This window comes from Lolium rigidum, chromosome 7 (genome assembly GCF_022539505.1).
Source record: "Lolium rigidum isolate FL_2022 chromosome 7, APGP_CSIRO_Lrig_0.1, whole genome shotgun sequence".
In the NCBI taxonomy this organism is placed as follows: Eukaryota; Viridiplantae; Streptophyta; class Magnoliopsida; order Poales; family Poaceae; genus Lolium; species Lolium rigidum.
The window spans coordinates 285,461,684-285,533,430 of record NC_061514.1 but is presented as its reverse complement, the minus strand read 5'-3'; the positions used below and the strand labels follow the sequence as shown (position 1 = coordinate 285,533,430).

At 44.4% G+C, this 71,747-nt stretch overlaps 4 protein-coding genes across 4 annotated transcripts; 2 read left to right on the top strand and 2 right to left on the bottom strand.

The window, feature by feature from the left end:
• The first annotated feature begins 47,046 nt into the window (after window positions 1–47,046).
• Window positions 47,047–50,150, top strand: LOC124676309 (30S ribosomal protein S9, mitochondrial-like). Its single transcript, XM_047212387.1, has 5 exons — window positions 47,047–47,671; window positions 48,334–48,774; window positions 49,402–49,482; window positions 49,596–49,690; window positions 49,766–50,150. Exons 1-4 carry the CDS (start codon window positions 47,047–47,049, stop codon window positions 49,685–49,687), a joined length of 1,239 nt encoding a protein of 412 aa, XP_047068343.1. The 3' UTR covers window positions 49,688–49,690; window positions 49,766–50,150.
• A 751-nt stretch (window positions 50,151–50,901) lies between these two features.
• On the top strand, window positions 50,902–54,689 carry LOC124675323. The gene is made up of 8 exons (XM_047211386.1): window positions 50,902–51,286; window positions 52,179–52,212; window positions 52,369–52,590; window positions 53,049–53,138; window positions 53,472–53,537; window positions 53,622–53,716; window positions 54,377–54,424; window positions 54,509–54,689. Exons 1-8 carry the CDS (start codon window positions 51,006–51,008, stop codon window positions 54,627–54,629), a joined length of 957 nt encoding a protein of 318 aa, XP_047067342.1. The 5' UTR covers window positions 50,902–51,005; the 3' UTR covers window positions 54,630–54,689.
• Window positions 54,690–55,026: 337 nt separating this feature from the next.
• LOC124679249 lies at window positions 55,027–56,198 on the bottom strand. Its single transcript, XM_047215046.1, has 2 exons — window positions 55,523–56,198; window positions 55,027–55,423 (listed from the first exon to the last, which is right to left on the bottom strand). The coding sequence occupies exons 1-2, from the start codon at window positions 56,196–56,198 to the stop codon at window positions 55,275–55,277; spliced, it is 825 nt and encodes a 274-aa protein (XP_047071002.1). The 3' UTR covers window positions 55,027–55,274.
• A 4,839-nt stretch (window positions 56,199–61,037) lies between these two features.
• LOC124669780 (thioredoxin reductase NTRC) lies at window positions 61,038–65,868 on the bottom strand. The gene is made up of 10 exons (XM_047206322.1): window positions 65,670–65,868; window positions 65,343–65,556; window positions 65,146–65,251; window positions 64,368–64,633; window positions 63,487–63,766; window positions 62,989–63,096; window positions 62,453–62,539; window positions 62,263–62,367; window positions 61,858–61,988; window positions 61,038–61,338 (listed from the first exon to the last, which is right to left on the bottom strand). The coding sequence occupies exons 1-10, from the start codon at window positions 65,851–65,853 to the stop codon at window positions 61,278–61,280; spliced, it is 1,542 nt and encodes a 513-aa protein (XP_047062278.1). The 5' UTR covers window positions 65,854–65,868; the 3' UTR covers window positions 61,038–61,277.
• Window positions 65,869–71,747: the final 5,879 nt, after the last annotated feature.

Genomic DNA, 71,747 nt, shown 5'->3' with positions numbered 1-71,747 from the left:
ATGTAATAAGATGAGAAAAGGGGTTGGTAACATGTCAAAACATGCATGATGTGAGATCGATCAAGGACATGATTGCTTGCGAACTCAACTCCTGCTAAAAACTATATATGGCAGGAACGTTCGTTAAAGCTGACTTTCAGTCACGACTTACGAGTCTCTAGTAATAATTTATGAACTTATTCTGTGTGATGCTACAAGTTGTGGACTGTGATACCACGCGTGAGGCATCGGAGATAATCCGCTATGCGCGCCTCAGCCAGGATCACGTGAAGAAGACGTGTGCACGGCAGCTAAAGAAGAAATTTGATCGCCTTAAGATGGCGAACACACAGACAATCCCGGAGTTCGCCAAGAAGCTCATCCCGACGACGGGTGCACGACGGACTCGTAGCCGCGTTGTTCGGACAAGAAGTAGACGTCACGCGCGGCGGCTTCGCGAAGTGGAGGTCGTGCCGGTAGTAGTCGACCACCATGTCAACCGGAGTGGATATGGACCCATAGACATCCTGCAACAGTACATGCTACATGCACGGCAAAGTAAAACACGAGAAAAAAGGGCAAGTGTGGACGGAACCAGATAGAGTTGTATGAGCATTTGGATTAAGAATTTGTGGTCTTTGTAAACATGATGTAATAAGGTCAGAAAATCGGCTGGTAACATGTCGAAACATAGCATGATGTAAGATCGATAGAAGACCTGATTGCTTGCAAACTCAACTAATGTTATAAATTATAGTATATGGCAGGAAAGTTCGTTGAAGCTGACTTGCAGTCACGACTTAACAGTCTCTAGTATAATTTATGAAGGACTTATTCATTGTGATGCTACATGCTGTGGAGTGTGATACCGCGCTTGAGGCGTGAGACATAATCCGCTATGCGCGCCTCGGCCAGGATCACGTGAAGAATACGTGTGCACGGCAGATGAAGAGAAAATTTGATCGCCTTGAGATAGCGAACATGGAGACAATCCTGGAGTTCGTCAAGAAGCTCATCCCGATGAAGTGGTGCATGGTGGACTCGTAGTTGCGTTGTCCGGCCATGAAGTAGATGTCCTCGCAGTGGCTGCGTGTTCTGCGGGCTCATCACGCGCGGTGGCTCCACGAACTGGAAATCGTGCTGGTAGTAGTCGACCACCATGTCAACCGGAGTGGATATGGACCCATAGGTATCCTGAAACAAGTACATACTACATGCACGGCAAAGTAAAACACGAGCAAAAAAAATGCTGTGGACGGAACCAGATAGAGTCGTATGGGCATTTGGATTAAGAATTTGTGAGCTTTGAAAAACATGTTGTAATAAGATGAGAAAAATGGATGGTAATATGCGAAACATGCATGATGTAAGATCGATCGAGAACTTGATTGCTTGCGAACTTAACTGCTGCTACAAACTATATATGGCAGGAATGTTCATTAAAGCTGATTGGATTACTTGTGATGCTACATGCATGTTTTGGAATGTGATACCGCGCCTGAGGCGTGGGAGATAATCCGCTATGCGCGCCTCGGCGAGGATCGCGTGAAGAAGACGTGTGCACAACAGATGAAGAAGAAATGTGATCGCCTTGAGATGAGAACACGGAGACAATCCCGGAGTTCGCCAAGAAGCTCATTCCGATGACGTGGTGCACGATGGACTTGTAGCCGCATTATTCGGCCACGATGTAGACGTCCTCGCAGTGGCTGCGTGTTTTGTGGGCTCGTCACGCGCGGCAACTCCGTGAACTGGAAGACATGCCAGTAGTAGTCGACCACCATGTCAACCGGAGTGGATATGGACCCGTAGGCATCCTACAACACACGTATATACTACATGCACGGCAAAGTAAAACACGAGTAAAATGCCAGTGTGGACGGAACCAGATAGAGTCGTACTGGCATTTGGATAAGAATTTGTGGTCTTTAGAAACATGATGTAATAGGATGAGAATAGTACGTGGCTGGTAACTTGTCGAAACATGCATGATGTAAGACCGAACGAGGACCTGATTGCTTGCGAACTCAACTGCTGTCACAACTTGAGTCTCTAGTATAATTTATGAAGAAAGGCTGCGAAGTGTGATACCGCGCGTGGGGCGTGGGAGATAATCCGCTATGGGCGCCTTGGCCAGGATCGCGTGAAGAAGACGCGTGCATGGCAAGCTGAGAGGAAATTTGATCGCCTTAAAATAGCGAACACCGAGACAATCCCGGAGTATCCCGACGACGTGGTGCATGATGGACTCGTAGCCGCGCTGTTCGGCCATGAAGTAGACATCCTCACAGTGGTTGCGTGTTCTGCGAGCTCGTCATGCAGGGTGGCTCCGCGAACTGGAAGTGGTGCCGGGAGTAGTCTACCACCATATCAACTGGAGTGAATGTGTACCCTTAAGCATCCTGCAACACGTACGTTCTACATGCACGGCAAAGTGACACGAGATAAAAAAAAAATGAAGTGTGAACAGAACTAGGTAAAGTCATATGGGCATTTGGATTAAGAATTATGGTCTTTGGAAACATGATGTAGTAAGATGAGAAAAGCAGCTGGTGACATGTCGAAACATGCATGATGTAAGATGGATAAAGGACACGATTGCTTGCAAACTCAACTGCTGCTACAAACTATATATGGCAGGAATGTTCGTTAAAGCCGAGCGGTGTTTTGGAACATGGATCCATATGCTCTCAATATTTTGAAATGCATCTTACATATATTTTAAATTTTAAAAAAATTGAAACTAAAAGTTCGCACGTACATCTTCACGTGCTACGTGCTCACAAAGTCGTTTCATAAAAAATCGACTTATCTTCTGACGTGTGTAAAAAAGACAAAATTCAGTGCTAAAAATAATGTTTTTCACAAGATAAACTTTCTCTTTTTTATACAGACCACACAAAATATTGGTTTTTTGTGAAACTTGACGAACGCACGTATATTATGAAGATGTACATGTAGAATTTTTTGTCCAAATTTTTCGACATTTTGAAATATAATTTTTTAGTAGAGGGAGCATACGCACCCGGAAGCCGAATTGAATTTCCGGTTAAAGCTAACTTTTAGTCACGAGTCTCTAGTATAATTTATGAATAACTTTTTCCTTGTATACGTACTCCTACTATATTCTAAGAACTGAGCAGAATCTTATTGCTCAATCATCCGTTATATTGTTGGTTTATTAGTACATGCCGACCATTCAAGTATAGTTTCGTGTGTCGAGCAAGTTTCTGTAAAGTTCGTACACAACAAATTTGCAGCGTTAATTGTTGGATTTGGACAACGGATAGCTGATGGAAGATATGTTAATTAGATTATCTAATCTAATGTATGTATCACTGTAGCTAGAATCTCTGAATCATGCGCGAAAGTCACCTCACCAGCTGACGCGCCGGCTCAACTACAGTTTGTTAGCTTCGGATGTATCCTTGCTCTAGTTGGATTGTTGGGGCTCTGACTCAGCTACCGCTTCTCTTCACCACGATATAAACGAGGAGTCGATGACCCAAGGCGATCCTCCCAATCGGGCATTGGAAAACGGGTCTTTTATCCCGGCTAATCAACCGAGATAACGCAGGTGAGACAAAAGACCTAATCTTATCCGGTCCGCTTACCAGTTGGAACATATAGTACACCATGTGGCTGCGATGTAGGAGCCCGCTTACAACCGGGACATATAGTTCACGGGGTTCCCTACATCGCAGCCACGTGGTGTACTATATGTCCCGGCTGGGACAAAAGGTCTTACCAGCCGGGACATATAGTACACCACGTGATTGCGATGTAGGGGTTTGGGCTGGAGGACCTTTTGTCCTGGCTCGTAAGCCCAACCGGGACAAAATGTTTCTTTTTCTTTTTTTATTTATTTTTTTCATTTTCATTTTTTTCATTTTTTTTATTTTTCTTCTTTTTTCATTTTTTCTTTTTTCTTGACTCATTACTCTCTCACTTGGACCATTGTTAACACTAATTATACTTAATCTATACTCAAATTCTAGACTTGGTCACTTACCGATCGGTCATCCATCCTCACACTACTCCACCCTCAGCACGCTTAACTCTTCGGTTCTTTCTTGTTGTGCTCCCGCGAATGTGGTTGTACCTTGTTGTAAATAGTCAATGTTAAGGAAATCGGTAATCGTTAACTACTCGGTTGGCTTGGGAGTAACGATTAATCAGAATTCGGACGATTAACTGATTTAATCGGTCGGCTATTAATCGATGCAAACTACACAAATTACCACTTAGAAAACAGTATATATAAGAAAAATAATAGTATGTGAGCCTCTATATGTCTGGTCCTACTTCTTTAGAGCCTAAAGTCTCAGAAAACATGTATGCTTCTCCTTCGTGACTTAATCTTCAAGGTCACAAGCGAATCATGATTCACTAGCCGAAGCCGCGTTCTTTCCTTCCACTTCTTCTCCTCTCACTTCTGAAGTTTATCTTTTCCAACCACCAACCTAGGGTTCGACCCATCTTACATCTCAACCACCTAACCTATTGAAGGCGCCCTCGAGCTCCTGCACGAGCTCCTCAAAGTGGTCGAGCTCAATTTTAATATGAAATAAATTTTTTCATTTATTATTATTATTATTAAATAATATATGCATTATTCATATAATATGGCCAAATAATTAATATCTTTAAATCTTTAAACCGCAACTAGACAAATAATATATGCATAACTATTAGAAAAATGTGAGGAATTTGAATATAATAATTTTGTTTTTATTCATTTATTATTATTATCAAATAATGTATGCATTATTCATATAATATGGCCAAATAATTAATATCTTTAAATGTTTAAACCGCAACTGGATAAATAATATATGCATAACTATTAGAAAAAATGTGAGGAATTTGAATATGAAATAATTCTGTTTTATTCATTTATTATTATTATCAAATAATATATGCATTATTTATATAATATGGCCAAATAATTAATATCTTTAAATGTTTAAACCGCAACTGGATAAATAATATATGCATACTATTAGATAAATGTGAGGAATTTGAATATGAAATAATTTTGTTTTTATTCATTTATTATTATTATCAAATAATATGTGCATTATTCATATAATATGGCCAAATAATTAATATCTTTAAATGATTAAACCGCAACTAGATAAATAATATATGCATAGGTTGGGGGAGTACTTCTCTCCCTTTTCACTCATTGTTTTATACTACTATCACTCTTATCTTGTTATATTTTAGTTTATTGTTCTAAAAAGTATGAAAACACAAAAAGATTTTAGTTGTTTCTTTTGCTCATTTACTTCTGGTCATTTACTTTATGCGTGCAAAAATAAATAAAAAATAAAAATATTTTAGTTTTCTTGAATCCAATGCAAAAAGACGGAGGTGGAGGAATTGCTGAAATATGCTCACTGTTTTATTTTTCATTTTTTCTGTTACTCCGACTGAGCTGAAATTTTAACCACTACTGCAACTTTTCATAACCTAAGCACTCATAAAATATGTGATCATTATGAGGAGTTTAGGTAGGGTAAAAACAGTAATGTATGTAGTAAAGTATTCTGGCAGATTTGAGTTTTAATTGTGCAGTTCAAGTTGGGAGAGGAGAACAACGATGATGAAACTAATATGCAAGAAGGGATGAAAGGTATGACACCCTGTAAAATGTATCCCGCAAGAATATGGCCAAATAATATGGGAAATTTGGATACTACATAATTAATATGTGAGGAATCTGTAAACCACAAGCCGAAAAATATGAAAAATTTGAATAACAATAAAAGATTTGATATATTGAAACTATTCATAGTTCATACAAATATAGAAGACCACCATCTACTCATCATCTCTAAATATTGAGACGATCAACATGGCTACTGTAGCCAACTAGCATCTAATGCATCCAAGCAATCTTGAAGCCCAGGCGAGCGTGCTCGTAGCTCAATAGAAAATTGGCCCATCAAAAAATGAGCTCATCTTTTTTTTTTTTGCGCAGCGACGTCCATCTTCTTGTACTTCTTCTTCTTCTTCTCAAGGTTTTTCTCAATGGTAGAGTGATACGTCTTCGACGTATCGATAATTTCTTATGTTCCATGCCACATTATTGATGATATCTACATGTTTTATACATACTTTATGTCGTTTTTATGCGTTTTCCGGAACTAACCTATTGACGAGATGCCGAAGGGCCGCTTCGTTGTTTTCTCGCTGTTTTTGGTTCCGAAATCCTAGTAAGGAAATATTCTCGGAATCGGACGAAATCAAGGCCCAGAGCATCCTATTTTTCCACGAAGCTTCCGAACACCGCAGAGTCGCGCAGGGGGCCCTGTGGGCCCCAGACGATAGCCCGGCGCGGCCAGAGGGGGGCCGCGCCCCCCTATTGTGTCGTCGCCTCGTTGCCTCTCCGACTCCGCCTCTTCGCCTATATAAAGGTCCCTGACCTAAAACATCGAGACGAAAAGCCACGGTACGAGAAACCTTCCAGAGCCGCCGCCATCGCGAAGCCAAGATCTGGGGGACAGGAGTCTCTCGTTCCGGCACGCCGCCGGGACGGGGAAGTGCCCCGGAAGGCTTCTCCATCAACACCACCGCCATCTTCATCAACGCTGATGTCTCCCATGAGGAGGGAGTAGTTCTCCATCGAGGCTCGGGGCTGTACCGGTAGCTATGTGGTTAATCTCTCTCATATGTACTTCAATACAATAATCTCATGAGCTGCCTTACATGATTGAGATTCATATGATGATGCTTGTAATCTAGATGTCATTATGCTAGTCAAGTGGGTTTTACTTATGTGATCTCCGGAGACTCCTTGTCCCACGTGTGTAAAGGTGACGAGTGTGTGCACCGTGTGGGTCTCTTAGGCTATATTTCACAGAATACTTATTCACCGTTATGAATGGCATAGTGAAGTGCTTATTTATATCTCTTTATGATTGCAATGTGTTTTGTATCACAATTTATCCATGTGCTACTCTAGTGATGTTATTAAAGTAGTTTATTCCTCCTGCACGGTGTAATGGTGACAGTGTGTGCATCCGTGTTAGTATTTGGCGTAGGCTATGATTATGATCTCTTGTAGATTATGAAGTTAACTATTGCTATGATGGTATTGATGTGATCTATTCCTCCTACATAGTGTGAAGGTGACGAGTGTGCATGCTATGTTAGTACTTGGTTTAGTTGTGTTGATCTGTCATGCACTCTAAGGTTATTTAAATATGAACATTGAATATTGTGGAGCTTGTTAACTCCGGCATTGAGGGTTCGTGTAATCCTACGCAATTATTGGTGTTCATCATCCAACAAGAGAGTGTAGAGTATGCATTTATCTATTCTGTTATGTGATCAAAGTTGAGAGTGTCAACTAGTGAAAGTCTAATCCCTAGGCCTTGTTCCTAAATACTGCTATCGCTGCTTGTCTACTGTTTTACTGCGTTACTACTGCCCATATTCATTCATACCACTTGTATTTCACTATCTCTTCGCCGAACTAGTGCACCTATTAGGTGTGTTGGGGACATAAGAGACTTCTTGCTTTGTGGTTGCAGGGTTGCATGAGAGGGATATCTTTGACCTCTTCCTCCCTGAGTTCGATAAACCTTGGGTGATCCACTTAAGGGAAACTTGCTGCTGTTCTACAAACCTCTGCTCTTGGAGGCCCAACACTGTCTACAAGAATAGAAGCACCCGTAGACATCATAGAGTTTGCCAGATCATATAGACTCGGAATGGGCTTGTTCGGGAGTATCTTTTGGAGGTCGTACGCAGAAGTAATATGAATGTCGTAGGGACTCAGGATTTGAACATCATTGCCGATAGCCGCACCGCAGAATCTGATGTTCCCGTCCTGCAAGAACTCCTTGAGCACTTGTGGCACTTCATCGACATATGATACGTCTCAAACATATCTATAATTTCTTATGTTCCATGCTAGTTATATGATAATACTCACATGTTTTATATACACTTTATATCATTTTGATGCATTTTCCGGCACTAACCTATTAACAAGATGACGAAGCGCCAGTTCCTGTTTTCTGCTATTTTTGGTTTCAGAAATCCTACACAGGAAATATTCTCGGAATTGTACGAAACAAAAGCCCACGGTCTTATTTTCCACGGAGCCTTCCAGAAGTCCGAAGAGGAGACGAAGAGGGGCGACGAGCTAGGCGGCCACACCCTAGGGGGGCGCGGCCCCACCTCTAGGCGTGCCGCCCTATGGGGTGGGCCCCTCGAGCGCCTCCCGACTCTTCCCCTTCGCCTATTTATTCTCTCCGTCGCGAAAACCCTAGTACCGTGAGCCACGATACGAGAAAAGTTCCAGAGACGCCGTCGCCGCCAATCCCATCTCATGGGATTCGGGAGATCGCCTCTGGCACCCTGCCGGAGAGGGGAATCATCACCGGAGGGCTCTACATCATCATGCCAGCCTCCGGATTGATGCGTCAGTAGTTCATCCTTAGACTATGGGTCCATAGCAGTAGCTAGATGGTTGTCTTCTCCTCTTATGCTATCATGTTTAGATCTTGTGAGCTGCCTATCATGATCAAGATCGTCTATTTGTAATGCTACATGTTGTGTTTGTTGGGATCCGATGAATATGGAATACTATGTCAAGTTGATTAATTGATCTATCATATATGTGTTGTTTATGATCTTGCATGCTCTCCGTTGCTAGTAGAGGCTCGGCCAAGTTGATACTTGTGGCTCCAAGAGGGAGTATTTATGCTCGATAGTGGGTTCATGCCTCCATTGAATGCAGGGACGAGTGACAGAAAGTTCTAAGGTTGTGGATGTCGTTGTTGCCACTAGGGATAAAACATCAATGCTTTGTCTAAAGATATTTGTGTTGATTACATTACGCACCGTACTTAATGCAATTGTCTGTTGTTTGCAACTTAATACTGGAAGGGGTGTGGATGCTAACCCGAAGGTGGACTTTTTAGGCATAGATGCATGCTGGATAGCGGTCTATGTTATTTGTCGTAATGCCCTAAGTAAATCTCATAGTAGTCATCATGATATGTATGTGCATTGTTATGCCCTCTCTATTTGTCAATTGCCCAGCTGTAATTTGTTCACCCAACATGCTATTTATCTTATTAGAGAGACACCACTAGTGAACTATGGACCCCGGTCCATTCATTTACATCTGAAATACAATCTACTGCAAACTTTGTTCTCTATTATTCTTCGCAAACAAACATTATTCTCCACACCATACGTTTAATCCTTTGTTTTCAGCAAGCCGGTGAGATTGACAACCTCACTGTTCAGTTGGGGCAAAGTATTTTGATTGTGTTGTGCAGGTTCCACGTTGGCGCTGGATTCCCTGGTGTTGCGCCGCACTACACTCCTCCACCAACAACCTTCACGTGGCCTTCATCTCCTACTGGTTCGATAACCTTGGTTTCTTTCTGAGGGAAAACTTGCTGCTGTGCGCATCACACCTTCCTCTTGGGGTTCCCAACGGACGTGTGCATCGCGCGCCATCAAGACTGTTTTCTGGCGCCGTTGCCGGGGAGATCAAGACACGCTGCAAGGGGAGTCTCCCACATCCAATCTCTTTACTTTGTTTATTGTCTTGCTTTACTTTATTTTATTTTCTGTTTTGTTTGCTTTCTTTATATAAAAAACACACAAAAAATAGTTACTTGCATTTAATTTATTTTGTTATCATGTCTAGTCCTGTACTTGTTACTCTGTCACCTGAGGAATTGATCTTTACTTTTAAACAAGGGGATGAGGAGAGTTTTAAAGAGGCTTGGTCTAGAATTTTTGATTCTTATGGTAAAACTGAACCTAAAATAACTCTAAGCCTGCTTCTTAGCAACTTTTATTTTGGGCTTATTCTTCGCTATAGATATGCCTTGGATGCTATAGTGGGAGGAGATTTCCTTCACTGCAATGGGGATCAAGCTTTTAATGCCATAAAAAAATTGGTTACATCATCTAGCTCCGCTAATAATTTTGATTCATCTCTTGCTAGTATTTATAATAGATTAAACACTCTCGAGACAAATATGTCTGGTTTAAAAGAAGCGTATAGTCAGATTCGTGAGCATTTTGATTATGTCCATGTAAACTTTGAACCTTCAATATGGGACCCTACCATTAAAGTTGCTATTTGTGGTGAAACTTTTTATGCCCGTTGTGATATTATGTCTTAGTTTTGCCTTATGCCTAAAAGTATTTATGAAACTTTGACACTTTGGGGACTTACTGAAGGAGGAGAAGGAATAACTCTTACTGATAACTCTGTTATAATTCCTAAGGGAATAGCTGAAGGTGTTTTCACAACCTTTCTTGGAAGAATGGTATCCACTGATTATCTCGTTATTGAATGTGTAGGGACAGGACAAATCACACTTGGAAGATCCCTGCTGAAACTCGTGGGAGCAACCATAGACGTGGGGAAAGGCACTCTAAATTTTACCTCTACACCCAGATGCGGTCATATATTCCCTAAACCAAAGAGTAAGAAGGGTAGGCACAAAGCCCCTGGTAATAATGTTAATGCTTCTTCTCTCGATGTTACTTGATTTACACTTTCTGCGCCTAGCTGAAAGGCGTTAAAGAAAAGCGCTTATGGGAGACAACCCATTATTTTATTCTGCAATTTTTGTTTTATATTTGTATCTTGGAAGTTGTTATTACTGTAGCAACCTCTCCTTATCTTTACTTTATTGCATTGTTGTGCCAATTTAAGTCTTTGATAGTAAGGTTGATACTAGATTTGGATTTCTGCGCAGAAACAGATTTCTAGCTGTCACGAATTTGAGTAGATCTCTTTGTAGGAAACTCAGACAAATCTGCAAAAATTCATGAGTGATCCTCAGATATGTACGCAACTTTCATTCAATTTGAGCTTCTTCATCTGAGCATGTTAAGTGCCTCTAAAAAATTCGTCTTTACGGACTGTTCTGTTTTGACAGATTCTGCCTTTTATTTCGCATTGCCTCTTTTACTGTGTTAAGTGGATTTCTTTGTTCCATTAACTTTCAGTAGCTTTGAGGAATGTCCAGAAGTGTTAAGAATGATTGTGTCCTCCCATAACATGTGAATTTTTGATTATGCACTAACCCTCTAATGAGTTGTTTTGAGTTTGGTGTGGAGGAAGTTTTCAAGGGTCAAGAGAGGAGAATGATATAATATGATCAAGAAGAGTGAAAAGTCTAAGCTTGGGGATGCCTCCATGGTTCATCCATGCATATTTCAAGAAGACTCAAGCATCTAAGCTTGGGGATGCCCAAGGCATCCCCTTCTTCATCGACAACTTATCAGGTCACCTCTAGTGAAACTATATTTTTATTCCGTCACATCTTATGTGCTTTACTTGGAGGGTCTGTATGTTTTTATTTTTGTTTTTGTTTGAATAAAATCGGATCCTAGCATTCCTTGTGTGGGAGAAAGACACGCTCCGCTGTTTCATATTGAACACTGGTGTTCTTAGCTTTACTCTTAATGTTCATGGCGAAGGTTGAAAACCGCTTCGTTTATTGCTATTTGGTTGGAAACAGAAAATGCTTCATGTGGTAATTGGTATATTGTTTTGAATAATTTGATACTTGGCAATTGTTTTGAGTTCTCAAGTAGATCATGTTTAAGCTCTTGCATCATGTAGTTTGAACCTATTAGTGGAGAATTACCATAGAGCTTGTTGAAATTTGGTTTGCATGATTGGTCTCTCTAAAAGTCTAGATATTTTCTGGTAAAAGTGTTTGAACAACAAGGAGACAGTGTAGAGTCTTATAATGCTTGCAATATGTTCTTATGTAAGCTTTGTTGTACCGGTTCATACTTGTGTTTGCTTCAAACAACCTTGCTAGCCAAAGCCTTGTACTGAGAGGGAATTCTTCTCGTGCATCCAAAACCTTGAGCCAAAACCCATGCCATTTGTGTCCACCATATCTACCTACTATGTGGTATTTTTCTGCCATTCCAAAGTAAATTGCTTGCGTGCTACCTTTAAAAATTTCATTCCTTGTCTTTGCAATACATAGTTCATGGGAAAGTATCCTAAAAAACTATTGTGCTGATGAATATGTCGCTTATGTATCTTATTTCTTATAAGTTGCTTTTTGAGCGGTAACCATGTTTCTGGGGACGCCATTGATACGTCTCCGACGTATCGATAATTTCTTATGTTCTATGCCATATTATTGATGATACCTACATGTTTTATGCACACTTTATGTCATATTCGTGCATTTTCTGGAACTAACCTATTAACAAGATGCCGAAGTGCCGATTGCTGTTTTCATGCTGTTTTTGGTTTCGGAAATCCTAGTAACGAAATATTCTCGGAATTGGACGAAATCAAAGCCCGGGGCCTATTTTCTCACGAAGCTTCCGGAAGTCCGAAGGAGAGACGAAGAGGGGCCACGGAGGGGCCACACTATAGGGCGACGCGGCCCCCCCTTGGCCGCGCGGCCCCGTGGTGTGGGGCCCCCGTGCCGCCTCTTGACCTGCCCTTCCGCCTATAAAAAGTCTCCGTGACGAAACCCCCGGTACCGAGAGCCACGATAAGGAAAACCTTACTGAGACGCCGCCGCCGCCGATCCCATCTCGGGGGATCCAGGAGATCGCCTCCGGCACCCTGCCGGAGAGGGGAATCATCTCCCGGAGGACTCTACACCGCCATGGTCGCCTCCGGAGTGATGAGTGAGTAGTCTACCCCTCGGACTATGGGTCCATAGCAGTAGCTAGATGGTTGTCTTCTCCTCATTGTGCTTCATTGTTGGATCTTGTGAGCTGCCTAACATGATCAAGATCATCTATCTGTAATTCTATATGTTGTGTTTGTCGGGATCCGATGGATAGAGAATACTATGTCATGTTAATTATCAAGTTATTATACATGTGTTGTTTATGATCTTGCATGCTCTCCGTTTCTAGTAGAGGCTCGGCCAAGTTTTTACTTTTAACTCCAAGAGGGAGTACTTATGCTCGATAGTGGGTTCATGCCCGCATTGACACCGGGACGGTGGATGAAAGTTCTAAGGTTGTGTTGTGCTCGTTGCCACTAGGGATAAAACATTGGCGCTATGTCCGAGGATGTAGTTGTTGATTACATTACGCACCATACTTAATGCAATTGTCTCGTTGTTAGCAACTTAATACTCGAAGGGGTTCGGATGATAACCTGAAGGTGGACTTTTTAGGCATAGATGCAGTTGGATGGCGGTCTATGTACTTTGTCGTAATGCCCAATTAAATCTCACTATACTTATCATTTCATGTATGTGCATTGTTATGCCCTCTCTATTTGTCAATTGCCCGACTGTAATTTGTTCACCCAACATGCTTTTATCTTATGGGAGAGACACCTCTAGTGAACTGTGGACCCCGGTCCATTCTTTAATACTGAAATACAAATCTGCTTGCAATACTTGTTTTACTATTTTCTCTGCAAACAATCATCTTCCACACAATACGGTTAATCCTTTGTTACAGCAAGCCGGTGAGATTGACAACCTCATCTGTTTCGTTGGGGCAAAGTACTTTGGTTGTGTTGTGCAGGTTCCACGTTGGCGCCGGAATCTCCGGTGTTGCGCCGCACTACATCCCGCCGCCATCAACCTTCAACGTGCTTCTTGGCTCCTCCTGGTTCGATAAACCTTGGTTTCTTTCGAGGGAAAACTTGTCTGCTGTGCGCATCATACCTTCCTCTTGGGGTTGCCCAACGAACGTGTGAAATACACGCCATCAAGCTCTTTTTACGGCGCTGTTGTCGGGGAGATCAAGACACGCTGCAAGGGGAGTCTCCACTTCTCAATCTCTTTACTTTGTTTTTGTCTTGCTTTATTTTATTTACTACTTTGTTTGCTGCATTATATCAAAACACAAAAAAATTAGTTGCTAGTTTTACTTTATTTACTGTCTTGTTTGCTATATCGAAAACACAAAAAAATTAGTTTACTTGCATTTACTTTATCTAGTTTGCTTTATTTACTGTCTTGCACTCTATATTAAAAATACAAAAAATATTTAGTTACTTTTGTTACCATGTCTAGCTCTGAACCTGTTACTTCTTCGCCTGAAGAATTAGTTTTCACTTTTAAACAAGGGGATGAGGAGAGTTTTAAGGATGCTTGGTCTAGAATTTTTACTTCTTATCGTGGAACTGAACCTCAAATGACTCTAAGTTTGCTCCTTAGTAATTTTTATTTTGGTCTTATGGTTCGCTATAGATATGCTTTGGATACTTTAGTGGGAGGAGATTTCCTCCATTGCAATGGGGATCAAGCTTTTAATGCCATAAAGAAGTTGGTTGCATCACATGATTCAGCTAATAATTTTGATTCAGCCCTTATCAGCATTCATAATAGATTAAATACTCTTGAGACAAGTGCATCTCGCTTAAATGAAAATTATGGATACATTCGTAACCGTCTTGATCAAGTTTTAGTGAACTCTGAACTTTCATTATGGGATCCTGCTCGTTAAAATTGTTATCGGTGATCGAACTCTTCATGCCTACTCGTGATATTATGTATGAATTTTGCCTTATGCCCGAAAGCATTTATAAATCTTTGAAACTTTGGGGAGTCGATGAAGGAGGAGAAGAGATAACTCTCATTGATAACTCTATTATAATTCCTAAGGGAGTAGCTGCAGGTGTGCATACAACCATTCTTGGAAGAACAATATCCATTGATTATCTTGTTATTGAAACAGGAAAAATCATACTTGGGAGATCCTCGTTGAAACTATTGGGAGCAGATCATTGATGTGGGAAAAGGCACTCTGAAATTCACCTCTATGCCGGGGGAAATCATATATTCCCTAAACCAAAGGGAAGGAAAAACAATAAGAAAGGTAAGGGTAAAGCCCAAGGTAAGGTTGACGCACCATCCTTCGATAACACTTGAGATACACTTTCTGCGCCTAGCTGAAAGGCGTTAAAAAAAAGCGCTTATGGGAGACAACCCATGTTTTTTACTACAGTATTTTTGTTTTATATTTGTGTCTTGGAAGTTGTTTACTACTGTAGCAACCTCTCCTTATCTTAGTTTTATGTTTTGTTGTGCCAAGTAAAGTCTTTGATAGAAAAGTAAGTACTAGATTTGGATTACTGCGCAGAAACAGATTTCTTTGCTGTCACGAATCTGGGTCTAATTCTCTGTAGGTAACTCAGAAAATTATGCCAATTTACGTGAGTGATCCTCAGATATGTACGCAACTTTCATTCAATTTGAGCATTTTCGTTTGAGCAAGTCTGGTGGCCTAATAAAATCCATCTTTACGGACTGTTCTGTTTTGACAGATTCTGTCTTTTATTTCGCATTGCCTCTTTTGCTATGTTGGATGAATTTCTTTGATCCATTAATGTCCAGTAGCTTTATGCAATGTCCAGAAGTGTTAAGAATGATTGTGTCACCTCTGAACATGTGAATTTTTATTATGCACTAACCCTCTAATGAGTTGTTTCGAGTTTGGTGTGGAGGAAGTTTTCAAGGATCAAGAGAGGAGTATGATGCAATATGATCAAGGAGAGTGAAAGCTCTAAGCTTGGGGATGCCCCGGTGGTTCACCCCTGCATATATTAAGAAGACTCAAGCGTCTAAGCTTGGGGATGCCCAAGGCATCCCCTTCTTCATCGACAACATTATCAGGTTCCTCCCCTGAAACTATATTTTTATTCAGCCACATCTTATGCACTTTGCTTGGAGCGTCGGTTTGTTTTTGTTTTTTGTTTTGTTTGAATAAAATGGATCCTAGCATTCACTTTATGGGAGAGAGACACGCTCCGCTGTTGCATATGGACAAATATGTCCTTAGGTTCTACTCATAGTATTCATGGCGAAGTTTCTTCTTCGTTAAATTGTTATATGGTTGGAATTGGAAAATGCTACATGTAGTAACTCTAAAATGTCTTGGATAATTTGATACTTGGCAATTGTTGTGCTCATGTTTAAGCTCTTGCATCATATACTTTGCACCCATTAATGAAGAAATACTTAGAGCTTGCTAATTTGGTTTGCATATTTGGTTTCTCTAGAGTCTAGATAACATCTAGTATTGAGTTTTGAACAACAAGGAAGACGGTATGGAGTCTTATAATGTTTACCATATGTCTTTTATGTGAGTTTTGCTGTACCGTTCATCCTTGTGTTTGTTTCAAATAACCTTGCTAGCCTAAACCTTGTATCGAGAGGGAATACTTCTCATGCATCCAAAATCCTTGAGCCAACCACTATGCCATTTGTGTCCACCATACCTACCTACTACATGGTATTTATCCGCCATTCCAAAGTAAATTGCTTGAGTGCTACCTTTAAAATTCCATCATTCACCTTTGCAATATATAGCTCATGGGACAAATAGCTTAAAAACTATTGTAGTATTGAATATGTACTTATGCACTTTATCTCTTATTAAGTTGCTTGTTGAGCGATAACCATGTTTCGGGGACGCCATCAACTATTCCTTGTTGGATATCATGTGAGTTGCTATGCATGTCCGTCTTGTCTGAAGCAAGAGAGATCTACCACCTTCATGGTTGGAGCATGCATGTTGTTAGAGAAGAATTTTGGGCCGCTAACTAAAGCCATGATTCATGGTGGAAGTTTCAGTTTGGACACATATCCTCAATCTCATATGAGAATAATAATTGTTGCCACATGCTTATGCATAAAAGAGGAGTCCATTATCCGTTGTCCATGTTGTCCCTGTATGGATGTCTAAGTTGAGAATAATCAAAAGCGAGAAATCCAAAATGCGAGCTTTCTCCTTAGACCTTTGTACGAGCGGCATGGAGGTACCCCATTGTGACACTTGGTCAAAACATGTGCATTGCAAAGATCCGAGTAGTCCAAGTTAATTAGGACAAGTTGCGGGCACTATTAGTATACTATGCATGAGACTTGCAACTTGTAAGATATAATGTACATAACTCATATGCTTTATTACTACCGTTGACAAAATTGTTTCATGTTTTCAAAATAAAAGCTCTAGCACAAATATAGCAATCGATGCTTTCCTCTTTGAAGGACCATTCTCTTTACTTTTATGTTGAGTCAGTTCACCTATCTCTCTCCACCTCAAGAAGCAAACACTTGTGTGAACCGTGCATTGATTCCTACATACTTGCATATTGTACTTGTTATATTACTCTATGTTGACTATTATCCATGAGATATACATGTTACAAGTTGAAAGCAACCGCTGAAACTTAATCTTCCTTTGTGTTGCTTCAATACCTTTACTTTGATTTATTGCTTTATGAGTTAACTCTTATGCAAGACTTATTGATACTTGTCTTGAAGTACTATTCATGAAAAGTCTTTGCTATATGATTCACTTGTTTACTCATGTCATCACCATTGTTTTGATCGCTGCATTCACTACATATGTTTACAAATAGTATGATCAAGGTTATGATGGCATATCACTTCGAAATTATCTTTGTTATCGTTTTACCTGCTCGGGACGAGCGTAACTAAGCTTGGGGATGCTTGATACGTCTCCGACGTATCGATAATTTCTTATGTTCTATGCCATATTATTGATGATACCTACATGTTTTATGCACACTTTATGTCATATTCGTGCATTTTCTCGGAACTAACCTATTAACAAGATGCCGAAGTGCCGATTGTCGTTTTCTGCTGTTTTTGGTTTCAGAAATCCTAGTAACGAAATATTCTCGGAATTGGACGAAATCAAAGCCCAGGGGCCTATTTTCTCACGAAGCTTCCGAAGTCCGAAGGAGAGACGAAGAGGGGCCACGGAGGGGCCACACTATAGGGCGGCGCGGCCCCCCTTGGCCGCGCGGCCCCGTGGTGTGGGGCCCCCGTGCCGCCTCTTGACTCTGCCCTTCCGCCTATAAAAAGTCTCCGTGATGAAACCCCCAGCACCGAGAGCCACGATACGGAAAACCCATGCGAGACGCCGCCGCCGCCGATCCCATCTCGGGGGATCCAGGAGATCGCCTCCGGCACCCTGCCGGAGAGGGGAATCATCTCCCGGAGGACTCTACACCGCCATGGTCGCCTCCGGAGTGATGAGTGAGTAGTCTACCCCTGGACTATTGGTCCATAGCAGTAGCTAGATGGTTGTCTTCTCCTCATTGTGCTTCATTGTTGGATCTTGTGAGCTGCCTAACATGATCAAGATCATCTATCTGTAATTCTATATGTTGTGTTTGTCGGGATCCGATGGATAGAGAATACTATGTCATGTTAATTATCAAGTTATTATACATGTGTTGTTTATGATCTTGCATGCTCTCCGTTTCTAGTAGAGGCTCTGGCCAAGTTTTTACTTTTAACTCCAAGAGGGAGTACTTATGCTCGATAGTGGGTTCATGCCCGCATTGACACCGGGACGATGATGGAAAGTTCTAAGGTTGTGTTGTGATGTTGCCACTAGGGATAAAACATTGGCGCTATGTCCGAGGATGTAGTTGTTGATTACATTACGCACCATACTTAATGCAATTGTCTGTTGTTAGCAACTTAATACCGGAGGGGTTCGGATGATAACCCGAAGGTGGACTTTTTAGGCATAGATGCGAGTTGGATGGCGGTCTATGTACTTTGTCGTAATGCCCAATTAAATCTCACTATACTTATCATGTCATGTATGTGCATTGTTATGCCCTCTCTATTTGTCAATTGCCCGATCGTAATTTGTTCACCCAACATGCTTTTATCTTATGGGAGAGACACCTCTAGTGAACTCGTGGACCCCGGTCCATTCTTTAATACTCGAAATACAAATCTGCTCGCAATACTTGTTTTACTATTTTCTCTGCAAACAATCATCTTCCACACAATACGGTTAATCCTTTGTTACGACAAGCCGGTGAGATTGACAACCTCACTGTTTCGTTGGGGCAAAGTACTTTGGTTGTGTTGTGCGAGTTCCACGTTGGCGCCGGAATCTCCGGTGTTGCGCCGCACTACATCCCGCCGCCATCAACCTTCAACGTGCTTCTTGGCTCCTCCTGGTTCGATAAACCTTGGTTTCTTTCTGAGGGAAAACTTGCTGCTGTGCGCATCATACCTTCCTCTTGGGGTTGCCCAACGAACGTGTGAAATACACGCCATCAGCCATCAACTGTTACACCTTTGTTGAATATCATGTGAGTTGCTATGCATGTTCGTCTTGTCTGAAGTAAGGGTGATTTATCATGATTAAATGGTTTGAGTATGCATATTGTTAGAGAAGAACATTGGGCCGCCAACCAAAGCCATTTATCATGGTGGAAGTTTCAGTTTGGACACTAATCCTCAATCTCTTATGAGAATATTATCTGTTGTTGAATGCTTAAGCATTAAAGAGGAGTCCATTATCTGTTTTCTATGCTGTCCCGGTATGGATGTCCTTAAGTTGAGATTTATCAAAAACGAGAAATCAAATGCGATCTATCTCCTTAGACCTTTGTACAGGTGACATAGAGGTACCCCTTTGTGGCACTTGGTTGAAACATATGTAATGCAATGATAATCCATGGAAATCCGAGCTAATTAGGACAAGGTGCAAGCACTATTGGTATTCGATGCATGAGGCTTGCAACTTATAGGATGTTTTATGCATAACACATATGAATTATTACTACCGTTGACAAAATTGTTTCCATGTTTTCAAAATAAAAAGCTCTAGCACATGAGTAATCCCCTGCTTCCCTCTCGCGAAGGGTCTTTCTTTTACTTTATGTTGAGTTAGTTTACCTACTTCTTTCTATCTTAGAAGCAAACACTTGTGTCAACTGTGTGCATTGATTCTTACATACTTGCTTATTTGCATTCATCATATTACTTTGTATTGACTTTATCCATGAGATATACATGTTGAAAGTTGAAAGCAACTCCTGAAACTTATATCTTCCTTTGTGTTGTTTCAAAACCTTCTATTAAGAATTTATTGCTTTATAAGTTAACTCTTATGCAAGACTTATTGATGCTTGTCTTAAAGTACTATTCATGAAAAGTCTTTGCTATATGATTCAGTTGTTTAGTCATTATCTTTACCATTGCTTTGAATCACTTCATTCATCTCATATGCTTTACAATAGTATTGATCAAGATTATGATAGTAGCATGTCACTTCGAAATTATCCTTGTTATCGTTTACCTACTCGAGGGCGAGTAGGAACTAAGCTTGGGGATGCTTGATACGTCTCAAACGTATCTATAATTTCTTATGTTCCATGCTAGTTATATGACAATACTCACATGTTTTATATACACTTTATATCATTTTGATGCATTTTCCTGCACTAACCTATTAACAAGATGCCGAAGCGCAAGTTCCTGTTTTCTGCTGTTTTTGGTTTCAGAAATCCTACACAGGAAATATTCTCGGAATTGGACGAAATAAAAGCCCACGGTCTTATTTTCCACGGAGCCTTCCAGAAGTCCAAAGAGGAGACGAAGAGGGGCGACGAGGCGGCCACACCCTAGGGGGGCGCGACCCCACCTCTGGGCGTGCCGCCCTATGGGGTGGGCCCCTCGAGCGCCTCCCGACTCTGCCCCTTCGCCTATTTATTCTCTCCGTCGCGAAAACCCTAGTACCGAGAGCCACGATACGAGAAAAGTTCCAGAGACGCCGCCGCCGCCAATCCCATCTCGGGGGATTCAGGAGATCGCCTCGGGCACCCTACCGGAGAGGGGAATCATCACCGGAGGGCTCTACATCATCATGCCCGCCTCCGGATTGATGCGTGAGTAGTTCATCCTTGGACTATGGGTCCATAGCAGTAGCTAGATGATTGTCTTCTCCTCTTATGCTATCATGTTTAGATCTTGTGAGCTGCCTATCATGATCAAGATCGTCTATTTGTAATACATGTTGTGTTTGTTGGGATCCGATGAATATGGAATACTATGTCAAGTTGATTAATTGATCTATCATATATGTGTTGTTTATGATCTTGCATGCTCTCCGTTGCTAGTAGAGGCTCGGCCAAGTTGATACTTGTGGCTCCAAGAGGGAGTATTTATGCTCGATAGTGGGTTCATGCCTCCATTGAATGCGGGACGATGATGAGAAAGTTCTAAGGTTGTGGATGTCTTGTTGCCACTAGGGATAAAACATCAATGCTTTGTCTAAAGATATTTGTGTTGATTACATTACGCACCGTACTTAATGCAATTGTCTGTTGTTTGCAACTTAATACTGGAAGGGGTGCGGATGCTAACCTGAAGGTGGACTTTTTAGGCATAGATGCATGCTGGATAGCGGTCTATATTATTTGTCGTAATGCCCTAAGTAAATCTCATAGTAGTCATCATGATATGTATGTGCATTGTTATGCCCTCTCTATTTGTCAATTGCCCAACTGTAATTTATTCACCCAACATGCTATTAGTTAACAGTATAATGGAACCATCTAGGAGCCTCCACAACAATTAGATGCGCGTGGCCGTCCGATTGTAATGTGTGACGTTCGAGATCGGATCATTCTATTCACGTAGCTGTGTCAATTTGACGGACCTCAACTTACGGTCTGCTCAAAATAAAAGGGCTTCTTCTCCAGAAACCAATCTAGACGTTCTGTGGTTCGTCGGGCCACAAAACAGCCCATTCTTGCTTTTGGGAGGGGAGCCCGGCCCGTGCTGTCAACAACGGGTGGTACATTCGGTATCCTGGACCACGGTTCGTTGCTCTAGCCGACCTAATTCGTCCAGGTTAACCCTCCGTCTAGGCGGCGATTAATCACATAGCATCCGTTTCCATTCTTTCCGGCTTTGATTGATGAAGAAACGTTTAATGGCTGCGCACCTCCTTTTCCAGTTCCTTATATATGATTTGCTTCTTCCTTCCATCTTCTCAGCTCTGCCTTCGACTGATCTATGGAACTTCTCCGTGTGCCAAGAAAAGAGGAGAGTAGCAGCCAAGGGTGCGGCACTGGCGCACTACTGCAGTACTGCTAGAGGAAGCTTCGTGCTTGAGGCTGCAGCGCCGCTGATATGGGGCGTGGGCGCATGCCCACAGAGAACTGCACCTTCCAGCCGCGAAACGGATAGAGCCATAGAGGTTTGGACAGAATTTGAGTTTCCCTATACATATGTATCTCTTTCTGGTGAATATATTTTGTTTCCCCCCTAATCCTTTTGCCAGTGCCTACGAGCCGTGTCTCTGTCCTAACTGCATGGCCGGTGTGATGTGCGAGACCAAAAGTTGACTTGATTGATTCTTGTTCATGGATAAATCTTAATATAGGTATTAGTAATACCGTATTATGAATTGTATTGTAATATTGTACCAATATATTACTCGTTATGGTTGAATGCGTACATCACACGTGAACTGGAACGAGAGAGGTTTGCATCTAATTTACCAAACGAACATCACATATATTTATAATTTTGTCATCTTTGAACAGAAAATTGCAGTATTTGAATACATGTCTCTGTTAAGCTTCATGCACTAGCCACTTGAACCAAAAGTCCGAACTGATGGAAAGAGCTAGACAATCTACTTGTACACGTCGACACCCCCTCTCACGTGTGACGGGAAGACGAGAAGACAAGTCAACACGTGTAGAGAGGCAAAGAGGCAGCGAGAAGGGGAGATAATTTTTAGAATAAATTGAGAAAGCCAGGATTTGAACTCGAGACCTGGGCTCTGATACCATGTTAAGCTTCATGCACTAGCCACTTGAACCAAAAGTCCGAACTGATGGAAAGAGCTAGACAATCTACTTGTACACGTCGACAGTCTCAAGCCAGAGTCACATCTCCACGGAACAATTCATTATAGTATATCATAATCTTTGTTGCTCGAACTTTTTTTTCTTCCAAAATCAGTACATGAATTCCTGTTTATTTATATCTATGGCTATTGCCCTTTTGTCTGCAGGTTATATCTGTGCTCTTGAAACCTTTGGTTCTTACCAGGTATGTCAAATTGAGCCAGGGTTGTAAATTGTAGATCGGTCTGCTCGGGTCGCTGATTGAGCCTAAGATGCACGGCCTCGGGCCGGTATGGGTGCAAGTAGGGCGTCATCTTAGATCGGTCGCCTGGCAGGGGCGCGGTCTCGAGACCGCGTGTGTGCCGTTGTTGTATGAGTTTTCGTCCGGTTTTTTCATAATTAACTGGACAACTATCTCACAGATTTCTTTTGCCTAGCGTTTTTAAAAAAAATTAGGTTGATGTATTCTCCCATGTGTTTTTCTCTACCAGGCATTTCACTGCTCAAACATGTCGACATACGGATGGTACGTGGCATAAATAGCTGTTGTGTCACACACAATAAATCGTGCTTGTTATATATTGCTATAGCACTGAATATTATTAGCTTCAGTTTAGACCAACATGGTATTAGCTTGAGTCTAGGGCTTCTTGTGCTGAATAGTTTTCAGAAATTTGTATCCCTACATAGTATGTTCTTTTTATGCCATCTTATTTCAAGTTATTTGAAGTTTCAAAATATTTTAGGAGATGCATGCCTCTGATCTATTTTTTGTAACCGTGTTAGTTTACATGTTCCTATCAGGGAGTTCATATATGTGGTCTACCTATATTGCAAAAATCTTGTGATCAGTATTTTGTTAAAGAGTAACATACTGTTCAGTTGCATTATTATTCTTGTGCCATGTCAACTGAATATTCTATGTTTATATTATTGGTTGATACATAATTCTTTTGACAAGTAGTAATGTTTTCCGATGACATAGTATGAACCACCACTACATTTATTCTTATTCATTCCAGGTTTGTCTTACATTTTACCAATATTTCTCAAATAGACAGGCGCAGTAACGCGCGCCTTTAAGATCTAGTTTATCTTATTGGAGAGACACCACTAGTGAACTGTGGACCCCGGTCCATTCTTTTACATCTGAAATACAATCTACTGCAAATTCTGTTCTCTGTTGTTCTTCGCAAACAAACATCATTCTCCGAAACATCGACGAAGAGAAGCTTTTTTACAATGGTGATGAGATGGATAAGAATGTGTGTGTGTGGCAATGGTGGAGAAGATGTGAGCATATAAAGGAGTGGAAGATGAAGATGAACAGGGCCAACTATCGGGTGATCAATTCCCGTGGCTGGCCACGTCGACGGCTCAGATTCCGGCGAGCGGCGACCCAAATTCTGTGCGCCAGTAATGGCGACGACGATCGGGCTCCGCGCGATAACGAACTGTTGGACTTTATGTCCTGGCTCGTGTCTCCAGCCGTGACAAAAGGGATGTCAGCAGGCCGTAAAAGGCCTCAGACCCTTTTGTCCCGGTTTGAGGCTCCAACCGGGACAAAAGGCCTTAAAGAACCACGATAAAAGGCCCCATACCTTCTCGGTGATTTCGGGGCGACGTGACCTGCCCATTTGTTCCGGCTCCAAACTGGACCGGGATAAAAGGCCTGGACGAAAGGTCCGTTCTCTACTAGTGCAAGTTCTTCACATCTACAAAAGCGTGCAAGCTATTGTCTTAGTCACCATCCACATGACCTATCGACTTCGGATACTTCCTCCTACTTCGGCCATAATTAGATTCTTGCAGTTCATGCATGCGTTAGGGGTCTGTTTGCATGTGGGCCTCTTTTTTTGCACGAGCTGGGAAGAAAAACGGGCCGTTTGGTTTGCTGGACTCTTCCCTGTTATTGCACGAACCGGGTTTTAAAGTATCTCCGAGCCAGGCTCCGGAGGAACGGCCAAAACGGCCGTTGTTGTTGAGCCTAACAATTGTTTCCCCACAATTTCTCTGCAATGCCGCGCGCTCGACCTTGCCGCCGACCGCGCCCAGCCATTGAGCCATCGCCCAAGCTACGCTCGACCTCGCCGCCGACCACGCCTAGCCTTTGAGCCGCCGACCACATCCGCGCCTGACCGCCGACCACCCCCGCGGCGCCCCTCCACCTCCCAGTATGAATTGTGCGCCTTTGACATGCTCGATGAAATGCTTGTGTGGTAATGCTACGATTGATAGATACTGGTGTTGATGATTACGTGGTGTGTATCGATATGAGTTGTTGATGTTTTGTCTAAATGTTGATTAATTTCCATTTCGGTAAATTCCTAGCAACTCCGCATGTCTCATTTTTAGCAAAGGTCATGCCGTAATTTTCCGTTAATTTTACTGTTACTAATTTCAATTTTAGGTCGAATATGTTGGGAGACCACAACAACAAGGGGACGTGTTCTAACTCTGCGGCGTAAAAAAAAAAAGAAAATGCAGTACATGAAGAAGCAGCGTTGGTGTTTTTCCAAAAAAAAACTAGTGGCACTGATAGAAACGACGGGCCACTAGTGTAAACTGAAAAAACAGCGTAGGGAGAGGCGTCGAAACAAGCTCGACAATATAACAGATACTATCTTCGAAATAAGCCTTGCCAATGATGAGCCTATTCGGCCGCCCTCAATTGCAGCGAGCTATGTCGGCCAATGCGGATGTATTCTTCGAGATAACATTTCGATCAATGAGAAAAGTATCACGAAGAATGCAGAATTATGTGTCATCCTTATCTCGAAGTTGCACAAATGGTACACATTCTCAGAATCTCACAACAACCTACATCTCACCAAAAATATGGTAAACACCCACGCCCTTGGCAAGTTCAGTAGGGATTTGAGCAGTTGGAAAATAAGGAAAAAATGATGGATAAAGGTGATGATTACTCCAAGGTACACAAGGCATATCCCACAATCACCGAGGAGGAGTGGTAAACATTCAAAAAATAATTATGCTAGAAAGGAAGATAAAGCAATGATTACGATCGCAAGAAGACGATGTGGGAAAAGGAGGACGATGATCCTTTAATGAGTGCCGAAATCAAGCCCTGCGCATAAGTCGAGGACCGGCGGCAACGTATGTTTTTGACAACTTGGTTCCATAATGTATATAGTTTCAAATTACATTGCAATTTTCTTTACAGCTTCCCATCTGATGTTATGTGCATGGTTGTACAGTCCGGTTTAGCTGAAGTTCCTGGGAAATGTAGACACGAGCTTTTTAAACTGGCTGATGATTCATGTCCATTGCGAACTCTGCGACGTGTGCAATGGCACACCCTCAGGGTTTTGCTTTTTTGGATGATGTGCGTTGGTGTACCGTTAGGGAGTATGGCCTTGTTCTTGGTCCCCCCCTTTATCGTAGGTATAGCGAGTTATCGCTAGGTAGGAGGCTTCAAGTTGATCTTTGTATTCTCCTTGTAAGACTTTGCGAATAATTTAATAAAAAAAAATTGTGTGCATCTTTTGGATGCAGAGGCTGGGGCGATGCTCCTTAATCGGAAAAAAAAGTCCGTTGCGAATGCTCTTCTTTCTTCGGTTGGGGGAACACTAGTCCATTCTTTCCAAAGCTTGGCAGGAAAGTGGAACTATTTTCGGTTTTGCTGTTCCTGCAACAAATAAATTACCCGCAAAAACACAAATAAATTACACGCATCAAAGAGAGTGCCTTTTTACAGAGCCTCCATGTCCGGCCCTCCCTTTCTTCAGCCTTCAGGTTGTCAAGAGGCAAATCGATTCATTGGTGTATATGGCTGGAAAGTCTACAATGCGTTGGTCCGGCGTAGGTTAAGTAACGATTTTTAGCTGGAACTTCATTACAAATGTTTCTTCACTGCTGATGTCCTGTTACGCCTATAGTGCCATGGTCGCTTTTAGATGAAGTTGCTGGCCACACAAGCAACCTGTTTTTTTTTTTACCTCAACTATGGCGGGCTTACCTTAACCTGAACAATTTATAAACCAATTGGGAGAATACAGGGATTCATTACAACCGATTTTTTTAGAGGACTCAGATGCACACATAGAAGTGGCGCTCGGGGGGGAGTCATGTCCATTACACCAAGCCTTTTTCTCAAAAAAAAAATTAAGGGCATCTCCAGCGGCGCGACGCATTTCGGACGCCCAAAAGTGGTCGCGAGCGTCCGTTTGCGTCGCCCCGCGGACATATTTTGTCCGCTCGTCCGTTTGCGTCTGCGGGCGGCCCATTTTTTTGAATTGCAACATAGTACAAACATTGAAAGTAGTACATAAAAATGCATAAAAACTATACAAAGTAGATCTATAGGCCTAGACTACTTGCTTCCTGACGGGCCGGCACCGTCGTTGCGTCGCTCCGTCGCTCGCTTCTCCGCCGCCTCCCACGCGGCCGCTATGGCTCGGTGCGCCGTCGCGTCCTCTTACGAGCACCGCTCCCGGCCTCGCGTTGACGGCCTCGTCCTTGAGCGTCTCGAAAGACTCGACGAGGGCCCGCTGCTCCGCCGCCTTCTCCTCCGGCGTCGGCGCATCAGGGTTATCGGATGACCAAGATATCTCCGAGTCGGAGTCCTCGGCTGCAGCGGCAGCCGCCAGCCTGCGCTGTTCCATCTCGGCGTCCAACGCTGCGTGGCCCGCCATCTCCTCATGTGCTTCCTTCTCCGCTTCAGCCAGGGCCGCGGTGTCCCTGACCGGGTGGAGGAGATCGGTGCTATCTTCGGAGTCGAACTCCTCGGAGGAGGTGGAGTGGGAGGTGAAGGTGGAGGTGGAGGCGCGGCAGCCTGGCCGCGTCCGGCGCTGCTCATGGTGGATCTGCTTGGAGGGGCGCTACGGCAGCGGCGGCTAGGGTTTGTGGGGAGGAGATGAGATGCTCGCGTCCCTGTATATATAGCGCGGAGGCAGGGCGACGGCCGCGCCACGCATGGCATCGCCATTACTACGTGCGCAGAGGTAGGCGACGGCCGCGAGCCACGCGAGACATCGCCATTAACGCGGCCGCAGACTGCCGAAGCGACGCCTCGGTGCCGCATGCGGCGGAGAAGACGCATCGACGCTGCGCACGCTCGCGGAAGCCGAGGCACGCCATTAACGCGGCCCTGCAAAGGCTGCAGCGCGCCGCCCGGAAGTAATGCCGCGGAAGACGAAGCAGTTGTGCCGCTGCCAGGCGGGCCCGGTGGAGAAGCGAGCGGACACTCGGAGCGACCGTCGAGCGTCCGCGTAGACGCAAACCTGGCGCATATTTGGGCCAGGTTTGCGTCTCTGCGGACCGGCCCGATCACTTTGCGTCGCCCCGCTGGAACAGACCCCAGACGCATTTCCGGTCACGGCGGACACAAACGGTCGCTCAGCGTCCGTTTGCGTCGCGCCGCTGGAGATGCCCTAAGAAGGGAAGTCGAGGAGGGGGTGTTGCATCTGTAAGCCCAACGTCTGACGTCTTCAATGCACCTGCTGGAGACAGAAGCAACCTTCACTGACAGATGATTAAGTCCATCGCAAATGTTTATTCTTCTCTAACAGTTCAGGAACAGGAGTCCACGTTTTGCAAAGCAGCACATGAAAGTGCAAGCATGCAAATGGGTAGTTTCACCTTTGCCGGTATAACATTATTAAGCTGGGTTCTGTTGTTCCTGCAAATGAATTACACGCAGCAAAGTGCATGTTCTACAGTGGAGAGTCTCCATGCCCATTGTCCTCTTGTCCTCCCTCCAGATTGTGGAGAAGAGGCCAAGTGGTAGCTTCAACTGTACCGCTAGTCTTTACTGTAGTATTGAAGGCAAAGTGGCATGACATCCCTTCATCGAGTATACTTCACAAATGCATCGAAGGCAAGAAGAAGGCGCAACCACAATGCTTACCCCTCTCATGAACGCACCAGCTCGTAGCTGGGGTCTGGGAGATAACAAAGGCAGCAAAAAGTTCAGGGCACTTGCATAGATCGGATGACTTGTAGGTTTGTAGTGCTCAGGATATGTAATGCCCTCAGATATTTATTTAATTTACAAGAACGGTCTTACGCCCTGATCATTTCCATTACGAAAACAAAACATCATCGTTATCAGTTATCAGTTATTACCTACCTTAAAAGGGTTTCTCGAGCAACCCACAGAGCGGAACAACTAAAAAAATTGACTGAAGGAAATACTATTTACAGAATCTGTAACTCAAAACCCTACTCGGTGCTTTTGGTGTCACTGGCCCCAACACTAACGTTGTTATCTTGTGCTTCTTCAGTTTCACCTTGCTCAGGGAGGAAACTGGCGCTGATCCAGTGATCCATCTGCTCAGTACATCTGGCAAGGATGACTGTGTCTTTTGTGGACATTATGGGGAAAAGGTAATATGAACTTGACATATATGTAATGGAAAGACACAAGGACAAGCATAGAAATCAAGCTAGAAGAGAAATCCCGAGTCCAGACTATGCACTGAAAGATTCATCCTTCCAATCCGCACCAGCAGCGTTCCCATAATCGGCACCAGCAACCCGGCAAGAATAGATGGCCCCCCATATGAAGATTAAACCCTGCAAAAGGATCTTATGAGAAACCATTCTTCTCAGATGAAATATAGACATTTACTTTCAGAGACTCGTATATGCAAGAAGTTGAGCATGCAGCCCGGTGGAAATGCTTTGATCAGATGTGGAAACTTGCCCCGATATTATTTCCAAATTTCTGATAATTGCGGTTCAAAAACAATTACTATGAATAAGTGAAACCTCAATGCATAAATGTTAAGTCACCAGTCAAAACTATTTGAAACAAAATTAGACGAGGCCATTGCGAATCTGGTGATGGCAATCCAACAAATGTTGCCTAATTTTACAGCATGAAGGAGCAACACTATGATCCAACTCCTAACAGCACACTAAAATTGGATCAGCCTTTTGAGAAAAATCAAGGGAAAGACTGTTGGATAATTAGGCACAATTTCCATGATTAATTCCAGAATATAAAGCATGACGAAAGTAACTACTAACATGTGAAACTCGAACATACTAGATGCAGTGATCAACATGAACAGTAGCAGAGCAAACGGTACAATATCCATCGCTAAACAGATCGAGATATGTCGCACGTACCGATCTGGTGGAGGTGGCGGTGGAGGTGTAGCAGACGATGTCGCGAGCGGTAACGTTGTTGATGACAACGTTGTTGACGACGGGGACGATGGGTCGAAGTAGACGGCGTTGAAGACGACGGTAGAGCAGCACCGCCCGACTTGGACGGAAGGCGACCCGTGATGAAGAGCTTGAGCGATCGCGCGAGAGCGCTTCCCAAAAACCTGATTCGCCCTCTCCCGTACGGGATCGCAAGGACGAGTGGTTCCGGAGACCTGCTCTCCCGTTCGCCGATGCACGTCGGCGCGCGGGATGGAGTAGGCTACGATGGCGGCGCAAGCGAGAGAGAGGTGGAAACCCTAACTCGTGTATTTGATATGTTTCGCGGTAGCCGGGCGGGAGATTATATAGGCTTGGGAAACCCTAGGCAACGTGGGCCACGCCCACGTCGCACGAACGTTTTGAGTCGGTTACGGATGGCCCACGATCCGGGAGCGACCCGAACCGACTAACTGCGACGCGTCCGTCTAGGACTCTGTTCGTTTTCCTGAGCTGCAAAAAGTAAGGAAAGTCTCGGCTCGAGGCTCAATCCACTCACCACGAGCGCGGCGCGCGTCGTGACGTGTCGTGTCGAGTCGAGTCGAGTCGAGACGAGACGAGCGAGCGAGGAGGAGGAGGAGCGCGCGTGTAGCACTCCTATTCTCACTCACTTACTAGTGGTGGAAAAACCCACCTTATAAGGTGGTCTAACTCTTCCCACCTCTTGCCACTCCCTAGTGAGCTGCCACCAACTTGGGCTCAAACTCACAAGGCTGCCACTATGTGGGCTTTGAGATTTATAGGAAAAACTGAAATCTAATTTGGGCCACTAAAGGTGGGCCCAATATTTCAACAATCCCCCACCAGATCTCAAATCCCCATTTAGAGATTTACCAATACTCACTGCTTGTTTATATACCAGTGTTTCAGCGGAGGCTGTTAAGTTGAACTTCCGCCTAGAACCTTAAGCTACATCCATTCACACTTGAACAATGGACTAAGCCTTGAATTGCAAGTTTTGCGTGAACAGGGTTTCACTCAAAGTCATGACCAGTACATGGCTGCCGGTAGCCTACCCCGCGGGTGAAGCATATGCGTCATACTTCGTGGTCTCTTCATGAGTTTACTAGAGATCACCCAAATCTCATAGATTGCGACGTTTAACAATCGGACTCATATAGGTGTGTTATTTCAAGAATGCTACGTAGGACAGCATCTTTGCTAATATAGCCAACATAAACACATTAAGGCTTGTTGCCAACCTGCCTTACAGCAATTGAGAGTTGTGCATCTTCACATAGAGAGGGTTACAGAATACTCTCCTCAATTAAACCACTAGTTTGTTCTTCCCAGGTCTTAATTCACGGGATCTCCGATCACAAAGGTTGGGTTACCACTATGGTGTAACATCAACGGGTCTCAAACCCATCTCCCTCGATGCACTTTCTATCACATTACGTGATAGTCCCTTTGTAAAGGGATCTGCCGAGTTTTTGTACGTTTGAATATATGTAACGGTTATTACTCCGGAGTTTCGCAATTTCTCGACGGACTTCAAACGTCTCTTGACGTGTCTTGATGACTTCGCGTTATCCTTAGAATTGTTCACTTTGACAATTACGGTTTGATTGTCACAATTCAAAAGGATTGCCGGAGCAGGTTTTTCAACCACGAGGCAAGTCCATCAAGAGCTCACGCAACCATTCGATTCAACGGTGGTTGTGTCTAAAGCGATAAGTTCTGCTTCCATAGGTGACCTCGTCAATATGGTTTGCTTGCAAGATCTCCATGACACTGCGCCACCTCCAAGGGTAAATACATACCCACTTGTGGCGTACAGATCAGCTACATCCGAGATCCAATTCGAATCACTATATCCTTCAAGCACGGCTGGGTGCCCTGAATAGTGAATCCCATAACTCAATGTACCACATAGGTAGCGCATGACCCTATCAAGTGCATGCCAATGATCGGTACCGGGTTTGACATGAACCTACTCAACTTGCTAACGACAAAAGAGATGTCCGGTCTAGTCGCGCTCGCTAAGTACATGAGTGAGCCAACAATGCGAGAGTATCTCGGTTGATCTACGGCAATCCTCCGGTTCTTTCGTAATGTCACACTTTGGGATCATAAGGTGTTGGAGAAGACTTGCTATCAATATAGCCGAACCGGCTCAAGATCTTCTCAACATAATGGGATTGCGTTAGAGTAATCCCACTCTCATTCTTAATAAGCTTGATGTTCGGAATTACATCAGACTTCTCCCGGATCTTTCATATCAAAGCACTTTGACAAGAAAGACTTGACCTCGTGTATTACTTTCATGTTTGTACCAAATATCAGAATATCATCCACATACAAACACGGTATAACACCTTCGCCCCCACCATGGCGATAGTAAACACACTTGTCGGCCTCATTGACAACAAAGCCTACGAAGTCAAAGTTACGTCAAACTTCTCATGCCATTGCTTAGGTGCTTGTTTCAGGCCATATAAAGATTTCAGCAACTTGCACACCTTTCTTTCTTCACCTTTTACTACGAACCCATCAGGCTGATCCATATAGATTTCCTCTTCCAACTCTCCATTAAGAAAAGTTGTCTTTATGTCCATTTGATGAACGATAAGACCATAGGAGGCAGCCATGGACAGCAGTACTCGAATGGTGGTAAGTCTAGCGACAGGTGAATAGGTGTCGAAGTAATCTTCGCCTTCTCTCTGTGTGTAGCCTTTAGCTACAAGCCGCGCCTTGTACTTCTCAATAGTACCATCAGGTCTTAGCTTCTTCTTGAACACCCATTTGCAGCCCACGGGCTTGCATCCATGGGGTCGTTACGATAGCTCCCAAGTTCCATTAGAAAGAATCGAGTCCATCTCGTTATGGACAGCTTCTTTCCGGTCATCCGCATCCGGAGATGCATATGCCTCTGCAATGGACGTGAGAGTATCATCCACAAGGTACACAATGAAATCATCACCAAAGGATTTTTCAATCCTTCGTCTCTTGCTCCGTTTAGGAGCTTCATTGTCATCCTTCTCAGTAACAATCTCATGTGATTGTTCAAAGTACTCATTAGATGTACTAGACTCAGGAATTATCTCAGTAGAAATTCTAGCAATGCTATGCATATCTTTCATAGGAAACATATTCTCAAAAAATGTTGCATCACGAGATTCCATAATAGTATCAACATGCATATCAGGTACCTCGGATTGAACTACTAAAAATCTATATCCTACACTCGCGGAGCATAACCTAGAAAGATACAATCCACTGTCTTTGGTCCGAGTTTGCGCTTCTTAGTGATTGGAATATTGACTTTCGCCAAACATCCCCATGTGCGCAAATACGAAAGTGATGGTTTTCTTCCAGACCACTCCTCGTAAGGGGTTTTATCTTTATTCTTGTTAGGAACTCTATTCAGGACATGACATGAAGTCAATAAAGCCTCCCCCCACCATGCCTTGGATAAACCAGCAGTGGCTAACATGGAATTCACCAAGTCAGTCAGCGTGCGGTTTTTTCTATCGGCAACCCCGTTTGATTGGGGCGAATAGGGAGGCGTCCTCTCATGAATAATGCCATGTTCCTCACAGAATTCATCAAATATTTTAGGAAAATATTCACCACCACGATCCGACCTAAGACGCTTGATCTTTCTCTCTAGTTGATTTTCAACTTCGGCCTTATAAATTTTAAAGTAGTCTAAAGCTTCATCTTTAGTTCGCAACAAATAAACATAGCAAAATCTAGTCGCATCATCAATCAATGTCATGAAATATCTCTTTCCACCTTTTGTCAACACATCATTCATCTCGCATAGATCAGAATGTATGAGTTCTAGAGGTGCCAAGTTTCTCTCCTCGGCCGCCTTGTGAGGCTTCCGAGGTTGCTTTGATTGCACACAACTATGGCACTTTGAACCTTTGGCAATGGTGAAATTCGGAATTAAACTTAAACTGGATGGCCGAGACATTAAACCAAAATTAATGTGACATAAACGAGAATGCCAAACACTGGTATCATCACTAACATTGCCACAAATATGGTTCACAGGACTTATTACCGAAATCGAAAGCGAAAAGCGGAACAAGCCTCCGCACTCATAGCCTTTACCAATAAATTGTCCAAACTTGGAAACAACTACTTTATTCGACTCTAAAACAACCTTAAACCCATCTACGCATAGAAGGGAGCCGCTAACGAGATTCTTGTTCATAGTAGGGACATGCTGCACGTTCCTCAGCTCGCACGATCTTCCCGAAGTGAACTTCGGATCTACCGTGCCAACACCACGAACGAAGCATGTGACCCATTCCCCATCAAGACGGAAGAATCCCGGGCGACACTGGTAAGAAGTGAACATGGAGATGTCAGCACACACATGAACATTAGCACTCGTATCAATCCACCAACATGGAGATTGAAATACCGAAAGAACGAGTAAAGAGATTACCGTACCCATCGGCATTGCTAGCGGTCACCGTGTTGACTTGCCTCGCCTTTTTCTTGCGGTCTGCCCTCTCCGGACGAGTCCTTAGAAAAGTGGCCAGCCTCTCCACGGGTAAAGCAGCTCAGATCTGCTTTGTTTATCATCTTCTTCTTCTTGAAGGTTGTAGTCTTCATAGGCTTATTGAAGGAGGGCTTGTTATTCCCTTTGTTCTTGCTTGTAGGGTTTCTTCGCACCATGTTGGCGCTAGACTGACCCTCTCCTTTCTCAGTATTATCCTTAGCCCGAGCTTTCTCCTCAACATCAAGAGATGCTATCGATTTTCAAGCGATATCTCCCTGTCTCTTGTGTTTGAGAGTTGTGGCAAAGTTCCTCCATGAAGGGGGCAACTTAGCGATGATGCATCCAGCCACAAACTTGTCGGGTAAGGCACACTTAAGGAGTTCAAGCTCTTTCGCAATGCACTCTGTATCTCATGAGCTTGTTCGACTACGGAACGGTTGTTAACCATCCCGATGTCATGGAAGCTCTCCATGATGTACAGTTCACTCGCTCGCATCGGTTGCACCGAATTTAGCATTCAGTGCATCCCGGAGCTCTTTACCATCTGTTAAGTGCATGTACACATCACACGGACGATCGGCAAGAATACTTAGAACGCATCCGACGAAGAGAGTATTGTTTTCCTTGAACTTGTTCTGATCTTGGTCGAGATATAGTTCCTTCGGGTAAACCATCGGTAACTTCGAACACTTTCGGATGAGTAAGCCGAGCATGGCCTTATACGCCACCTCTTAAAGTGCACACCGGTAAACTTATCCGGCCTCGGTGCATCGGAAAAACCAGCCATTGTTAACTCGGGAAATTGCCTACAATTAGGTTTTTGGATTGTTGGATAATTAGGCACAATTTCCATGATTAATTCCAGAATATAAAGCATGACGAAAGTAACTACTAACATGTGAAACTCGAACATACTAGATGCAGTGATCAACATGAACAGGTAGCAGAGCAAACGGTACAATATCCATCGCTAAACGGATCGAGATATGTCGCACGTACCGATCCGGTGGAGGTGGCGGTGGAGGTGTAGCGGACGATGTCGCAGCGGTAACGTTGTTGATGACAACGTTGTTGACGACGGGGACGATGGGTCGAAGTAGACGGCGTTGAAGACGACGGTAGGCAGCACCGCCCGACTTGGACGGAAGGCGACCCGTGATGAAGAGCTTGAGCGGTCGCGCGAGCGCTTCCCAAAAACCTAATTCGCCCTCTCCCGTACAGGATCGCAAGGACGAGTGGTTCCGGAGACCTGCTCTCCCGTTCGCCGATGCACGTCGGCGCGCGGGATGGAGTAGGCTACGATGGCGGCGCAAGCAGAGAGAGGTGGAAACCCTAACTCGTGTATTTGATATGTTTCTGCGGTAGCCGGGCAGGAGATTATATAGGCTTGGGAAACCCTAGGCAACGTGGGCCACGCCCACGTCGCACGAACGTTTTGAGTCGGTTACAGATAGCCCACGATCCGGGAGCGACCCGAACCGACTAACTGCGACGCGTCCGTCTAGGACTCTGTTCGTTTTCCTGAGCTGCAAAAAGTAAGGAAAGTCTCGGCTCGAGGCTCAATCCACTCACCACGAGCGCGGCGCGCGTCGTGATGTGTCGTGTCGAGTCGAGTCGAGACGAGACGAGCGAGCGAGGAGGAGGAGGAGCGCGCGTGTAGCACTCCTATTCTCACTCACTTACTAGTGGTGGAAAAACCCACCTTATAAGGTGGTCTAACTCTTCCCACCTCTTGCCACTCCCTAGTGAGCTGCCACCAACTTGGGCTCAAACTCACAAGGCTGCCACTATGTGGGCTTTGAGATTTATAGGAAAAAACTGAAATCTAATTTGGGCCACTAAAGGTGGGCCCAATATTTCAACAAAGACTGCCTACAAATCTGTTAACTAGACCCTAGAATATGTGGGAACTTCGAGCCCGTTTTTATATTCAAACATTAGACAACTATGATCATTTTGTTGGAAAAAATGACAACTCTTTCCCTGCAACAATAAAAAGGGCAGTTCCCCAACTCTAGGTACCAAAACAAAAATTATCATGCTCTCTCAGCTGAACTGAGCGTCTTACCAACCAAAAACGTAGCATTCAATGGGAATCTCTAAAACATCATGTACACAATAAAATGCAACCATGCTTAACATTAGATAGTACGAAGTGTCAGTTTTGATAAGAGGTTTGTTTGCTGCTATAATATCATGATACCTGGTCTTTATACAATCTAACCTTACTACGAAGATGCTAATGCAATAAACAGGGAATGATGCAAAGTATCTAGAGCAAGCAAAGGGGTTAGCTATCATTTCAAATCTACATGATACATAACTCAAGAAAACTAGCCACTATATGCCAAGTGCAGCTAAATAGATGGAAACTGTTAAGAGGTAACTACAAATAGAACTAAACATAGGTCGTAAGATACAAGGCAACTAAATAGGCAATATATATCCAAGTCCAACTTAATGGAGCATTTCAGTAGTCATGTTATGCTGCTTTGACTTTTTATTTGTATGATAGTCTCAAATGATAGCATGCATATTCACAAGATGAGAAACAAATACTCCTTGCTTTTTTTTGAGCTAAACAGCTCTGCAATTGCACACATAAATTAGACATTAGAACATCATACGAGCACCTACAATGCACATGAGGATTAAATGGGCTCAGTTCAATTTAACTCTGCAACAATGAGCATTGTTCATTCAAATATGATAAGTAGAATGACAAAGCACAATGCCATACCATCAAACTAATAATGGCATCATTGGCATGCACTAGACACGCAAACCGAAGACTAAGAGCAAGCTTACCATTTCAAATAGTTGGTGCAGACAAGGATGGTGGTATAATGGTATGCCTAATCCCACATAGAGGTCAGGAAGCATAATGGTATGCCTAATACCACAAAACCGCTTAAGCTCCAAGGTATGGACAGTCCAAGTCTGGCCTTTCAGGCTTAGGGATCCAACTCCTAACAAGACACTAGAATTGGATCAGCCTCTTTGAAAAAAATCAAGGGAAAGACTGCCTAAAAATCTGTTCCCCAGTGTGGGAACTTCAGGTACGCCCATTTTAAAATTCAAACATTAGACAACTACGATCATTTTTCTGCTAAAATGCACATCTATTTCCCTGCAGTATATACATATAAAAAGAACTTACCTAACTCACTGTCCAGAACAAAAAAAATTAACATGCTCTCAGCTCTCTTAGCTGAATTGAGAGTCTTACCAACCAAAACGTAGCATACAATGGGAATCTCTAAGAGATCATGCACACAATAAAGTGCAACAATACTGAACAATAGATGGCATAAAGTGTCAGTTTTGATAAAAGGTTTGTTTGCTGCTATAAATCTATAATGTTATGATAAAAGGTTTTCGTATGATACCTGGTCTTTATACAATCTAACCTTACTACCAAGATACTAATGCAATAAATTAGGAAAGGTGAGAAGTATCTAGTGCAAGCAAAGGGGTTAGATATCATTTGAAATGTACAGGATAAATAACACAAGAAAACTAGCCACTACATGACAAGTGCAGTTAATTAGAACGTTGTAGATGGGAACTGTTAAAAAGTAACCACAAGAGAACTAAACATGGGTTGTAATGTACAAGACATGTATAACTAAATAGCCAACATATGCCCAAGTCCAATGTAATAGAGCACTTCAGTAGATCATGGGATGCTGCTTTGACTTTTTATTTGTATGATAGTCCAAAAACAATGGCATCCATATTGATAAGATGGGAAAACAATATTTTCGGTTTTGTTTTGTTAAACTGCTTTGCAATTGACACATAAATTAGTCACTAGAACATCATACAAGCACCAACAATGCGCTACGAGGATTAAATGGGATCAGTTTAATTTAATTCCAACAACAGTGAGTATGCACAATACCATACCAACGAACTAATACTGACATCATTTGCATGCACAAGACACAAATTAAAGAGTAAGAGCAAGCTTACCACTTCAAATAGTTGGTAGCGACAAGAATGGTGGGAAACCAGACATAGAGTTCGGGAAGTAGAATGGTATGCCTAATCCCACAAAACCACTCAAGCTCCAAGGTACGGAGATTCACCGTGAAACAATCCAAGTCAGGCCTTTCAGGCTTAGGGATAGAGTAGAAGCCTTCTGGAATCACTTGAAGGAGCAAATATCCCCCAGCTACACCCATGGCTTTATACTGAGAACCTAATGGCAGAGATATTGTCACATCTGATTGCCACTGATTTGGACTGTCCCCGTCGTTTCGCAACACAGCATACCGGAGTATTACAAAAGCGACAAGCAAATAACGAAGAACGAAACAAGAACACACGCAGGAGACACAAGATTTAACGTGGAAAACCCCTTCCAACACAGAAGGGGAAAAAACCACGGGCGCCAGCCAGAAAAACTTCACTATATCGGGGAGTGTTTACAAACGCCGTGGGTTATCTTATAATCTGATAAACCCTAGCCGGCGGCTTACAAGATGTATATATAGGCGGTGCCAACGATCCGTACCGTACCGCGGGGGCTTGCCGCCCCCCGCACCCCCCTTCGCAGGCGTCCCTGCAGGGCACGACGTATGGGGGGGCCTCGCTCCGCTCGTCAGAAGTTAGCCTCCCTTTAGTATATGAATTTGGATCACAATACAACAAACTCCACCTTGAGACAAATTCCATCTTGTAGCATGAACTTCAACAATCTTCTGAACAATCAAAGAAAAACACTTGCTGCCGCCGACAGCCACTTGGGCTAAACAGTTATATCAACCAAGCTCGAGCAAAGTTCAAACTTGGAAACAAAACTGGTTTTGTCATCATATCAACGGGATTATCATGAGTACTTATCTTGCATACCTTCAGTTTACCTTGAGCAACAATATGGCGAACATAATGGTACTTGATATCAATGTGCTTTGTCCTCTCATGGAACATTTGATCTTTAGTAAGGTATATTGCACTTTGACTGTCAGAAAACAAGTTAATGCAAGAATCATCTCCACAAAGCTCAGCATACAAACCTTTCAACCAAACAGACTATTTGCAAGCTTCATTAATTGCTATATATTCTGCTTCGGTTGTAGATTGGGCAACAACAGATTGTAACGTTGCATTCCAACTCACAGCACATCCACCAACAGTGAACAGATAACCTGTGAGGGATCTTCTCTTATCCAAATCGGCAGCAAAATCTGAATCCACATAGCCTACGAGTCCCTCACCGGTCTTGCCAAACTTCAAGCAAGCTTTGGATGTGCCACGAAGGTACCTGAAAATCCACTGAACAGCTCTCCAATGTTCTTTACCAGGATCAGCTAGGTATCAACTGACCAAACTCATAGCATATGATAAATCGGGACGAGAACAAACCATGGCATACATCAAGGAACCAACATCACTAGAATATGGAACTCGAGACATGTACTCAATATCTTGATCAGTACTAGGACATTGCAATGCTGACAATTTGAAGTGAGAAGCAATTGGTGTACTAACATACTTTGCATCATGCATATTAAAACGATAAAGAACTTTCTGAATGTAATTTTGCTGACTAAGAAATAACACACTAGATTTTCTGTCTCTTGTAATTTCCATACCTAGTATTTTCTTAGCAGCACCAAGATCCTTCATCTCAAACTCACTACTTAACTGTGACTTTAAAGTAGTGATCTCTTTCTTGCTCTTGGCAGCAATCAACATATCATCAACATATAACAGCAAGTATATTGGTGATCCATTAACAAACTTGATATAAACACAACTATCATGCTTAGATCTCTTAAACTCATGTGCAAGCATAAATGAATCAAACCTTTTGTACCACTGTCTTGGAGACTGTTTCAGACCATAAAGAGACCTCTTCATCTTGCAAACAAGATCCTCCTTACCAGGCACAACAAAACCTTCAGGCTGGTCCATGTATATCTCCTCCTCAAGCTCTCCATGCAGAAAAACAGTCTTCACATCTAACTGCTCAAGCTCAAGATCATGCATAGCCACAATACCAAAGAATGCACGAATGGAACTATGCTTCACAACTGGAGAGAATACATCATTATAGTCAATACCTGGAATTTGGCTGAAACCTTTTGCTACTAACCTTGCCTTAAACCTCGGAGGCTCATTAGGAGACAATCCTTCCTTTCTTTTAAATATCCACTTACATCGGACAACCTTCTTTTTTTTAGGCAAGGGCACAACATCCCATGTGCCATTCTTGTCAAGCGACTGCATCTTCTCTTGCATAGTAGAAATCCACTTTACGCGGTCAACGGATGCAACGGTCTCAGTATATGTACCAGGTTCAGTATCATGCTCCACCTGTTCAGCACAACTCAAAAGCATGATGAACAAGATTACATTCTTCAATTAAACGAGGACGTGGACCTTTGTTACGCCTCGGTCTATCAGCAGCAATGGAACTATTTGTTTGCTGCAAAACAGGTGGTGAGTGCTCAACAACAGTGTTATCATTTTCAGCAACGTCATTTCCTTTCTCCTCCACGTGCTCCACCTGCACGCTGATCCTCTGTTGCTCATCATCAGAACTATCAGAAAAATCAACAGCATCGGTAACATCTGTAGATGAACTCTTATAAAACATGACATCCTCATTAAAGACTACATTCCTGCTATGCAAAACTTTCTTAGTTTCAGGATTCCATAACTTGTATGCCTTAACTCCCGAACCATAACCAAGAAACACACACTTAACAGCCCTAGGCTCTAGCTTTCCATTATCAACATGAGCATAAGCGATGCAACCGAAAACTCTCAACTGTGAATAATCAGCAGGTGAACCGGACCATACCTCAATAGGAGTTTTCTTATCAAGCGGAATACAAGGTGACATGTTTATCAAGTAACAGGCGGTGGAGGCTGCTTCAGCCCAGAAACGTCTATGCATACCAACATTGGACAACATGCAGCGAGCCTTGGAGATGATCGTTCTGTTCATCCTCTCCGCTACACCATTCTGCTGAGGAGTATATGGGATGGTGTGGTGCCTGACAATGCCTTCATCGCTGCAATAATCATTGAAAACAGTAGAACAAAACTCCATGCCATTGTGAGTACGAAGCAATTTAACTTTCTTTTCTGTTTGCTTCTCTACCATAACTTTCCACTTTCTAAAAGCATCAAACACATCAGATTTATGTTTCAGAAAGAAAGGCCACACTTTTCTGGAGTAATCATCTATGCTAGTAAGCATGTAATTTGCACCACCAAGAGAAGTCTTGCAGGAAGGTCCCCACACATCAGCATGCACATAATCTAGAATCCCTTTTAGTGGTATGAACGGAAGCATTGAATTTAACTCTTTTATGCTTACCAAAAATGCAGTACTCACAAAACTCAAACTTACTCAAATTGCAGCCATCTAGCAGGTCTCTCCTGTGCAATTTTGCCATGCCATGTTCACTCATATGTCCAAGACGCATATGCCACAGATTAGTTTTACCAGGTTCATCAGGAATAATAGCAGCAGCAATACCAAACAAAGTGCTACCTCTAAGAACATATAATTTTGCAGAATTCATATCACCAATCATGTGAACGAGAGAACCTTTTGATACCTTCAGAACTCCGCGAGAACCGGAGTGTTTGTACCCATCAACATCAAGGGTACTGAAAGAGATCAGATTTCGGCCATGCCGGTATGTGTCTCACATCTGTAAGAGTGCGTGTCATGCCATCATGCATCTTGATCTGAACGGAGCCAATGCCCACGATCTCACGTGGGTTGTTATCTCCCATACGCACAACATCTCCACTCTGCAAAAACTCATAAGAACTGAACCAGTCTTTGTTACAACAAATATGAAACGAACATGCAGAATCAAGGATCCACTCATCATTACCAGAAACACAACCAGCAAACACAACTAGGCAATCGCCATCAGAATTATCACTGGAAACAACGAGCAGCCTTACCATCACCCTCGGATTTGTTTTTCGGTTGGTAAGTACCGTTTCTTTTCTCTTTGTTCCGCAACTTCCAGCAATCATCAATATTGTGGCTAGTTTTCTTACAATACTTGCGGAACTTACCATCTCGTCCCTTGGACTTTGAGCGACCTCTCGTCGGTCTTGCTCTTATCTCTTTTGTAGTTGTTGTAGTTGTTGTTTCTGTTCTCGGTCCCGCCTCGGACCTGCAGGTGCTTCCGCCTTAGATGACGAACCCTCTGCTCGCACCATAGATTTCATCTTTTCCCTCTGCTGGAGGGCCTCGTAAACTTCGGCAAGGGTTAGTTCATCACGGCTGTATAACAAGGTGTCTCGAAAATTCGCAAAAGAATTAGGCAACGAGACTAACAGTATAAGAGCGAGATCCTCATCATCATATTTTACCTCCATGGACAGCAAGTCAGAAACGATCTCTTTAAAGATCGACAGGTGATTCATCATTGAAGCACCTTCTTGCAGCTTGTGCGAGAACAACTTCATCTTCACGTGCATCTTACTGGTTAGATCTTTGGACATGCAGATCGATTCCAGTTTCAACCACAGCACCGCTGCGGATTTCTCAGCTAGCACTTCCTGCAAGATATTATTGGATAGATGCAGCTGAATTAATGAAAAAGCCTTACGGTCTTTCCTCTTTTCATCGTCGGTCCAGGTCTTGGCATCTTTCTTGCCAAACCCATCAAGAGCTTCATCCAGATCAGAAGATTCGGTAAGGATCGGCCTCATCTTCACTTGCCACAGAGAAAATCTCGTGGTATAATCCAGCTGCGGTAGATCGAACTTTAAGGAAGACATGTCGCAAAACCCTAGATTGAAACACGGGCTCTGATACCACTTGTTACAAAAGCGACAAGCAAATAACGAAGAACGAAACAAGAACACACGCAGGGGACACAAGATTTAACGTGGAAAACCCCTTCCAACACAGAAGGGAAAAAACCACGGGCGCCAGCCAGCAAAACTTCACTATATCGGGGAGTGTTTACAAACGTCGTGGGTTATCTTATAATCTGATAAACCCTAGTCGGCGGCTTACAAGATGTATTTATAGGCGGTGCCAACGATCTGTACCGTACCACGGAGGGCTGCCCCCCCCCCGCACCCCCCTTCGCAGGCGTCCCTGCAGGGCACAACGTATGGGGGGCCTCGCTCCGCTCGTCTGAAGTTAGCCTCCCTTTAGTATATGAATTTGGATCACAATACAACAAGGAGGACATGGGGAAATTCAGACTCATCATCAAGGAGAGTGAACATCCCAAGCCTTCCTTCTTCTGCCTCCACAAAGACAATCCGACGTGTTCGGGGGCCAGGCGGGAGCTCGATGGAGGAGAACTCCATGCTTTGAGTGTCCAACATGAGCATCTGGTTCATCTCTGGCATCGGCCAACAGAAGCATCCGCGCGCACAGTAGTGGTAACATAGCTGACAATAAACCGATCCTGCGATCAAGGTGCCCCAGCTGCCATACGTGATGGCCTGCCATTGTCCGACACCAGAAGAGAAGACGAAGAGGACAAGCTTGGCTCTGCACTCCACCAAGAACATGACCACGAAGGACATGTACTCCTCATCCTCGCCGGAAGGAGAAAGGAAGCGTTCGACATCCAAGATGTCCGGTTGGTCAACCAGAGCGGTTAGGTCGCCGGGGATTGGAGGTAGCAGAACGTAGCGCCCGTGCAGCGGGTCGTAGACGGCGAAGTCCATGTCCAAGAACCGGGGGTCGTAGTCGTTGGGAGCGACGGTGCTTCCCTCCGGGACGCCGACCATGAGGGCGTGGCCGTCACGGAAGTCATGCCGCTACCAGCGCTCGAGGGAGGGGAGGAAGGAGCAAGAAAAGTCGGCGTTCGCCAGGGGGAGGGGTGGGGCGGTTGGGCCGGGAGAAAGGAGGCGGTGGAGATGATTCCCAGCAGAGGTGGCCGGTGGAGAGCTCCAAGATTGCAGAAGGAGGAAACCAGCTTCAGGCGGGCATGGACGCAGCTGAAACACAAGATTTCAAGACCACCGAGAGCTCCTGCGACCCTGGCGATTCTCAGGCGACCCCGCGCCGCCACCGCCTCTTCCCCCGCCCTGATCTCGCGCCGCCGCTGGTATTCACCGGTGCGGCCCGTGGAGCATCATGTCGACTTCGAAGTGGACGACGGGTTTCCCATCGTTCGCGGAGGAGCGAAGGATGGCGGAGGAGAGGGCGAGAAGGGAGAAGGAGGTGGCGTTGGCAGAAGAGAGGAAGCAGGCATTGCTGCGGCGGAAGCTACTGATTCTCCAAATCAGTTTGGCGTCACCGTGGGCAGTTGCGCAGATGGAGAAGGGGTAGGCAGGGGCTCGAGGAGCAGGTAGCGGCGGCGCTGGCGATGATCAAATTGAAGGACCCAGAAGATCCGAGGCGGCTAATGGCGGAGCAAGGAATCGAGGATCTAGAGAATTGGACGCCGTGAAGGCCATGCTTTAGAGCTCGCCGCTGAGGCCTTCTCTGATGGGGCTTGGCGGTGAAGGCGGGAGGATGGTGCCCTCTGCTGATTTAACGTTGCTGAACAAGGTGGAGGCTTCAGCGCGGCGGCCACCGCTTCTGTTGTGGCCGGAGCCTGGTTGACTCCTCAGAAGAGAGCCAGGTCAGCTTTGGAGGTCTGTGCTATGAACAACACAAGGGGATTTGGGCCGATGCGGATCACTGCCGATGATTTGAGGAGGACAATGGAGGCGAACGATCTAATCCTGGTAGGTGATGGCGCTGGCTTTCAGGTCCTAAACCGCCCCTGAGCTTGGATGATGAGGTTTACTTTGGTGGATAGGTGTGTTTTCTGTGCAAGTTTGTGTTTGCCTCAAAACTGCTGGCTGGTTTTCCCGGTGGAGATTGCGGAAGCGGCGGAGGAACGAGTGGTCCGTGATGACGCTGCGGAAGGAGGAGCAGCCACAGAGGCGTGGGCGAGGTCGGCCGCTGTGGGGAGGCAGAGGAAGATTTCCTCGAGGATCTCGCCCGGGAGGGCCTGCTGCGTCGCCGTCGCCATCGGAGCGAAAGAGGTGATTTTGGAGGCGGATCGGAGAATGGAGATCTCTGTAGAGTGCAGCAGACCGCCTGTACAAAAAAACGCCGAAGTCCATATCTTCCTCTACACCGTGCGGGACAAATTCCCAACTCCAGGAGTCCTTTATTTTAAATTTTAAAAACCCATATTTACATCGAAAACCTTAAATGTAGAGCGGGCTACATGTAGCCGGTTTTGTTTTTCTTTTTTCAAACTTCAAAACTTCTGATTTCAAAGTTTCAGAAAATTTTGGAAAAAATATGTAGACGTGGAGAATGTTCTAATTCATCAGTGTATAAATTTTCAGATTGAAATACATTATATTTTGTTCTTAGTAAAAATAACAAAATCTCACAAAATGATAAAATCTAGATTTTAGTGTATTGTTCACTAATGTTCATCAATAACTGAAATCAAGATTTGTTATTTTTACTGAGCTCAAAATACAACATATTTCATTCCGTGCAACTCATATTAGAAATCATCGGTACTTGTATGTTTCTCTAGAAAAGTGCAACTCATACTAAAAATCGATTATTTCTAGGGAGCATGCTTGTAAAGTAAACTCATTTCAAGGTTCAAATAAGGTAAATTCATTTAAAAAACCACTCACTAATTGCACATTTTTAAGAGACAGTGCAAATTATACTGAGAACTAGTGTCTTTTAACAAGGGCTGAGTCTGAAAGGACCCATAAGCTTCATTGCAGTTGGTGGATACAGGTTACAGAGAAAAACCTATTATAACTTGAAATTACAACAAAGTCCTCCTTTTTCTAAAATGGACCCTAACAGAAAACTTGGAAATCTATCGAGTCCTTCTCTACCATCGCTGCTGGACCTCGATGCTACGGTCGTCTAAATGCTGCTGGGGACGAGACCACTTCGGGCAGGATCAACGATGAGCGCCGCGTTGAGGTTGAGGAAGATCCTCCGCTCTGACTCGCTGGCCTGGAGGAAGTGGAACCGCTGGAGCACCAAGCTCCGCGGGGGGTGAAGTGACCCCTTTGGCCAACTGGAGCAACGATGCCACCAAGTCGTTGTTGTTTCTCTTCGCTGAGAGAAGCTTCGAGGACGACCCGATGAGCTCCAGATTTTGTCACCGCCGATCTCTGGCTACCACCATTGCGGCCAGATCTGGCGAGATCGGGTCAAAGTCGAGCTCCACCGAGCCTATTGATAGGAGGCGCAAAAAAAAGAACTCGCCCACTACTTTTGTCTCCGGCCATCGAAGCACCACAGAGAAAGGAGCCACCGCCGCTGACCGGTCCAAGTTGCTCGAGAGGTGCCACTCAAAACTCCGGATAGACAACATGGCGCCAGTCCAGCATACAACCATACAACGTACTATTGAAAACCCTAAACTACATTGTACATGGCCCGGCCTCCTCTCTCGTCGCCTCCGGCCGCCAGAGCCACCGGAGAGGCCTTGGTGACTCTCAACTTACTGTAGAGACACGAGAGAGACGGGGAGGGGAAGCACCCACTAGCTGAAAAGAGTGAAGGTTCCATTCCTGAGAACTAGTTAGAGTGAATATTTAAAAATGCTCTTTTCTCAAACAAATATGCCTTCAACTCTTGAGTCAATGTTGGACGGACTTGCACGAGCCGTCATGTTGATACATGAATCTGCCTACAAGCAAGACATGGAACAGGCCACAAATACGCTTTCACCAATGCATTACGTAATACTGAAAATCCGTTCTCGATGAAGAATCGGGTAGAAGGAAAACTAAAAATAATCATGCCGCTAAAACCCTAGCCCTGCACTGCACGAATGGTCGCCGCCCCCTTCCGCGCATCACCATGCTGCTCCGCCGCCTCCTCCACCCCTCCCACCACCTCCGCCGCGGCCTCCAAACCCTAACCACGACCACCAACGCCGTCGCCGCCGCCCCCTCCTCCTCCTCCGCCCCTCTCCCATTCCGCCGTCTCCCCGCCCGCTTCCCCTCTCCGCGGTTCCTCTCCACCTCCGGCGGCGGCGGCGACGACGACACCAGGAATCCGTGGGCCTTCACGGCGGAATCCAGCGACCCGGACCCCTTCGCCGATGTGGATCCCGTCGCCGCAGCCCCCGGCGAAGCGCCAGTAGGATCGAGCGCTGTTGCCGAGGACACGTGGGCCAAGGACTTCGGCGCGGAGGACGGCGAGAAGGGCGGCGACGTGTTCGAGGAGATCTTCAAGGACGCGGCCGCAGCAACGCCGGCCGCCAGGAATGCGGCCCCGGCCGAGGATACCGAGCCGTGGACGATCGATTTGGAGGATGAGAAGGACGATCCGTTCGCCGCGGCCGTGATGGATGACGAGGTTGCCGGGATCGGAGGCGAGGCTGCTGAGATCGAGGAGCTTGTTGCTGGGAAGGACGAAGATGCGGAGCGTCAGCGGGAGGAGAACAGGGCGAGGGAGCAGCAGCTGATGGAGACCCTCAAAGGTGATTTAGGAATGCGTAATTGTATATGTGCAGTTTAATTCCTCAGTAGTATAGTAACTGAATTGGAGTTGATATGTAGCTGATGTGGTACCAAAGTTTAAGCTATAGGATTGTTTCACTAATCATACTGTATTACTGTGCAGTAACTGGAAACTGCATATACCATTTAGGTCATGTTTGCTAGTCTAGAGATGAGCCTGTGGGGTTTGTAGACTTGATCCAGAGCTTGCAAGCCCTGATCATTTGTGTGTGGTTCAGGATGCCATTCATTTTAGTGCAGCTTAAGGTTATCTCCTGATCAATTTTGCATGCAAGTGTTGGTCTCCAGTAGTATTTGCCTTAGATGCGACCATTCATCCATGTTGTAAACTGCATAATACGGTAAGATGATATAGAAGTGGCCAAATGGATATATAGTATATTTAGCACTTCTGAAAACTGCTTAATACATTAACAGAATATAGAAGTGGCCAATCACGAATTCATGATTTATGAGTTCTGGGGTACCTCTTCATGAGCGGTTAGACTACTTAGTATGACCTTAGCTGTTGCCTATTATGATTTACAAATTTTATTCTGGTTTGAGTAAAACTACGTGGGGATCGACAATGCATGATGTTGTAAGTAACAGAGTGATAAGTACCTTTTTTTCCTTGTTCCAGGCCCGGATCGTGCATTTGGGGATCTCGTTTCCGCCTCTGGGATTACGGAGGATATGATTGACAGTTTGATCCTCTTGAAGGATGCCAGAGGAGTACCTGGATTGCCTCCCCTAAGCGAAATACAAGATAGAGCTATCCAGAAAATGAACGCGACTTCAAGCAGAGCTGAAGTAGAACGCCAATTGCAAGAGGAGATAGCTAAGGCACGTGTAAGACAAGTTGATGAGCAAGGAAGGGCTTATGGAACAGGTAAAAGGAAGTGCAGCATTGCTCGTGTTTGGATTCAGCCTGGTGATGGCAAGTTCGTTGTCAATGAGAAGCAGTTTGATGCTTACTTCCCGATTTTGGACCACCGAGCTGATCTTCTACGACCATTTACCGTGACCAAGACTTTGGGGCTTTGGGACGTAGCTTGTACTGTGAAAGGTGGTGGTGTCTCAGGTCAGTAATACAAGTTCAGTAAATGATCTCTTAATAGGCTTGGTATATGAACTGTCATGTCAGTATGAAATGGTGTTTTTCAATCACAGTAGGAGTAAGTATGCTAGATTTTATGAAGACGTAGCATCTGCTTACCTGCACGTATTAATCCATGAGTTTATGTACTAAAATTGGTCATAAGCTCGTGAATAAACTATTTGAGCTATGCATGGATGCACAAATTGTATGTTCACATGACACAGTTATATGCTTTGAAGGTGGCGTGCATTCAACAATTTAAAATGAAATGTCTTTCATTCGTCGTAGGGTTCCAGGATGAGAAAAATTCTTTCGCTACAATTATTCTGAAGCTGACAGCTTAATTATGTAGCTTACATGTTTCCTTATATTGTTTCTAAGGATCCTAGAAGCTGAAATATGCTTGCAAGTTTTTGTAGGATCAATCTTTAACAATTCAACTCCAGTGCTGGATTACTTGCACCTTTAATTGTACTTTACACAGTACAACTTCTCTATCCATTGCGTATGTTGGTTTACTGTTATGAACACCATACATGGTTAATTGATCACACCTCATCCATTTTATAAGACACTCTTCCATAGTTAGTTTCTTTTCCCCAAATGCAGGGCAAGTTGGAGCTGTGCGTCTAGGGATCAGCAGGGCTTTGCAGAATTGGGAGCCAGGACTGCGTCCATATCTCAAATCAGGTAAAAGCAAAATTGGAAACCAGGACTGCATCCATGCTAATAGCGAATTTAGTTGCCTTGCTGTTTTTTCCCATTTCAAATGTTACTGATTTCGTCATTGTCGCTCCAAACAGCTGGATATTTAACCAGAGATTCGCGCGTGGTTGAAAGGAAGAAGCCCGGAAAGGCTAAGGCAAGAAAGAGCTTCCAATGGGTCAAGCGGTAACAGGCAAGTTCTGCCGCTCTTTTGTTGCCGAATTGTCAAGCTAAGACGAGGTCTGACACTGCTCTCGTAATGCTTCAGGTCTATGTGCAAAATTACCTTGCTTCTGGTGGCAGGTCCTCTCCCATTTGTTGTGGATTCTCTAGTCAGCAGAGATCTTGTATTTGCACTGGATGTGCTGTCATTTCGGTGGAAGGCCCTCCGGAGCTTTGTACTCGGATATTGCAGTCTGTGCCGATCATCGAGTTCCTGGAGACACCAGCTGCTACGATTTTTTGTATGTTGATACAGCAAACACATCCTGAGAAATACCATTTGACTAAATCTAGATGCAGAAGAGCTGCTGCCGGCCAATAAAACAGACCGGGCCTCGGATTGATGTCAATGTTCAGCTCACATTGTTTTCTCCCCTTTCAGTTTCGTAGGTTTGCACGGCTGTATGTCAACTGACTCGACCCATTTTATGATATTATCAGTAACACTGTATCGAGTGTGCACATGGAATCTTTGTTTCTGACAATGGTATTTAAATCTGTCGCTTCAGCTTGCCATAGGCTACTCAAACTCTTACTTCAGTTACCACAATACATGAATTTGGCGAAGAATCTTCAGATTTTTTTTCATACGTTGTTTGTTTGATTTTAATATGGAATGATATAGGAATTTTTGCAAGCATTTCTTGAAATATTCTATCTACTCAAATCTCCTGGGAAGGTTTTTTGTACGTGGTTTAATCAAACAAACTAGGTGCAAACGTAATCACTAAGACATGGTGTTGTAATCAATCACGTTTTTGTTGTCTGACTACATTGTTTGGAATCCGCTAGTCGATGATACTACCTGAAACTCAAACAGTCAAACACTCAAACACAGGCATCCGGAATTTCGGGTTCACACTTCGGCCGAAATTTGTGTTGAGATCCCGCATCCAAACGTCGTCTTCCCGTCGGAGCCGCCGTGCGGCAGGACGAAAACGCGTCCGGCCAGCCACCGGAACGGGCGCCGGCCGCCGCCGTCCTCAACGCAGTTCCCGGCCGGTTCCCACCACCACCAGCCACCGGAACAGTGGCACAAGAGTACAAGGCAGAGAAACAACAAACGTGTGGTTCGGTGCTCCGCCCGGTTTCCCACCGTCTCCACGGCTCCACGTCTATTTCAATCCCGCCTCGCGCCGTCCTAGTCCCAGTCGTCGCGCTCCCCAACACCAGTACCACCAGCAGCACCCAACCACCCGGAGCCGCGAGCGCCACCGCATTAAACTCCTCCCGCCCGCGCAACCGAGCTAGGGTTCTCCGCCCGCCCGAGATCCCCGTCCCCGGCGATGGCGACGCCGGCGGACGGCGCCGCGTACTGGCTGCGGTGGGAGGTGTTCGTGTGCGGCGCGCTCATCGCGGTCCCCACGGCGCTGGCCGCCGCGCTGCTGCCGCGCCTGCGGAGGCCCGTGCCGCCGCTCCGCGCCACCGACCTCTGGGTCCCCTGCTGGTCGCGGCTCCACCCGGCCTGGCTCCTCGGCTACCGCGCCTTCGCGCTCGCCGCCGCCGCCGCGCTCCTCGGCCGCAACATCGGGTCGCACGGCTTCACCGTGTTCTTCTTCTACACCCAGTACGCTTCCTCCTTATCGTTCTGTTCTGCTCTTCGCTTAAAATTGCCCATACACATCGTTCACACATGCACTGGCGTAGTGGCGTCTGCGCCTACAATGTGGTTTCCGTTGACCAGCTGTAACTGATTGTTTGATTGCTCGCTCGATGCTTCGCCGTGTCTAAATACATGTGCTACACATCGAAAGTGAGTTCCCGCAGTTGTAATTTACACCCGTCATGTTTTTCTTCACGAAATTGCACAAGATTTGCACCTGCATTCATAGTATTAGAAAATGTCGCGAATAAGCCTGAAATTGAACCCGCACCTGAGACGCTACAAACGCTACGTCGCGGCGAGGGGCAGCACCGCCCAGTGAGCCTCTTCACAAGCCATAAAATTTTCTTAATTGTTGGCATGAGGAACGCGGCATCTAGCCAGTCGCCCTGGCAGAAACAATCACTTTCGTGCGTCCATGCCATTTGCGCTGCCGGAGCGCCACGCTTTGTTCATATTGGTGTGTTTGGTTTGAGGTCAGGCCAACCTCCAAAATCTGGGCAAAGGTTTTGCTTGCCCATGTTTTGGCTAAAGCAGGCAGGAAAAACCAACTCATCCGGGCTGAATTGGACATGCAAAATTCTAGCAATGCCAAAGCAAGAACCAAAATTATGGTCATGGCCAAAAAATTGGTAGGTTTGATTTCGGACACAAACCAAAATACACCCTAAGTAAACCACTAAATGAAGTTCACCAGCACCATATCTTTTCCCTATCTGTAGTGGAATGTTTTCTGTCTTCTGGCAGTGTCTCAGAAGGCATGCAATTAACCGCCTCCCTTTTAGTTATTTGTCATTCTGTTGCTTGTTTCTTAACTGCTTTTTGACTAGTTTTCTTTCCAAAATTGGCTTTGCAGGTGGACCTTTTTATTAGTCACCGTATATTTTGCGGTATGTCCTCTGCCTCATAGTGTGTTACCAAGTTGCAACTATCTTCGGAAAAGTCCTATTGGATGTCATGCACAATTATGCTCACCTTGTCTGTTCTGAATGTGCTTATGTGTTGATTTTAATTTTCTTACCATGCCTTCATTATTTTTTCTCTAGTTGGCGACTGCTATATCTGCTCATGGATGTTGGGTGTACTCAAAGAAAGCCTCTAGAAAAGCTGATGAATCCCATGGATTTCTTAATGTTGATGTCGAAAACCGTGACCTTTCTGGACAAAGTAAAAGAGATGAGATAGACAAGGTGAAAAGCTATTATGAAGAAATAGCAAATGAGAAAAGAGCTGCGTTCTGGGGACATTGCATGCAAATCATCTACCAGGTTTGAACCAATTCTCCTTATAAGCTTGCATTTACAGGCAGTTATCACTTATCAGTAGTTATGTTAATCCAAGTATCCAACCAGTATTGGTTGTAGGAATATACACCATGGTAAAACTTGATGGAAATATGTCACATTTGATATTAAGTGCATGTAACGAGCTGTGGCGTTGTCATCCAGCTATTTGCTTTAGAGTTCAGACAATGCAGCTTCCACTACCATGGCTTTCTTTTATGCTTTTCCATGCTATGTCATGTGATTCAGTAGCTGACTCGAATTTTGACAATGCAAATTACTGTGTTTTGGCTCAACCGCTTTTGTTTCACCTTTGTATCTTCCTACTCGCCTTCCCTAAAACCTATTCATCCGCACAAGGGATACTGAACTATGCTATGGTGTTGTCTGATATTCTGAATTGACCCATGTTGTTGTCTGATAATATATTTATCCTCTTATAGGCTAGTGCAGGAGCGACAATGTTGACTGATGTGACATTCTGGGGACTCCTTGTGCCATTCTTTTACCGTAATAAGTTCGGGCTTGCCCTGGTATGTGAGCACTCCAGGATGTGTATGATAATTTCATATTCTGCTTGCATAGTAAACACTAACAAGCCTCTATTGTCAACATTTTAACTACCTGGTACAGCTTTTAGTTTTAGGGTCCCTTATTTATTTTCAGTTTTATATCTGGCAGGTACACTGAGTGATAAGAACAATAGTACAAACTGACTGACATCCATGTGTTTGAATTTGATTGCGGACATGGTCTTGTTATGAATGGATTAGCTTCTGTTATCTTTTGTTGCACCAAATTTACTGTTTTGAAGATACTGACTTATGTGCTGATATGTTGTCTTAACCTTTTCAAATTTTGTACAGGTCACTGATGGCATGCACTCTCTTAATTTTGTTTTTCTACTCATCGACACACTTCTAAACAATATGGTAAGTAACTTACAGATCATATTGCTCTGCCTTTTTGTGTTAATTCATTTAGTTATTCTTATGTTTGACGTTTGTGTTTTTCAGCCTTTTCCCTGGTACCGCATTGCTTTCTTTGTATTTTGGAGCTTCTCCTATGTAACCTTCCAGTGGGTCCTGCATGCTTCCCAGGCTTTATCCTGGTAGGTCCTCTTCCCCCTCCTTTCTATTTGCTTAATGAGACAGAGTTTAGTGGAATGCCTTCAGTTTACCGTTTTGTAACTCAGATGCATGTTTATATACAAATTAAACACATATACCCTAAATCCCGTTGACATCGTAAGAGGATAAAGAGAAATTGCTGTTGTAAATTCAGACAGAAGTAGAAAATAAAATACTCCAGTTCTCAGTAGAATACTCTAATGTATAGTACTATGCTCTTATCGCGAGTTTGTCGTTTGACTGTTTTGAATTGGTTAAAATGTGCTCTGCCATTGCATGTGGGACAGTTCATCAAAGAGATCGGACATGTGTTGGACGTATACTTATGGTGTGTGTGTGCTGCCTATGCTCTGAAATGCTATAATAGCCTCCTTACCAAAACTTAATTTTGTTGGACATAGAATAAAAATTGGTATGCTCTAATTTGCTTTAACAAAAAATTGTTGTGCTTTAATTTGTGCGAGAGTACCTCTTATATCTCGATGTACACCAGTTCAGCAGTATGCTTTTCGAATATGGGCAAAATTGTTGTGCTTTAATTTGTGCGAGGGTACCTCTTATATCTCGATGTTACACACTCTCCAAGTTTCATTTAGTTCTACTTCTATGTTTGATGATCAGAGTTATGTTACCATCTTCAGGTGGCCTTACCCATTTCTCGACCTTGCATCGTCCGGGGCTCCCCTGTGGTATGTGCTTCTATCGCCCCAGTTCACCGTTAACACCATCCGTCGACTATGCAAAATCCTCACAGCAACATTGATCTGGTGCAGGTACCTCGGCATGGCCATTGCTCATGTTCCTTGCTTCACTCTATACTGGTTGGTCGTCAAGGGGAAGCAGGCTTACTTCCCAAGGATGTTCCCTCGTGCTTATGTGAGAGCAAGTAACTAGATCCTGCATCTAATCATATACCATATGCGCAATAGGATGTAGTATATCACGTATGTAACTAGAGAGTAATTATTCCCACGCTTGATGTCTCCCAAGCGTGTTCTTGTATAGCCGGCTGAATTCCGAAATCCATTGGTATTACAAATACTTTGATCAATGAAATGAAATGAAATGCCAAGGAGATTGTTGACACCGCCTCCTTGTTCTATCTCAACTTTATCAGATATATTGGAAACCATTTGTTCTGTATGTCACAGATGATTGTTAGCATGAACGCTGTACAACAAGATCTGTTGTTCTTGCGAGCTTTTTCTCTGTCCGTTCATCTGATCACAACGAATGCAGTGGAGCTTGTGCACATACTGCATCAGATGGAGGCGTAGATTGAGACCAGTTATAACCAACAGCATAACAATGTCGCAATTCCTTGCATATTCTAAGTTACACTGATTAAGCCACATCGTTGATGTGGGATATGCTAATCTATATTCACATTCAAGAACTTCTCAGGAGCGACTGCCTACCAATTAGCCAAAATGGGGGTAGCTAGTAGATAAACAAACGAGCTCCTCATCAAAACATGCCTATGCAAGTTGCTGCATCTCAATCACCGAGCAATTCAGCGCCATTACCCAACGCTGCCGCTCACAATCTCTGCTTGTCGCCGCCGGTAGTCGCCCTGCCGGAAGACGAGGCCATCCTCTTCATGAAATCGGTGATTGCGTCGGCGTAATTGGGCCCCGTCTGCAGCCGCACCAGGTTGGTCCTGTAGGGTATCAGTATGGCCTTGAGCCCTGCACAAACGCATCAGCGAAGAAGTAATTCAATTCAGTACTATGCAAAAATGCAGATATATTATACGAGAATTGGAAAAAGGGGTTGGGATTACAGACCGAATAGGCACATGGATCGGTAGTATGCGGCGGCGGCGACGCCGTCGAGTGCGGGCGTCTTGCGGCTGCCTTCGAGGCATCTGAGGAACGCGAGGTCGGCGCGCAGCAGCTGCGCCTGGTCGTGCGTGTCGTAGGCCATGTCGTGGCAGTAGCAGCAGAAGTCGAGGTGGTCCGCGGGGCGCCGGTCCCAGAGCACGGAGCCCTGCTCCTTGCCGCTGGACCAGTTGGGCCCGCAGTAGTGGCCGTAGCGCGGGAAGAGCTTGGAGAGCCAGGCGCGCGCGCCGCCGTGCCACGGCAGGCGCGCCACGTACGGGCGGAAGAGCGGCACCGCGCAGCCGATGAGTTGGAGGTCCGCGTCGGCGTCCGCGTCCGCCGCCCGCCGCGTGGCTGCGAGGGTGGAGGTGGCCGCGCTAGGTGGGGGGTCGGTGTGGTGGGGGCGGTGGGGGAGGAGGGAGGAGAGGAAGGAGATTAGGGGATGGGCGCCGCCGCCGGCGGCGGCGGGACGAGGGGGTGGGGCGGCGGAGGAAGGGCCCATGGTCGGCGCGGATGGGGGTGGGGTTGGGGTTGCGGGCGAGACGGGGCGGAGGAGGAGGGCGGCCGGGTTGAGGCGGAGGAGGCGCGACTTGGGGTTGGGCGGCGGGGAGGAGGAGGAGGATGAGGGGGAGGCCACCTCCATTGCTGCGGCGGAGCGAGCCTGCCGTCGCCGGCGGTCGATCTTTCTGGGGTCGGGTCGGGTCGGGTGAGGGGGGCCCGCGGGCGCGGGGGAGATGGAAGAGGAGGAGGACGGTGGCGTGTGGCTGTGCGGATTTGTTACTATTTTTTTGGGAGGGTGGGTGGGGCCGCGGAGAGAGGGTTATTTGAGGCGGGGATTGGGCGGGTTGTTTGGAAGGGGGATAAAACGGAGGATCTGGAGGCGGATGCCCTTCGTCGTGCGGTGTCCGTGTCGCGGCGGCGCGATGCCGACGCGTGGTGCCGTGGGGCGTGACTCGTCTAGCTCAGTCGGTTCCTAGTCCGGCTGCGCGTTCGGTATGGTTAGTTCGGTTCGGTTAATACGGTTTTTCGGTAAATACGATTTTAATACTTCGGTAAATACGGTTTATAAAAATATGATTCAGTTTCGGTAATAACTATATAAATTCGGTTCGGTTTCGGTATTAACCAAATTAACCAAAGTTGACGCGAATTTTTAAATAACATCTATTTTTATGGGCATATATTTGATATTTGTATTATTTATGACCAAACCGATTGTGTTACAGGAGAAAGAAATGATAAATAACGGAAGTGCAGCCAAAATAAAAAATTTGAAACATTATTAGGGACTTGAAGCCTCGACGTGTCACAAATACATGCATACAACAACGTAATTACCAGTTACCACCACGCCAGAGTAGCTTCTTTGTAAAATGCGCATGCTATACATATATAAAAGAGGTTAACGTCAATTTGGTATGGGACCAGAAAGCAAAATTCTTTGTTGTGATTGGCTATTCGGTTTTATTCGGTTAACCGTGGTTTTCTCGGTTTTTAACCAATTAACTGAAGTATAAACGGTTAGCATTTTTGCTAACTGAAACCGAACCATAAAACCATAAAAACTGAAATTCGGTTTCGGTTAGGTTTTTCCCGGTTCGGTTCGGTTATGTGCAGTCGGAGTTCCTAGGTCGGCCGGCGCCAGGATCTGGAGCAGGGCCGGTCCATAGGGCGGGGCAGAGGAGGGGCGCTCGCCCCGGGCCCTCAACAGTTAGGGTCCTAGTTTAAGATTTGTTTGTACATTTACTACACTTATATTTGTACTCTTTAGGCAGTAGAGTTTGAAATAATTCTAGAAAAAAATAGAAGGTTGAAGTTGTAGCTTAACGTGCCTATACTCTGACTCCTTCTCTAATAGGTTGAACAACATGAACCCTCATATTTTTTTCTCTGATTATTTCTATTTCTGGCAGACAATACACATGTACACAAGTAGCTATTGGTAGAAATAATAATCTTGGTATATAGCTCGTGCGATCAATAGAAATAAATAGTTTCAAACATCTTCATCAATATTCTTAAGACCATGGATCTTTCAAATGTAAATATTATTTAGTTTGTTATTGCATTACCCTAATATTTATCTTGCTGAATAATTTTTTTTTAGTTTTTTTGTGTGTGACCAAGTGGTGAAGTTTGAGTGAGATTGTTAAGGGGACTAGAAAACTAATCATATATAAATTTAACACAAATAAATATCTTTAAGGATTTTTTCAGAGTAGGGGGGCAATGGCCCCCTACCCTAGAAAAGCTTAACCACTATGAAAAGGGGTCCTTGGTATCGTTTCGCCCTAGGGCCCCCGAAATCTATGGACCGGCCCTGATCTGGAGCTGTGGTTGCTATGGCGTATCCTCTTTTTTGCGGTAATGGCTCAATTCATTCCATACCGGACAGGTTACATTTTCCCCAAAAACGAAGGATCTGTAGGCGGATGCGGCTCCTCCTTGCTCGTCTCGTGCGGTGTCCATGTCGCGGCGGCGCGGCGCGCCCGGTGCCGACGCGTGGTTCTGCAGATACGTGACTCGTCTCGCTCAGTCGGTTCCTAGGTCGGCCGACGCACCCGTCGATTTTAAGAAAATCACCCTATATTTACAAATATCTCACAAAATAACGTATTTTGTAAACAGAGTCATGCTCACTACCACATCTTCGTCCTAAGTGAAGTTAAACTCAGTAGCTCAGTATCCTTTCTATGGTACATCTAACCAACTAAATAGAAAATAAGCGTAAAGTAAAAAAATAACGGTGTTGAGTATTTCTTGGTGGCGGTCTCAAATGATGCAAACCTCTCTACACGGTTTAATAATCTTGGTCCTCACTAAGTGCATGAACCACTTTCAATTGTTGTTAGAAACCAGCTAAAGACATTGGCTCCACCTAGGATGGAGCCGTGCTATTGAGCTTGGCTCCATCTTGCGTAGCGTTGTGCTTATGAGCTTGGCTCCACCTGAAACAGAGTCGTGCTACTGAGCTTGGCTACACACGAGATGATGCCATGCTTCTCAATTTGGCTCCATCTAAGGTTATTTTGTAAAATGTTTTCGAAAGAAGGTTATCTTGTGAGATCTCTCCAGATATAGGTTTTTTTCTTTCGAAATCGACGATGCCCCCAACAGTGGGAGCTGTGGTTGATGTTGCTTATCCTGCCGCGATAGAGTTTACTGTGGCATGTCGATTCTCGAAGCGTGGATGTCCACTAGCCGTTTTAAATATGGTCACGTTGACTCAATTCTTAGAGCATATTGAGCCGCCTCCCTCAAACAACATCCTCGGTAGTAGCATAGAATCGATCGTTTGGAGGCCGCCATGACGTTCGTCTTTGGAGCGCAACAGTTCCAGCTGCGTCCTTCAAACACGATTGTTACCCAGTTTTTTTTATTTACCAACGCGGCAATTTTTTGGTTTTTGAACACACAATAAAATTAAATATATACATAAACTTATTTTAAATATTATTTGTAAGGAAACATATAACAAGCTAAATAACTTGAAGTTCAACTTGATCAACACGCTGATACAATTGATATCTCTTATCCAAGCATCCACGAATGCTCTATAAGATCATTTTGCAGCTGGTGATAAGTATTTGTGTCACATATTTCTGAATGCAAGGCGAGAAAGTCTGCAAAATCAGCGTGCACCTGCTGATCAACATCCGCAACAGAACTCTGGCACTCATAGGGACTAACATGGCCATTCGCTCGAGTCTTACGGTAAGAGTATGGTACCGAACAATAGCAAATCGAGATTGAAACACATCAAATATCCGCTCGACATCCTTCATGCAACTCTACCAACGCTCGGAAAAAGTGTGATGTTTTTTAACCTGGAGGCTCGGATATTATATTCACAGATGTCGCCTATCTAGAGGTAGTACCTATATGTGTGGCCATTGATCTCATAGTTGCATGGTAGAGCATGATCTTCAACTAGTTTCGGAATGCTGCATCACACTGATATCATTGTGAGATCCCGCCATGCTAAAGAAAGAATGTCAAATCTACATGCCATGATCTGTCATTGCTTTAAGTACCACACTACCTATGATGTCCTTTGCACAAATCATGCAAAGCAAACAGACAGCTCTTTTATGCAGTGCATGCAATCGATGCTTGCATATATCCTAAGAAATCCTCTCGGCGTGTTTTTTGCAATGGCACTCTCAAATAGTCTTTCCCAAACTCACTGCTTCCTAGAAATTCTCTCGCTGCATTCTGTATCATGGCTCTACAAAATTAATACATTCATATAATAGCAGTAGACTCACTCATGCGAAGGTAATCGTCTTGGGCATCGACACGAGAGCCATATTTAAATATCCTCGTAGCAGTGGTGCACTTCTAGATTAATGAGAAACCAGGGGTGCCGATGGCGTCGTGTCTCAGCATGAAATACTTGTAGTATTCTCTCACGTCATGAGGAATCGACATGAACATGTCCTTGCTCATCCTTTAGAGCCTCCTAAAATTGTTGGTGTATGTTGCATCGTCGGTAATCCTTTGTTGGGGCTTCAGTTTATTTTTATGGCGTATCCTCGGCACTCGGCAGAGTTGGCAGCATAGTACGGATTCTGGAGGACTCCGGAACTGACCTCGTCGGCGAGGAAAGGATGGATTGGACAACTTGTCGCTGCTCTTTTCCAAGTTAACTCACTCCATCAACGTGAAAGATTACTCACTCCGTCTGCGTAAATTTAGAAAAATTTAAGATATCTTTTATAGAACAGATCTAATTATCTAAACTTGAATGAATTTCGATAAATACTGCAGATCCGGCATGAAGGGAGCTACATGGTTCTACACTACGCCGCTCGGTCGACCAATGCTTCGGCATACGTATAAAGCAGTTTCGCGTATGGGATTTTGTAGGCTAATCATCGCTAAGACTCTGTTTGACGTTGCAATGGATTCTCGTAATCCCGTTTGCTCCATCCGTTTCCAACTTTTTTCAGGTTGACCCGCTTTTGTTTACTTCTACGACTACAGTGATGTGTTGTGCTTATTCACAATACGATGTGAAAAAACTAGCCAAAAGGGGTGTGTGCTAGCCTTTAAAAGCTGTCTGGAAGCACTTCCCATCAACTAGTCAACTTTGTGTATGTTATTTTTGTGGTTTTTTTTTAAGAATTCGTCATTTTCGGAGTTGGATTTCTTAAAAACGCATCCGGTGCCATCTGCCTTCTTGCAGTCCATAGGGAAGGAAGGCATACGGGGAAAATGTTTCAGTTCGATCACGCATGAAGCTTGCATACACGTATCTTTTTGCTTCATGAGCGAGGCACTTCTTTTCTTCTTTAACAAGGACCAGTGGTAAATAAAAACTGGAATAGGAAAAACTGGTTGAGCCAAAATCACCACAATGCCAAACACCGTCTATAACAACCGTTTAGACTTGGTAATCTGCGATTGTGTATTATCTTGTGGACTGAATATCATTGGTTTGTAAAATGCAAAGACCTGAAGAAGTATGCACATTGTTGAGGAAACGATCAACAAGGGGTCAAAAAGACATTATTGTGTACAACAAAGAATATATTTTGTGCCATCGTATTGGATTCAACAATAGGGGCGGTCAGTTAATTTCCTATGACATCTGACTGTACCTGGCTCATCTCAACATTTGACAAAAAATTGGCCACCAAAGTGGCATCTAAATGTAGTCAACATGGGTAAATGAAGGCCATTACACTTCAAAAACCTGGAACCTATATTAAGCTTCAGCTCATTTGTTCGACTCAATGAACTCTCGGTATTCCTTCTTCATCTTCACACCAGAGAAAGTCCTGCATTTCCAAGGTTAAAAATCAGAAGGGTAGCAGACACCATGTAAACTAGGCACGGGAGTTCCACATAACCGCATACAGCTGATTTATCTCTAGGCATACATACAACCTGTCGGTTATTCGGTGTGTTTTGGCCTCATTTTCAGGATGGTGACATCTCAACTTAAGCCTGTGATTTGATCCAGCAACTGTTTATTGTGGGATTTATTATTTCTGAAAACCATGACCACTGACAATTTGAAATAACCATGGTGGCCACTGGCTAATTTGGCTTACTGAAGTGGAATTATGTAAAATGTATAAAAATGGTGTAGTCATACTCATAGAGCAAGAAGATTCACTAAGAACAATGAAATACTCATATATCAGCTAACCCAATGTTTACGTAAGTTGTATCCGTGGTCCAGTAGAAACTATATGAAACATATCACTTCCTACAAGAGAGCACACAAGACACAAAAAGTACAAAACTGAACTGAAATTAAATTATTACTGGCAGGACCAATCTATGTGGCAAACCTGATCATTTCTTTGTTCTTAAAAAATTGAACGCAAGGTGTTCCCATGATGCCTGCAGCTTCTGCTATTTCAGGATCCTCCTCGATGTCAATTTCAACAAAATGAACGGTTTCATCATACTCATCTATAACCTGTAAGAAATATCATTTTCACAAGCATGAGACAATCATTAGCAAGCAACAAAACAAACAAACAACATGAACTTATGTAGCATAATATCAGCAGGAGTGTTGCAGTTGCAGTGCTTCAGTTCACACAATGGTGGTCGAGCAACTATTACATTTAACATGTAGCACCCAAGTGGTAGAGGTTCCTAGTTCCTACAAGGCTACCAGTGTGATCACACCATGTATCACCAGCATAGAGAAGTACGCTATCTTGCATGAGAAACATTTAAGAACTAACCTTGTTCAGAATTGGTTTTAAGGTTCTGCAGGGACCACATGTGGGTGAAGTATATAGAACCAAAATGAGCCTTGGACTCCCATGGTATAATTTGCGGAGGGCATACTGAAAAGATAGCAAGCTCAGGATCAAGTTCGACATGAACAGTTGAATTTTTATGATCCACTATATTCAAAAGTATGTTAGGCACCTGTCCCCTGTGCTTTGTGTGAGTAATGTCGAAACCCATCTCAACATCTTTGCCTTCGATCTCCTTCTTTGGTTCTTCACGGACAGGCTGTAATTTAATCAAGTAGAGCACAAAACTGTATTTTGTAAGCATAATTGATTGTTACGGAAGATACCCCCAGCAAAACTTAAAAGTGCTTTAATGATGCATGCACTAAAGATAGCTCTAATTTTATACACCCACAAAGGCATAATTTTTAATATGGAACTTATAGCAACTCACAATTCTATATGGCTATAGCTCATGATAATAAAAGTCTGAACTGTGAACTTTATATATGCAAAAAAAAAAAATCCAATCTGGCTACGTTCAATGAAATATATGGAACTAGGATGCTAAATTAGCATATGGAGAAAAATAAACAGAAACTACCGCAACAGACATGATACTGACCAGTGGTCATATTCATAGGCATACGATTGGACAGTTTCCATTTAAGTAATGACGGCTAAGCAAAATGAAGCTGGCGCGTGCACATATTTTGTGAATAATATTACCTGGTGAAATTCAACAAGAAGATCACTGGAAACTAAGTATCTTTCAACTGACAAAGCAGCGATGCATCCAGATCCAGCTGCAGTAACGGCTTGCCTCCATTCATGGTCCTGCGTATAAAGATCCATGAAAACCAAAACGGTCATGAGAATGGTTCAAATAATAAACAATATAACGGAATGTCCCTATTTCATGAATAGATATCTAATGATGACTTGGTACAAGGCCTATGTCTTATAAAAATTGCATTTCACAGCGAGGAATCTTCCAAGCACTAAGAGGCAGGGATATCATATCACTCTTGAGCCATCAAGACATGATGTACTACTAACAAACAAACAACATCAAAGCCTTTTTCCCAAGCAAGTTGGAATAGTCTATAAGAAATGACGTCGCGAGGTGATGGAACACATGAAATGCAGCATTAAATCCACTTTTTTTAAGCTACACACTTTAGAACTGTATAGGAGTTTCTGAAAGGGAGTGAAGCATGGAGTTACCTGCACATCACCAGCAGCAAATACGCCGTCAACTGAAGTTTTTGCACTGCCTTCTTCAACCAAAATATATCCAGAACTATCAAGTTCAATTTGACCTTGGAGCAGCTGACTGTTTGGAGTATGTCCTATCCCATAGAATAGACCTTTCACCTCAAGAACTGATTCCTCTCCCGTATCAATTCTCCGCAACTGAATACCGGACATCTGGCCTTTGGAATTTCCAACAACATCCACAGCTTCTGTATTGAAATGTACTGTTATGTTGGGGTTGTTGAGTACTCTGAAACATTCGCCATAATCAACCTGTTAACCAAACATCCAGGCAATTGAAATTTTACTTCATTAATATATCATGCAACTGAAGAGGAGCTAAGATCCTTCAAAGAACTTTAACAGATTCATCTACCATAAGTTCCCCAAAGAACTTTAACAGATTCATCTACCATAAGTTCCAAAACAATGATAGCCCTCAAGTTGTACGAAATCTCAGGCAATATTGTGATTAACAGAACCTAAATAAGTGAATAACAACCTATGAACCAAGCTGCAGCTAGGCTTACTTCACATCAGGCAATAATTGAAATATTAATGGAGCACAATGGCACTAAACCAACATTATAAGTGGTAACTCAACTTATAACCATGAACATCATCAAATGGCGAATGAGTTGACAATATTTACAATAGATGAAAGGTAGACAAAATAATCAAGTATTCCTTTAACGGTCGTTTAAGCTATGAGCAGATGCTAACACCGAAAATAAGTGAAATCTTGAGGATTCATGGGTGAGAATTTTACATGGACAGATAAGACTATTTTTTATATAAAATCACAGTCAAGGATATGCTTTTACAGGGAGAAGACTTGGAAAATGTCTTACCGGTCCTGCATAGCTTTGGATGCTCGTAGTTGCTCCCTTCGAACAAGTAAATGAACATGACATGCATATTTTGTCAAATATATCGCTTCCTCAGTAGCCGTGTCACCACCTCCAACGACCGCAAGAACTTGACCCTTATATAGTGGTGATGCTCCATCGCATATTGCACATGCGCTGATACCTCTACTCCAAAATTCTTCTTCGCGGGGTAACCGGAGGCGCTTAGCAGTAGCTCCAGTTGCAATGATTACACTGTGAGATTTCACCTATATATGCCACTGAGATTTTAGTGCAGAAAAAAAGATGCAAAACAATTGATGTGCACTATAAACTTATAAGTGACTGCTATCAATGAATATACATACACAGAGACGAATGTCGAGAAAGTAAGTAGACAAATACCTAACTAAGTAAATCACATAGAAGACCACACTGGTTCAGCTCTTTTTATTTCACTTGCAATTTTCAGTAGCTCTAATTTGTTTCCTTTATTTTTAATGGATCTTGGTTTTACTTAAATCACACCATTGCAAAAAAAATAGTGAGTACCCAGTGCTGAAAGCTCCAAACATTGTGGGTCTGGGGAACGATATTTCTAGGCAGCCTTTCCCTTGCTTTTATTACGCAAGGAGGCTGATTCTGACAATACTAGCCATTGAATGGCAACACACACAAAAAAAAACATACTCCAATAGTATATACTACCTTGGTAAAAGAGATAAGCGTGAGGGCAAACAAATTACATGGCATGGCAAGAGGAAGAGCAGAAAGTGCTTACCTCTCGGTCAGTGCTACGGATAACAAACGGCCTGCTCTTCACGTCCACAAACTCGACATCTTCCTGGTGAAGCTCGGCGCCCCAGCGCTCTGCTTGCTTCCGCATCCTGGTTCAAATTGTATATTGTCGTCGGCATGAACAGATTGGTAAATGAGCATAGCTATGATGAATTCGGTGCAGAGAGTTGGCGCTCTTACTTGTCCATGAGATCAGGCCCAGTTATGCCGTCGGGGAAGCCAGGGAAATTCTCGACCTCGGTGGTGGTCATGAGCTGGCCTCCGGGCACGCCGCCCACCTGGTAGCCTTCGAAGACGACGGGTTTAAGGTTCGCCCGAGCGGCGTAGATGGCGGCGGTGTAGCCCGCGGGGCCGGAACCGATGATCACCAGGTTCTCCACTCCCCTGCCGGGATCTGCACAAGCGAGAAAACAGTCGTATCCACTGACTAGAGACTGGGGAGAGTCTCCAATCTGCAATCTGAAGAGATGGAGGCGGAGGAGAGGGAAGGAAGCGGCGTGTACGTACCTGAGGGAGGAGGGGCGGCGGCCTCCTCGTCGAGCGCGGGGGCGGCGGCGGCGCGCAGAGGCTTGGCCGCGCGGGAGCAGGAGGCGGCGGGGAGAGGGCGGCAGGAGAGGAAGGATACCCGGCGGGCGCGGGAGGGCGGGGCGGCGGAGAGGGCGGCGGCCACGGCGGGGCGCGTGACCGCCATCGCGGCTGGGGAGGAGCGGGGTGAGGAGGTGGCCGGTTGTGCGTCGGTGAGTGGTGGGTGGTGGTGGACTCGTCGTGTTGGCGGAACCGGGAATCAAGCGGAAGGTTGTGGAGCACAGGGGAGCGGATTGGTGGATTGGATAGGGCAGACGTGCTGCCGGAGGCTCGAGCGGCCACGCTCCTTGGCTGTTTTTCCTCGGTTCTACCCCACACCTCGACGCTTGTGTCGTTTGAGCCCTCATTCTTTTTTTTGCGAGAAAACCCTGTTCATATTAAACCGTGGTTCTTACAGAACAGTCCAGAAACAAGAAAGAAATTACACAAAGGTCCTTCTGAACCCCAACATCGGAGACGGCAACGAGAACGTCGCGCCGGCGCGCCGCCGCACGAACTCCCCAAAGCCTTGGATCGGGAGTCACCCCTGTACGAACGGGAAGTCGACGCCACTCGGCTCCGCAGAACCTCCGCCCTGCACCGCCACCGCCGTCGACACGGTCTCCATGAACAGCGGCCTTCATCTTCTTATTCACCCAGATCCGCCGCCGCAAGATCTGGCCGGGGCTGAGAGCACGGCACGAATCCTCCGATTCGCGGGTACTAGGCAAGCAAGTGCGCCACCACGGAGCTCCACGAGCGCCGTCGCCGAAGAAGACGCCCACCTGCACCAAAAGCAACGCCGGCGACCCCAGCTTCTCCTCAGCGCCGCCGGTTGAAGCCCCAAAAGAGCCATCCATATCTACACACGCGAGGCGGAGATCCCCCACCCTCCCGCCGCCGGAGCGGCCGGCAGAGGGCGAGGGATCTAACGGATCGACGGCGAGGTGGTGGTTCGACTGGGAAGGTGAAAAAATCGCCCCTCTCGCACAGTGACGGGGGAGGGGAGACGTCCAGGCTCGTTACTTGCTTGTTTGAGCTCTCATTCGTGAATCTTGCACCCAATTCCCTGTCGAGGAGCACAAACCAGAATCTTAGCTCAATCTTCCTGCTTCACCTGAAATTCATAGTTACCTATGTTCCAAAATAAATAGTAGTCCTGACATATTTCGATTGGTTAAAATAAAATAAAAAAAATTGATAAATGTGTAAGATTATTAGGCAATTTTTTTTACCGAAATAAACATTACAGATGCACTAGCATATTTAACTATACACATCAGACTAAGTACATACAACATACCTGAATATATATGAAACAAGTAATACCGCAAGGTTTATGGTAATTATGGTAAGGACCACTGAAAGTGCATAGAGCTCCCATGTGTGGTTTGGTAATTAATGACAATCCATATGAACTAATGTTTGCACTGAGTTATATTTGTAGAAGTTTTCCATAGGCAATGCTTGAGCCATATGCTGGCTCCAACATTGCAATAAGAAGCAAATGAAGAAGATCAAGTGTCGAGTATGTCTTAAAGATGAAGATGAAGTGAGCCATCAAGTTTAACTTCAAGACATCAACGATGACGAATGAAGAAATTCAGTGCAAGTTCAAGATGAGCCATCTCGAAGAGATCATTTGCTTAAATCTTGTCATCCATACGGTGATCATGAATATATGAAGATGCGTCGAAGAAGAAGCTCTCCCATAGTGGAGTATGGGGGAGAAATTCGCATGACTTCATCAAGCAAGCACAATCAAGAAAGGTGTTTCATCTTGTTGCGGTCCAAACCGTCATCATCGAGTTCAAGTGGAATGTGCAAGTTTAAGGTCTGCTCTTGATAGGATTTCTTTCTCACCGGTCTCATGATGTAGTTGGAGACCGGTTTATAGTTTAGTTGTCGTACTATCAAGAGGGCTCGCGAGTGAGTAATTCGATCGTATCCTTCGGAGAGCTCAAACCTTTGCATCCTTGCATCATCTTTCTTGGTTGTTATTTGGATCTTATTCATGTGATGTTTTATAGCTTGTACTTATTCTCATGACAAGCTCTAGTTTATCGAGAATGGTTTTTGCTCGGGCAATTTGTTGCATTTTCGAGGTTGGAGGTTTTACCGGCATGTCCTTTTTAGATAGGTCAAAGCTTTTATCATTTATTTATATCATCCACTGTTGGACTATGATGGTTCCCTACATGATCTTGTATAGCTTGTTTCTAGCATCAAAACAAGCCCAATATCATCAAAATCGGAGTTCGGATGCTAAAGTTATGCCCGTTTCAGTTTGATGTTTCTGCCAGTTTTCTAGGGGGACGGATATTCCGGCCCAAGTTGGGGCTGGATTATCCAGCCTCCGGAATATCCGGCCAAATATCCGGCCCCGTCCAGGGGCATGTTTTATCTGGTCCCGGATAATCCGGCCCGATGTTGAGGGTACTCCTCGGTAATGCCCTCCGTTTGGGGCTTAGGGTAGATGGAATCCGGTAGGCTAACACGAGACATCAGTTATCAAACAAGCGGGGGGAGCGATTTACCCAGGTTCGGGGCCCTCGATGAGGTAAAACCCTTACGTCCTACCTGTCTGATCTTGATTACTAAAAATATCGGGTTACAATGGGGTGCCGAAGGTTTCGACTATGATCTCGTCGAGAGGCTAAGTTCTGCGATGACCTAACTCTAGACTTACGGTGGTCATCGCTATTATGATTGTGTGTCTCGACAGGCCTCGAGAGGCCTGTTCGAGTACGACTAGGTTACAAAGAGTCATATGTCTAATCTTTCCTTGTTTTCTTCGTCTTCTTGCCTTGCTCTCCAAGACTCATTTCTTGGAATTAACGTATCATCCCACCTTGGTCGATGGATATCCTTCATGGGCCCCTTGTCGAGGGTACTCCTCGGCATGCCCTCCGATTGGGGCTTAGGGTTGACGGAATCCTGCAAGCTGACACGAGACATCGGTTCACAGACAAGCGGGGAGAGCGATTTACCCAGGTTCGGGGCCCTCGATGAGGTAAAACCCTTACGTCCTGCCTGTCTGTTCTTGATTATGAAGATATTGGGTTACAATGGGGTGCCGAATAGTTCGGCTAAGATCTCGTCGAGAGGCTAAGTGCTATCATGACCTAGCTCTAGACTTTTTGGTGGCCTAGATTGATAAGATTGATTGTGTCCCTCGGCAGCCCCTCTCCTGGCCTTTATATAGGAGGCCAGGTCTCAAGAGGTGACGAGGGAACACCTCGGCAATGCCTACGTATTGTAGACTAGGGTTTCGGGAGAGAGTGACGATGGAGATTCCGGGGACGAGATTAGGCACACGACGTACCCAGCTTCGGGTCCCCTCGGTGGAGGATCCCTACGTGCTGCTAGCAATCCGAGTATATGATCATAGATATGTTTACGAGGTGCCGCCGTAGGCGGAGCTATGCTTGTCTATCCGTTCTCCTCCTTATTTCGGGTGCCACTGGCTAGCTTTATATATGCAACCAGCCTAGGGTTTTACAAGAGTCCTAGTCGACTACTTCTTCGGGTTGCCTTGTTGGGCCTTCTCCATATTGGGCCGAGCCGATCCAGGTATACCAATAATGGGTACCCGAAGGGTATACCCATGTCAGTAGCCCCCGAGTGTCTAGGGAAGTCGAAGACTTGCGTAGAGACTCCAAGAATAATCATCTCCGAAGTTGAAGAAAATACAAGGCGAGGTCCATGTCGTAGATCATGTGTAGCGTAGATGATGTCGACGATTCTTGAAATTATTTTTCTATCGGGTGCGCGACAGCGCTCCCGATGGGAGTAGCCCCCGAGTCTATGGGTAAGTGCTTGCACTTAGGCATAGACTCAAGTTGTACTACTCGATGAAGAACTTAACTATATTTACGGAGGACTTGATGAAATCCATGCACTCCCGATGGGAGTAGGCTCCACTCGAGTCGTAGAATCGAGTTGAGTCTACAAACCTTGATTGTCATAGATGCTTGTCGAAGTTATTTTTCTATCGGGTGCGCGGCCGGCGCTCCAGATGGGAGTAGCCCCGAGGCTACGGCCAAGTGTTTGCACTTGGGTGTAGGCTCAACTTGCTTTTAATCGACACCACAATTTTTCTTCTTTCTTTTATCTTATCAAGAGGGTGAACAATACTCTCGATAAGCGTAGCCCCCGAGCCTATGGGCAGGTGCTTGCACCTAGGCATAGGCTCGAGTTGTACTACTCGATAAAGAACTTGGCACAGCCCCTCTTTTTATCGACTCCAGGCCGTTGCTATTTTTATTTGACATCCATATCTATATTGTACAGGGATAATGGTAATTGGGGCTAGTTCATCTGACGGATCAGGTACTAGTTAACCGCTCTAGTGGCAATCCGCAAAAACCTACTTCAAGATCACGTCCCTGGACATGATCCCGGGATACTGGTGCTAACTCGACGAGTGCCGCTTAAGGTCTTACCATCTGTCGAGCCCCAGTCATGTTTTATCGGGTCCACAGCGCGTCCGCTGGGATATTTCTTCACATCTGTTGATGTGGAAAAAAGTAGCAGAGCGCAGTCTTTGGCGATGCAACGCCACACAGGACGGACCCGGGGTCTTACATTCGCAAAGTTTTGCGGCATTCAGAGATTATTCGCGACTTTGGCGCTCTGAGAATATTTTGTCAAGTGCCTTGTTCGGCTGATGCAATGACCCATTTTGCGGGTTCTTCTATTTTTTATCAGGCTTAATGAGACAGCCGAATATATTGGTTATTCTATATTGTCGGGTACATCACCGATGCTCTTGCTCAGAACAATATGACGAGTCAATGAACTCTTCGATTTGTCCACCTCTTTTTTTTTTTGGTTCCTCCTTGATGAAAAATTTCGTCGAGTTCCTCCTTCAGGAAAATTTCTTCGGGTCCTCTTTGAGGAGAATTCTTCGGGTCCTCTTTGAAGATAATTCTTCGAGACCTTCTTGAAGATAATTTTTCGGGACCTCCTTGAAGATAATTCTTCGGGACCTCCTTGAAGATAATTTTTCGGGACCTCCTTGAAGATAATTCTTCGGGACCTCCTTGAAGATAATTCTTCGGGACCTCCTTTCTGGAAAATTTCGTCGGGTCCTGTTCTTTCTTGAAGACAATTTCGTCGAGTTCTCCCTGTAGACAATTTCGTCGGGTTCTCTCTTATATACTTTGAAATTTACTATCTCCTGCACAAATAAACAAACTTTTTCTATCTTTTCCTTGAATCTCTTTTTTGCATGCGGTGTCAGATGCTCGGATTTGATGATATGTAAAGTGAATATACGCCGCGCAGCCCTCAAGTGTCGGGTGCGACGAAAGTAAACGATAATCAACCAAATAGCAAAAGTGGATGCCGCGAAATTGTTGATGAAGAAATAGCCGAGCCCCCGAGCGATGCTGGGGTGATATCATGATTGTTGCTTAGATGCCGTGTCACAGTTGTTACTCGGGGCGAAGTCGTTGTCGAGCCCCCGAGTATTATCCGTGTCACCGAAAGAAGGCCATTAAGGATGAAATACTAAAGATGAAGTCCGAGATGAAATACTTGAGATGAATCCATATTAAAGGTTACACCATCAAATATGAATCATATAGTGAAGATGAATCCGCCGATATCATAGAGGATGAATCCATTGACCCGAAGAATCCAGTAATAACCATAAAAGATGAATCCGTTGATATCACAGAGGATGAATCCATTGACCCAAAGAACATAGTTCCAGTAATAACCATAGAAGATGAATCCATTGACCCGGAAACGCGTCGGGTAATATTGTATAAGTGAACCAATAATAACCCAAAGAAAACCAATCCAGTAATCCGGAGAGAATAAATCCACTGAGCCGAAGAAGATAAATCCACTAAGTCGAAGAAAATAATTCCACTGAGCCAAAGAAGATAATTTCACTAAGCCGGAAAAAATAATTCCACTGAGCTGGAGAAAATAATTCTACTGAACCGGAGAATATATATCCAGAGCCGAAGAAAATAAATTCACCAAGTAACCAAGTATATTTGTGGTAAT

Bases quoted from the DNA above. Each gene is read 5' to 3' on its own strand.
- LOC124669780 (XM_047206322.1), bottom strand. From the start codon at position 65,853: ATGGCGGTCACGCGCCCCGCCGTGGCCGCCGCCCTCTCCGCCGCCCCG. The intron at 62,540-62,988 runs GTAATATTATTC...ATTAAATTACAG, and splicing joins TTCTTGTTGAATTTCACCAG to CCTGTCCGTGAAGAACCAAA. The intron at 62,368-62,452 runs GTGCCTAACATA...CTATCTTTTCAG, and splicing joins ACACAAAGCACAGGGGACAG to TATGCCCTCCGCAAATTATA.
- LOC124676309 (XM_047212387.1), top strand. From the start codon at position 47,047: ATGCTGCTCCGCCGCCTCCTCCACCCCTCCCACCACCTCCGCCGCGGC. The intron at 47,672-48,333 runs GTGATTTAGGAA...TCCTTGTTCCAG, and splicing joins GCTGATGGAGACCCTCAAAG to GCCCGGATCGTGCATTTGGG. The intron at 49,483-49,595 runs GTAAAAGCAAAA...CGCTCCAAACAG, and splicing joins GCGTCCATATCTCAAATCAG to CTGGATATTTAACCAGAGAT.
- LOC124675323 (XM_047211386.1), top strand. From the start codon at position 51,006: ATGGCGACGCCGGCGGACGGCGCCGCGTACTGGCTGCGGTGGGAGGTG. The intron at 51,287-52,178 runs GTACGCTTCCTC...TTGGCTTTGCAG, and splicing joins GTGTTCTTCTTCTACACCCA to GTGGACCTTTTTATTAGTCA. The intron at 54,425-54,508 runs GTATGTGCTTCT...GATCTGGTGCAG, and splicing joins TCGTCCGGGGCTCCCCTGTG to GTACCTCGGCATGGCCATTG.
- LOC124679249 (XM_047215046.1), bottom strand. From the start codon at position 56,198: ATGGAGGTGGCCTCCCCCTCATCCTCCTCCTCCTCCCCGCCGCCCAAC. The intron at 55,424-55,522 runs GTCTGTAATCCC...GCGTTTGTGCAG, and splicing joins CCGATCCATGTGCCTATTCG to GGCTCAAGGCCATACTGATA.